Here is a 72,089-nt window from a genome sequence, read left to right on the forward strand (position 1 = left end):
CCCTGATGCGCAATCAATTACTCTCAAGACAAAGTGATTCATAACTGAAGGCTTTAATCTGCTAGAACTCTTCCCCAGCAGCTTCGATACAGAAAGTGAAGGCTGCTGGGACGGCATTGGTTCTTATACTCCGCCTCTCAGGGCGGAGCTACGTACATCAGCCAATGTAGACTCCTGGGTCTAACCAATGGTCATCCACCTCACAGGTACTGCAATACCTGGTATTACCACATTCACCACCTGTTAAAAAAGAGCCCGGCGGGGTGATGGCCAGCGTTAATAGTCGCCTTTCGCATGGTATGATCAGGTATGGAGGTACCGTGATGTCGAGGGTATTAGCAAAGTGTTCATAGTGGAGCAATCAGTCGATCGGGTGGCCTAGTCGTCCTTCTGGAGCGTCTGGGCTTCGGCTGTGATTCTGATGGGGGTCCCGGCGGTTGCGACTCCGGGAGCGTGATGTCGTCCTCCCAGGCAGCTTCGTCACCCGTAGGCGGCGCTGTTGGGGCAAAAGGTGGACGGGGGGGGGAAAGCGCCTGTAGGGGGCGTCGGTGTGTGTTCGGGCCTAGGCAGGGGCGGCGGGAGTACTGACCCTCCAGTTCGGTGCTGTGGGGAGGGTGAGGTGGGGGCAATGGTTCGGGTGGGCGTGGGGCTCCGGCGGGCGCCAGGTCCCAAAGGGAGACCGTGTTTTGGCGGCCGTCAGGGAACACTACGTAGGCGTACTGGGGGTTGGCGTGCAGCAGGTGGACCCTTTCGACCAACGGGTCCGACTTGTGCGCCCTCACATGTTTCCGAAGCAGGGTGGGTCCGGGTGTCGCTAGCCAGGTTGGGAGCGAGGTCCCGGAGGAGGACTTCCAGGGGAAAACAAGGAGACATTCATGAGGTGTCTGATTTGTGGTTGTACAGAGCAGCGACCAGATGGAGTGGAGGGCCACCGGGAGGACTTCCTGCCAGCGGGAGATTGGGAGATTCTTGGACCGTAGGGCCAACAGGACGGTCTTCCAGACCGTTCCGTTCTCCCGCTCTACCTGCCCGTTTCCCCGGGGGTTGTAACTTGTCGTCCTGCTTGAGGCGATGCCCTTGCTGAGCAGGAATTGACGCAGTTCGTCACTCATAAAGGAGGACCCTCTATTACTGTGAATGTATGCGGGGAAACCGAACAGTGTAAAGATCCCCTGGAGGGCCTTGATGACGGTGGTTGCGGTCATGTCTGGGCAGGGGATGGCGAATGGGAACCGGGAGTACTTGTCAATCACGTTAAGGAAGTACGTGTTGCGGTCGGTGGAGGGGAGGGGGCCTTTGAAATCCAGGCTGAGGCGTTCAAAGGGACGGGAAGCCTTTATCAGATGCGCCCTCTCTGGCCAGTAGAAGTGCGGTTTGCACTCCGCGCAGATTTGGCAGTCCCTGGTGACGGTCCTGGCCTTCTCGATGGAGTAGGGCAGGTTGCGGGTCTTGATAAAATGAAAGAAACTAGTGATCCCCCGGGTGGCAGAGGTCCTCGTGGAGGGATCGGAGGCGGTCCACTTGTGCGGTGGCACAAGTGCCGCGGGACAGGGCATCAGGAGGCTCGTTTAGCTTCCTCGGACGGTAGAAGATCTTGTAATTGTAGGTGGAGAATTCTATCCTCCACCGAAAGATCTTGTCGTTCTTAATCTTGCCCCGCTGCGCATTATCGAACATGAAGGCAACCGACCGTTGGTCCGTGAGGAGAGTGAATCTCCTGCCGGCCAGGTAATGCCTCCAGTGTTGCACAGCTTCTACTATGGCCTGGGCCTCCTTTTCGACCGAGGAGTGGCGAACTTCAGAAGCATGGAGGGTACGGGAGAAGAAAGCCATGGGCCTGCCCGTTTGGTTGAGGGTGGCCACCAGAGCGACGTCGGACGCATCGCTCTCGACCTGGAAGGGGAGGGACCCGTCGATGGCGCGCATCGTGGCTTTTGCAATGTCTGCTTTGATGCGGCTGAAGGCCTGGCGGGCCTCTTTTGACACAGGGAAGGTCGTGGACTGGATCAGGGGTCGGGCTTTGTCTGCAGTGAGGGAGGGGGAACTCCATGAGGGGCCGCATGCGCTCAGGGTCGGGGCCTATGACTCCACTTCACACGACGTAGCCTAGAATGGCCAGACGGTCGGTGCTGAACACGCATTTATCCTTATTGTATGTCAGGTTAAGGATATTCGCGGTCTGGAGAAATTTTCGGAGGTTGGTTTAGTGGTCCTGCTGGTCATGGCTGCAGATGGTGACATTATCAAGATACGGGAATGTTGCGCGTAAGCCGTACCGGTCAACCATTCGGTCTATCTCTCGTTGGAAGACCGAGACCCCGTTCGTGACACCGAAGGGAACCCTTAAAACGTGATAGAGCCGCCCATCTGCTTCGAAGGCAGTGTACTGGCGGTCACCATTACGGGGGGGGTAGCTGGTGGTAGGCAGACTTGAGATCCACCGTGGAGAAAACCTTGTATTGCGCAATCCTGTTCACCAGGTCGGCTATACGGGGGAAGAGGGTACGCATCCAGCTGTGTAAACCTGTTGATGGTCTGGCTGTAGTCAATGACCATCCTCTGTTTCTCCCCGGTCTTTACCACCACTACTTGAGCTCTCCAGGGACTGTTGCTCACTTCGATGACCCCTTCCCTCAGCAGCCTTTGGACCTCCGACCTGATAAAGGTCCGGTCCTGGGCACTGTATCGTCTGCTCCTGGTGGCGACGGGTTTGCAATCCGGGGTGAGGTTCGCAAACAGGGAAGGCGGGTCGACCTTAAGGGTTGCGAGGCTGCAGACAGTAAGGGGGGGGGCGTATAGGGACATCGAAGTTAAAAGTCAGGCTTTGTAAATGGCACTGGAAATCTAGCCCGAGGAGGGTGGCTGCGCAGAGGTGCGGCAGGACGTACAGGCGGAAATTGTTGAATTGCCTGACTTGGACAGTGAGGTTCGCTAGGCAGAACCCCTTTATCTCCACCGAGTGTGACCCGGAAGCCAGGGAGATCCTTTGATTTACGGGTGGGTGACAAGAGAACAGCGCCTTACCGTGTCAGGGTGAACAAAGCTTTCTGTGCTCCCAGAGTCAATCAAGCACGACATGTCATGGCCGTTGATGGAGATCGTCGTTGTAGCTGTTGCAAGCGTCCGGGGCCGACTCTGGTCCAGAGTCACCGAGGCCAGCTGCAGTAATTGAGAGTTCTGGTCGGGCAGCATGTAGTCGGCTGTGCTGGGGGCCTGGGCCCCATCCAAGATGGCGTCACCCATGGGTCGCACATGGTGTCCTGGGATGAAGAAGATGGCGGCGGCGAGGGACAAAGTGGCGGCGCCCACCCGTCCAGCGTGGTGTCCGGGGGGCAAGATGGCAGCACCCGCGGGTCGCACGTGGCCTTAGGATAGGGGGGTGTCGATGAGCGCTGGGTGGTCGGGGCCTGAAAGGGGGGTTGCCGATAGTCGCTGGAGACCGCGGCCACGGCGCGGGCCTGGCAGACCCCCACATAGTGGCCCTTCTTGCCGCACCCTTTGCAGGTGGTGGTGCGGGCCGGGCAGCGCGGGCGGGGATGATTCGCCTGCCCGCAGAAGAAATAGCGGTGTCCGGCGGCGTTAGCGGGCCGTCTCGCCGCACAGGCTTGCCGGGTCAGGGGAATGGTCTGAGGGGCTGCCGATACGGGGTGCCACGCAGCCCAGGGGCTGCCGTGCGATAGGGTTCAAAGGACAGCGCGTTTTTATAGGCAATGTCCATGGACCCCGCCAGGGCCCGTGCCTCCATAAGTCCCAGAGTGTCCATTTCTAGGAGCCTTCGGCGGATATCGGGGGAGGTCATACCTGCCACGAAAGCATTCCTGATCAAAAGTTCCGTGTGCTCGCTCCCCGAAACTGGCGGGCAGCCACAGTTTCGGTCCAGCACCAGCAGCGCCCGGTAGAAGTCTTCCGACGTTTCCTCGGGGCTTTGCCTCCTAGTCGCCAGCAGGTGACGAACGTAGACCTGGTTCACAGGGCGGATATAATGTTCCTCTAGCAGCTCGATCGCGGCAGCATAATTCTCCGCCTCCTCGATAAGAGGGTAGATCCCCGCGAGCGTAGGAGATGCATCTTTTGTCCTTCCGTGGGGGTGTCGGCGGTCGTGTCGAGGTAGCCCTTAAAGCATCCAATGTTTGAAAATAGCAGCAGAGTTGTCCGTGTGGGAGCTGAGCTGAAGGCACTCCGGTTTGATATGGGGAGCCATCCTTCCAACTGAAGTTGTAGCAGATTAAATTGATGCGCAATCAATTACTCTCAAGACAAAGTGATTCATAACTGAAGGCTTTAATCTGCTGGAACTCTACCCCAGCAGCTTCGATACAGAAAGTGAAGGCTGCTGGAACGGCATTGGTTCTTATACTCCGCCTCTCAGGGCGGAGCTACGTACACCAGTCAATGGTAGACTCCTGGGTCTAACCAATGGTCACCTACCTCTCAGGTACCGCAATACCTGGTATTACCACACTCCCAAAACAAGGTTTTGCCTGGAGCAAAAACAGAAAATGCTGGACAATCGCAGCAGGTCCATTTTGCCTATAGATTGCTGTTTAAACCCTAGGTGATTGCTGCACTAAACAAGAAAAACATTTCCCAAAAGAAAGATACAGGTCATACATGGTAATTATTGCTGGATTTGGCTCATATTGTTAAAATCTATGGGATTTTATGAAGGAAATACATAAATAAACACATAGAATTTGTGCATATTTAAGATATTTAATTTCAGATTTGAGAAAGGCGACAATGTGCATATGTAGCCATTTTTATCCAGCAGCCTTAAAACATATACACAGGCAGCACCAGCTGACAACTTGAGTTAAACAGGCGGTGCCTGTGCCACGCACAAAGTAAAGCCAGGACCTTTCAAGTCCTCTTCAGGAAGATAAGAAAAAGCTTGATTTTTTTTCCAAAGGAACTTTCAGCTTTAATGATGGTATTGTCTCTCCTTATCTTTTCAGGAGACATTCTGAGAACTTATCTCAACAAATCAGAAAAACAGACTTTAAACAATCTATTCCTCCATTAAAAGTTTAAGAAAGTAGGTACAATTGGAGGTAAGCAGGGAAGATATTGGACTTCCGGTGCGACATGTCGAAGGTCGCACGTAAGGTAGCTCTGGCTAGAGTCTTTAGTTATTGGTTCTTTTCACCCGGTTCCCGGCGGGGTAATTGGTGGACACGCGTCCCATTTGAGAGGATGTCAAAAGGCGCAAAGAAGAATATTGGGAAGAAAGGTGTGAGCAGTAGCCCTTCTGAGGAATTGAGCAAGGTGCGGAGTCCTACATCAAAGAATTGGTCACTGTTAGTTGTTCGGGGGATGGGGGGGGGGGTCTTTCCTCTGGGGGTCATGCCACACAGATGGGGGGGATGGGTTTGAGGGTTTTAAAAATTTGTTTTATTGTCTTATTGTGGTTTTTTTATGTTTAAAATTTGTGAGACAGCAGGATGCCGCAGTGGTTAGCCCTGCTGCCTTACGCGCCAAGATCCCAGGTTCTATCCTGGCCCCGGGTCACTGTCTGTGTGAAGTTTGTACATTCGCCCTGTGTCTGCGTGGGTCTCACCACCACAACCCAAAGATGCGCTGGGTAGATGGATTGGTCATGCTAAATTGCCCCTTAATTTGAAATGTTTTTTAAAATATATATTATTTGAAAAGTGTGATAAAACAGGAAAGATATTCAGGACATATTTAAGAACATGAGACCATGTACAAGGTTCACAGTGTGGATAATAAAACCATTTTAACAATTAAATCATAGAGAATAATAAGGACACATCTAAGAGGAGGAATTAATCAAAGAGGCAACAGGCATTGCAGCTAAATAATTATGTATTATGATTTAGAAGGGTATAACTATTCCAGTTTCCTTTCAGGCAATCAGGAATATTGCAGAAGGGTACTGAGAGCAACCCCTCAATGTTTCTCCATTTGTTGATGGGATATCGTAAAGAGGCAGCTTTTTTTATCCAACTGTCCAGTTACTAATTCATTCGGGATTCAAATAAAACATTATTTTGTATACTGGTGAAAAGTCTTGAATTGATAGTCGTGGCATTGTATTTTTAAAATTATATTGGATTCTGTATTGGAACTAAGGCTATGTGTTTTATCTTTTACCGTAATTAACATTCTGAATTCTGCCTCAGTATACCCAAACAGGCGCCGGAGTGTGGCGGGGAGAACAAGGCATCCATGGCTGATGAGGGATGTCAAGGACAGCATAAAAGCTAAAGTATAAGCATACAAAGTGGCGAGAATTAAAGGGAAGCTAGAGGATTGGGAAGCCTTTAAAAGCGAGCCGAGGACAACTAAAAAAGCAATGAGCGGGTAGAAGATGAAGTATGAATGCAAGCTAGCTAGTAATATAAAGGAAGATAGGAAGAGTTTTTTCTTAGACTTCAGATCTACCGTAGAGAACACACGGTAGTGCGCGATCTGATTTACCATGTCTGCAATCCGGGGAAGGGGGTACGCATCGAGTTGCGTGAAGCGGTTAATGGTCTGGCTGTAATCAACCACCATCCGGAACTTTTCCCCGGTCTTGACGACCACCACCTGAGCTCTCCAGGGGCTATTGCTGGTTTCTATAACACCTTCCCGCAAGAGACCATGGACCTCGGACCTAATGAACGTCCTGTCCTGCATACTATATCGCCTGCTTCTGGTGGCTATTGGCTTACAATCGGCGGTGAGGTTCGCAAAGAGGGGGTGAGGCTCGATTTTTAGGGTCACGAGGCTGCATGTGGTGAGCGCGAGCAGGGGCCCCCCAAATTTAACAGTTAGGCTCCTGAGGTTGCACTGAAAATCGAGTCCTAAGAGGAGAGCAGCGCAGAGGTCTGGGAGCACATATAGTTTAAAATTAGTGTACTCAGCGCCCTGGATCGCTAGGATTGCAGTAGTGCACCGTTGGATTTGCACAGAGTGCGACCCAGAGGCGAGGGAGATAGTTTGTCGCGCCGGGAATATTGGGAGCGAACGTCTTACCATGTCCAGGTGAATGAACCTCTCCGTGCTCCCGGAGTCGAAAAGGCAAGGTGTCTCGTACCTGTTTACCTGGACGGCCATCATGGAGCTCCGGAGGTGTTTCGGTCGCGACTGGTCCAGGGTGACCGCACTGAGCTGGGGGTAGCCAGCGGCGTGATCGGAGGTGCTGGGGCTGCCCCGCGATGGCTGCTGTCCATGTCGTTCGTACATTTCGGATGGTGTAGCAGATGGCAGCCAAGATGGCGGCCCTCTTTGGTCAAGCGTGGTGGATGGTGAGGACGATGGCGTCCAAGACGGCGGCCCCCATGGATCGCACGTGGCCGGCCTCGTGGGGGAGGATGGCCAAGATGGCGGCCCCAATGAGTTGCACGCGTTGTGTGGAGGCGGAGGTGGCAGACACGCTGCCACTTTGCGGGGTCTGTGGGCCTGTGGGTCTGTGGATCTGGTCTGTGAGTTCGAGTTTTTAGACCTGGCCAGGCAGACCTTGGCGAAGTGTCCTTTTCACCCACAGTTACTACAGTTCGCATTGCGGGCCGGGCAGTGCTGTCGGGGGTGTTGGGACTGGCCGCAAAAATAGCAGGGCAGCCCCCCATGATGGGCGGGCGGCCACACGGCACAAGCCTGGGGTAGTCTCTGGTCGGGGGCCCATGAGGGGGTCGCGTGGTCGGCGGGGAACGCAGTAAGGCTCTGAAACACGACCTCCAGAGAGGTAGCTAGTGTTACCGTGTCCTCCAGGTCCTGGGCCCCTTTTTTGAGCAGGTGCTGTCTTACGTAGTTCGATCGGACCCCCGCCACGTAAATGTCTCGGATAGCGAGCTCCATGTATGAGGGGTCGTAACGGCCTGGTAGTTACAGTTGCGCGCGAGGGCTTTGAGGTTGCATAGGTAGTCATCTAGCGACTCCCCGGGGCGCTGGCGGCGCGTGGTGAAGATGTGCCGCGCGTAGGCCTCGTTCACGGGCCGTACATATATGCGTTCGAGTAGTGCGCGGGCCTCTGTATAGGACGCGGCGCCGTCGAGCTGGACAGAAATACGGTGGCTCACCCGTGCGTGGAGAAGACTCAGTTTCTGTTCGTCCGTGGCGTTTGGCATAGACGACGCGGCGAGAAAGGCCTTGAAGCATCGAAGCCAGTGCAAAATAATTTCTCTCGCCTCCGCGGCCTGTGGATCGCGTTCCAGTCTATCAGGTTTGAGGGCTGATTCCATAGTGGTATTTTAAGCTGATTAAATTGATGCGGCCACCAATTCACTGAGAGACACGTTGAGAAGTAAACCGTGGTTTTAATCAGCTTACAACTGAGCCTGCCTGTGACCGGTACAACAATGAATGCGGCCCCGCAGGTCAACTGCCTTTATACTTCCTGTAAGGGGTGGAGCCATGGGCGAGCCTGTACATGCCCCGACATATCCCCCTGTGGGTGAAGCCGTACAATGGCCCATAGGTGGAGGCCACAGGATTAAACACATAACGTCACACGATACAGCAGTAACATGATATCACAGTGCACTGGTGAATTAACAGTAGTTCCATTCACCACAGCAGGTCCTACCATACATCACCTAATACAGGTGCAACAGTGGTTTACCACAGTTTGTTATTGTATTCTTGTTTATTGTTTTTGTGCTGAGTGGCTGGGTGCTCACCAGTTCCAGCCCCTCCTGCTTCTGTGCACTAGGTGTTCAAGGATGCTCCCGGTGTTGGGGAAGGGTGTTCTCTCTCTATCCTCACCCGTGGTCCGTCTGTCTTTTTCCTGTGCACTGTGCATTGTATAAGGGCAGCACGGTAGCGTAGTGAATAGAACTGTGGCTTCACAGCGCCAGGGTCCCAGGTTCGATTCCCAGCTGGGTCACTGTCTGTGTGAAGTCTGCACGTTCTCCCTGTGTGTGTGTGGGTTTCCTCCGGGTGCTTCGGTTTCCTCCCCAGTCCAAAGATGTGCAGGTTAGGTGGATTGGCCATGATAAATTGCCCTGAGTGTCCAAAAGGGCTAGGAGGGATTATTGGGTTAAGGGGATAGGGTGGAAGTGAGGGCTTAAGTGGGTCGGTGCAGACTCGATGGGCCGCATGGCCTCCTTCTGCACTGTATGTTCTATATTCTATGTGTTGCTTGTGGTCGCCTTTTCACTGATGTGGGGCTGTTGCTGGACCTGGGGGGGGGGGGGGGGGGGGGGGGGGGGGGGGGGGGGGGGGTAAAGAGAGTAGGGGGAGCTTGAGTGCTGGTGGCTTTGTCTTCTTGATTGTTTGTTGGGTTTTGTTTTTTGGCTTTTTTGTGGTTACCTCGTATTTTGTTGTGATTTCTTGTGCAATGGAGCTGTTTTTTGGGTTGATCTGTGTCCCATCTTGGGAGGGATGGGGTGTTCTCTCTCTTCTGCCGTGCCCTGCATCGGCACGCCCGGTTACCAAAATTGCTTCACCGCTCCAGAGATCCAGGTTCGATTCCCCGCTTGGTCACTGTCTGTGAGGAGTCTGCAGGTTCTCCCCGTGTCTGCGTGGGTTTCCTCCGGGTGCTCCGGTTTCCTCACGGTCCAAATACGTTGGGGCTGGTTTAGCACAGGGCTAAATCGCCGGCTTTGAAAGCAGGCCAGCAGCACGGTTCAATTCTCGTACCAGCCTCCCTGACAGGCGTCGGTGTAGAAGTAACTTTAGTTGGTGGATTAGTTGCCTTAATACCCTGTATTCCTTCTTAACTGGCTGCTTGACTATATTTCATGGCAATAGGCACCTGGCAAAGCAAGATGGATATATTAGCTTTATTTCGGTCAAGAAGTTCTGCATGTAATAGGCAGAAGGTCAGACTATGTAAACAAGTGCACAGCTGCACATTTTGCTGAGAGTAGACAATTATTATTGTTCTTAGGCTGGGAATTCAAGACCTGTTGTTTAACTCTGCTCGCTTTTCTGTGTCTGGGCTTATCAAAGGAATGCCTTGTTTTTTCTAAATATTGCTTATTAAACCATAAAAAGTACTGCTATACTCTTTTTAAAAAATATATATTTATTAAAGTTTTTTAACAAAACAAAACAATTTTTTCCCCTTACAAACAATAAACCCCCGCCCCCCCCCGTAACAAAATAACACAAAATCGCCCTGAGCAAGATATATACATGGTAAGATTATATATTTACATAGCTTTATACACTGGCTCTCGCCCATTCATGCCAGTTTCCCCCACCCTCCATGTTATCCCCCGCTCATCCGTCCCCTCAAGCAATCTCTCGTTCCCCCCTCCCCTCCACCCCCCCTGCCCCCCCAGGGTTGTTGCTGCTGACCGACCTTCCTCTAACGCTCCGCGAGGTAGTCTAGGAACGGTTGCCACCGCCTGTAGAACCCCTGCGCAGACCCATTTAAGGCAAACTTAATCCTCTCCAACTTTATGAACCCAGCCATGTCGTTTATCCAGGCCTCCACGCTAGGGGGCTTCGCCTCCTTCCACATTAGCAAGATCCTTCGCCGGGTTACCAGGAACGCAAAGGCCAGAATGCCGGCCTCTTTCGCCTCCTGCACTCCCGGCTCGTCCACTACTCCAAATATTGCTAGCCCCCAGCTTGGCTTGATCCGGACTTTCACCACCTGAGATATTGCTCCCGCCACTCCTCTCCAGAACCCCTCCAGTGCCGGACATGTCCAGAACATGTGGACATGGTTCGCCGGGCTCCCTGAACATCTTCCGCATCTGTCCTCAACCCCAAAGAACCTACTCAACCTCGCCCCCGTCAGGTGCGCTCTGTGAACCACCTTAAATTGTATCAGGCTGAGCCTGGCACATGAGGTGGAGGAGGAATTAACCCTACCCAGGGTGTCAGCCCACAAACCTTCCTCGATCTCCTCCCCCAGCTCCTCCTCCCATTTACCCTTCAACTCTTCTGCTAGCGCTTTCCCCTCTTCTTTCATCTCTTGGTGTATTGCCGAAACCTTGTCCTCCCCGACCCATACACCCGAGATCACCCTGTCTTGAATTTCCTGTGTCGGGAGCAGCGGGAATTCCCTGATCTGTCGCCTCACAAAAGCCCTCACCTGCATATATCTGAATGCATTTTCCGGGGGTAACTCAAACTTCTCCTCCAGTGCCCCTAGGCTCGCAAATGTCCCGTCGATGAACAGGTCCCCCATTCTTCTAATCCCCGCCCGGTGCCAGCCCAGTCCATCTTCCCCGGGACAAACCGTTGGTTACCCCTGATCGGGGACCACACCGAGGCTCCCACTGCACCCCTATGCCGTCTCCACTGGCCCCAGATCCTTAACATTGCCGCCACCACCGGGCTCGTGGTGTACTTTGATGGCGAGAGCGGCAGCGGTGCCATCACCAGCGCCCCCAAGCTCGTTCCTTTGCAGGACGCCATCTCCATCCTCTTCCATGCCGCCCCCTCTCCCTCCATAACCCACTTACGGATCATCGCCACATTTTCTGCCCAGTACTAGCTCCCTAGGTTTGGCAGCGCCAACCCTCCTCGGTCCCTACTGCGTTCCAGGAACCCTCTCCTTACCCTCGGGGTTTTGTTCGCCCACACAAACCCCATAATACTCCTACCTACTCTCTTGAAAAAGCCCTTGGTGATCACGATGGGGAGGCACTGGAACACAAACAAAAACCTCGGAAGCGCCACCATTTTTACCGACTGCACTCTACCCGCCAACGAGAGCGGCAACATGTCCCATCTTTTGAAGTCCACCTCCATTTGGTCCACCAACCTCGTCAGATTCAGTTTGTGTAGGGCCCCCTAGCTCCTGGCTATCTGGATCCCTAGATACCAAAAACTCCCCTCCGCCCTCCTCAGCGGTAGGTCCCCTATCCCCCTTTCTTGGTCCCCTGCCTGTAGTACAAAAAGCTCGCTCTTCCCTACATTGAGCTTATAGCCCGAGAACTCCCCAAACTCCCTCAAAGTCTGCATGACCTCCACCATCCCCTCCATTGGGTCAGCCACATACAGCAGCAGGTCGTCTGCGTATAGCGACACCCGATGCTCTTCTCCCCCGCGGACCACCCCCCTCCATTTATTAGACTCCCTCAGTGATATGGCCAAGGGTTCGATCGCCAATGCAAACAACAGGGGGGACAAAGGGCACCCCTGCCTCGTTCCTCGGTACAGCCGAAAGTACTCCGACCTCCGCCGGTTCGTCACCACACTTGCCACCGGGGCGCTGTAAAGGAGCTTAACCCAGCTAATAAACCCTCCCCCGAACCCAAACCTACTCAACACCTCCCAGAGGTACTCCCACTCTACTCGGTCAAAGGTCTTTTCCGCGTCCATGGCTGCCACTATCTCCGCCTCTCCCTCCTCCGATGGCATCATTATCACGTTTAAGAGCCGCCGTACATTCGTATTTAATTGCCTGCCCTTTACAAATCCCGTCTGGTCCTCATGTATCACCCCCGGGACACAGTCCTCAATCATCGTGGCCAGCACTTTTGCCAATAGCTTAGCGTCCACATTAAGGAGCGAAGTCGGCCTGTACGATCCACATTGCAGTGGGTCCTTGTCTCGCTTCAGAATGTACTGCTATACTCTTGTAAGGTGGGGACAATTAGCAGGACGGTCGTCACTCTAACTCCCTCCATGAACTTCGTGTTATAATAAAAGACCTTTGCGAAACCTCGAAGTTTTGGCTAGTTTTTTCCACAACAGTCGGCATGTGGCGACTGGGGGCTTTTCACAGTAACTTCATTTAAAGCCTACTTTTGACAATACCCGATTTTCATTTCATTTCATTTTTTCCAGTGGTCTGTGCTGCTCGTTTGGGCACCTTTCCATTGATATGGGGCTGCTGTTGGGGGGCGGGGGGCGGCTTGAAAGCTGATGGTTTTGTTTGCTTGTTGGTTGATTGGTTTCTGTCTTCGGTGTATTGTGGATGTTTTTAGTATATTGCTGATTGTTTTGTGTTCGGCTGTGTTCTTTTGTATTACAGAGTTGTTCATAAACTCAAAATATCTATGACACAAATGCTGGTTAATTCCTGTTCCAATCAGGACAAGGGAACAATCATCTCCAGCTGGATGAACCTCAGGCATGTCACATGCAGGTTGTGTTTCTCTGAGCTCCTGCTCTTTCTGGCTGTAGCCCTGTTTCCAGACCTGGGGTGGGATGCTCCGCCGCGCCACATTTCTGCCTCAACCATGCCGGTGGGATGCTCTGTTGAGCCGGCCGGTCAATGGGGTTTCCCAGGTGCCGGCAAAACGGAGCATTCCGTCGGCGGAGAATCCCGCCCCTGGTGTTTTATTTTGGATGCTGGCTGCCTTTTTTGAACTTTGAAGCCTGGACTGAGGAAAAGGAGGACAATGGTGCTACTGGTTGGATGGAGGGGAAGAGGAGCCTGCTGCTGCAAGTTGTTAGCAGGGGGAAGAGAGGAGAAAACCTGCCTGCCTGTAGCTGCCGTGCTGGGACTGTATATCTGCTAATGTCTGCCTTTCTGCTTATCGGCTTGGAGTGAAGCAAGGGGTGGATTTTGGTTGGCCTGCTGCCAGGCTGAAGGTGGGAGAGAAAGAACTCGCTCTTGCAATCTTTTGGGAGGGCTGTTCTCTCCCGTAGTGCCCCGCTGTGATGAATGGTTACTATACCCTTAACACCATGTAGGTGATGCCCCTTTAAGACCAGGTTTTGGAACCCTGGGGGACTCTGCCTCCGGCTCCGCCCACCAGGGAGCCGTATATAAGGTAACGCCTTGTAGGCGGCACTCAGTAAGCACACGTCTCTGTAGCTGGCTAGTTCTCTGCTTATTAAAGCTTTCATTTACCATTCCACACTCTCGTGTCGTTATTGAGGGTACTACACCTGCACTGGTGGGTCCCTTTTCTGCTGGTCTCTGCTGGTCATTTGGGTGCCTTTTCACTGATGTGGAACTACCATTGGGGCTGTGAGGAGGAGGGATGGAGGGGGATCCATGGCTGACTTTAAAGCTGGTGGTTTTGGTGTCTTGTTGATTCATTGGTTTTTGGTTTGGGTGTATTGTGGATGTTTTTAGTGCATTGTTTTGTATTCAGCTGTGTTCTTTTGAATTGTGGAGTAGTTAATTTTAAGTATCTATAACAATCTATTTCCTCACATTTGACCAAATTGCAAAATAAAACGGGTAAGAACTGGTATTAGATAGTTCCCTTCTGGGATCTCGAATACCCTCACATTTAATTTCTGCAGGATTCTGAACACTACTGACATCGATCTCATTATATTCTTCGATCTTTCTTACTCATACCTCTATAAACTCTGTATATTGGCAACATTATTTTTAATTTTACAATATTGATTAAGCTGGTTACCATTGATGCATTCCCTGTTATTGTTGTGTTCAGTCTAGATTTCTCCTCTTTAAACTCGGAGGAGCAAATATCTGGTCCTCAACAAGGACATCCACAAGCTTGAAAAAGAAAATCTCCGTCATGAATGAAATGAAATTCACTTATTGTCACAAGTAGGCTTCAAACGAAGTTACTGTGAAAAGCCCCTAGTCGCCACATTCCGGTGCCTGTTCGGGGAGGCTGTTACGGGAATTGAACCGTGCTGCTGGCCTGCCTTGGTCTGCTTTCAAAGCCAGCGATTTAGCCCTGTGCTAAACAGCCCCAATGTAATGTCATTGCATCCCATACTCTTACTTGTCTGTATAAAATATATGAAGCATCTTTACTGCCTAATGTTAGGAGATATATAATCAAAAAAGAATGAGAGACTATAAACCTCTCCTTATCAGCATAACATACATCAAAATAGTTTTTTTGCTATTCATTTAAGGGATGTGGATTAGGCAGCATTGTCCACCCTTAATTGCAGCGACAGAGAAGTAGTAAATTATAGAATTTTTCATAGAATTTACAGTGCAGAAGGAGGCCATTCGGCCCATCGAGTCTGCACTGGCTCTTGGAAAGAGCACCTTACCCAAGGTCAACACCTCCACCCTATCCACATAACCGAGTAACCCCACCCAACACTAAGGGCACTTTTGGTCACTAAGGGCAATTTATCATTGCCAATCCACATAACCTGCGCATCTTTGGACTGTGGGAGGAAACCGGAGCACCCGGAGGAAACCCACGCACACACGGGGAGGATGTGCAGACTCCGCACAGACAGTGACCCAAGCCGGAATCGAACCTGGGACCCTGGAGCTGTGAAGCAATTGTGCTATCCACAATGCTACCGTGCTGCCCTTTTGGAACTAGTGGGAAGAAACCGGAGCACCCGGAGGAAACCCACACAGACACGGGGAGAGATGTGCAAGACTCCACACACTAAGTGCCCCAAGCCGAGAATCGAACCTGGGACCCTGATGCTGTGAAGCAACAGTGCTAACCACTCTGTAGGAATGGTGATTTCCAGGTTTGGGTGGTTTGGAAGGGTACTTTCAGGTGGTGGGTGTTCCCATGTATCCGCTGCCCTTGGCCTTCTCTCGATCAGTGTTTTTCAAACTTTTTTTACAGGGACCCATTTTTACCAATTGGCCAACCTTCGCAACCCACACCGGCCAACCTTCGCAACCCACCATTTTCTCTTACCTTCTTTGCTGCTGACAAAATGGAGGAATTGCAATCGCGCCAAAAGCACATGGCGACATTCGGGGGCCGTGACCTGCTCTCTGCCTCCCTCAGGCAGGAAGAATACAGAGAATTTTGTTTTTAATCTTCTGCGTCTCCGATTGCGCAAATGCGCGCTGTTCAGCCGCAGCAGCCGTCTTTTATATTCAATTTCTATTTCTAGTTTGTAAATTGTAACAATGTTGTTGCACGGCACGTTTAATCAGAGAAATCAAAGCCCATGTCATCTTCAGACTCTTCAGATTCTTCCTGTTTCTTCTCTTCCTTTTTTCTCTTCGATGTGGAGATGCCGGCGTTGGACTGGGGTCACTTTTTTCTCTTCAGCAGCATCAGGGGCATTGGTGGAAACTCCAGCACCAATGTTGCAGATCAGACTATTGACGTCAATATTAGCCAATGCCAGGCAAACAGACTAGGCCAGAAAGGCTGAATGGTCACACCAGCTCATTTAATCAGGGCATTGAGTTTGTCTTCGGTGACAGTGGCCTTGTCATCATGCAGAATGAGTGCACTGTAGATACAGGCGAGTTCCCAGGTGGAGGCCATGGCGCTGGATCTCTGCAGGTGGGTTTGATGGTGTTAGTCACGGGGGCGGGGGGACGGGACTCGTCCTTAGCTTCGTTCAGAAGAACCGAGCACTTCCGCACTGGGCACAGCTGGATTTTAACTATGCCGGCTGCGAGCTGCCTTTTTACCATATAAAAATAATGCGGCCGCACTGTGCATGTGTGCCCGCTCACCATGTGTAAATCTCTGCGCATGCACACCGATGAGCGGGCACGCACACGCAGTACGGCCACATATTTTTTAGATGGTGAAAAGGCGGTCCCAGCCGGCATTGTTAATAGCCGGCTGTTGCGCATGAATTTACGCAATCGGGAGCGCCGGGATGGACGGACTGCTCTAGATGATAGTGGTGGTGGGTTCGGAAGGTGCTGCCTCAGGAGCCTCGGTGATTCCTGCAGTGCATCTTGTAGATGGTACACCCTGCTGCTGCCACCGTGCGTCGGTGGTGGTGTAAAAGCAAAAGAGCAGAAGTTGGGCTGTCAAAATGTGCAGCCTTCTCCTTTAACGAGGTTTTGCCTGGAAATTGTCCATTCAGAGACTGAGCTGTGACAAGCAGGGGGCTGGCTGTGCGCATGCTCTTTCTGGCTCGTTGACGGAAACTTTTGAAGGAGGTGGGAGTCGGGAGGGAGCAGCAGTGAAATTTCCTGGACTGGACGTCGGAGCATATTTCCCTGCGAGAGACCGGACGACGAAGCAGTTTGTTGTTCTTATACCGAGAATTTTAATGTGTGAAAGTTTTGCGAGCTCAGGAAGGCAGCCTGGTTTAAATAGCTGTTGACGGTGACTCATGTCCACTGTTTCTCTCTGTCCGGGCTGTTGTCCAGTCACGCCGGATCGATCATGTGAGTTGTTTCAATGCAGTGACATCCGTTTTTACTGAATTCCTTTGTATTCGGTTGGGATTAGGCAGCTCGGTGGGTTAATCACTGGCGAAACTTTTGTGTTGTGACATGCTAGGTTCTTGGTGTTTGGGAAGGCTTTTTATTATTAAGCGAAAAGTAACGACCCAAGAGTGCGTTCAAAGGGTGGGGTTTAGCGATCTTTTACTATTAAAGTGAAGTTTGAGTCGTGTCTAAACAGAATGTGTGTTATTCTATTTAGGGTGTACTGTAAGGTTATTACGGTGTAGTGTTTGATATAAAATAGCACAGAGAGAGCTGATATCCAACCTTATGTTCCGGCGACATGAGCAATGAGTGTTGGAAAGGCATTTTACCACGTAAATTGGAGGCTAATAACTGATGCAATCATTTCACTCCTCCCTATCTCTCAGTTCACCGTGCATGCAGTCAGTGCTTTGGAACAGTTTATTTTGCTTCATTAAAGGCAGAATGCAAATTGTTTTTCTGTTGAATTTCGCTGGGACTTATTAGGCCGGCATTGTGTCTGCAACTAGACGTTTGCCGAAAGTCACGTACATGCCTCTGTCACCAGGCATCATTGGAGTCTACTCCAATGATCCTAAACTTTCAATTCACACGCAAGTCTGCTGTATATATCCTCACCACCTTTGCCTGTGTACTGTCTGAACTACATTGGCTTTCACTCCCCTAACATCTCCCAATTCCTATCCTGTTCAAATTCCTTCATGGTCTAACCGTGCCTTATCCCCCTAGCCTCCGAGAATTGCCGGTTCCTCCAGCTCTGGCCTCATGGCACCATTAATGACTGTACTCCAGCTGCCTCGGCCCTAAACTTCCGAATAATAATCTTTATTAGTGTCACAAGTATTTTTGGCAATTCAGTGTGGCAAATCCACCTACCCTTTGTGTTGTGGGGATGAGACTCATGGGGAGAAAAATGTGGAGTCTGCACAGACAGCGACCCAAGGCAGCAATCGAACCCGGGTCCCTGGCACTGTGAAGCAACAGTGCTAGCTACCGTGCTGCCCATTTAACCCCACATTAATCCCCTTTACCTCACTCTCCTTTTATGACCCTCCTTCAAGCTTGGTTGAAGAGTTGGGACTTTAGTTTTTCCTTCTGGTACCTTCCTCTTTTGGCTCAACGTGAATATTTGTCTGATTTCTGTCTCTTGTGAAGTGCTTTCAGGTGTTTCTCTGCGTTAAAACCAAATTGTTAAGTGGGACTGCTGGTGTTTTTTTTAAAAGGCATTGATACCAGTGGTTTACCAGAGATTCATTGTCGCCTCTTCTTCAGTCAGACTCCCTGATTATTAAGCTGGAGCAGTTGAGCATATCATCAATTTGGAACCACATATGTTTCCAAAATATGAAATCTCTTTACAGCAGCATATGATAAAACAACTTGAGCATGTAAAAACATTGACTGTGGACACAGAACATGTGCGTGTTTAAACTTTTTAGATTTTGAAATAACGGTAAATCAGAGTACAGTAGTCTTATGATTCGGGTTCCTTCTGTCTGTGTGGATCCGTTATTAATTGGTCAATTTTGGTAATTTTTTTAATGAACTATTAAGTATGGCATTTTAACTTTGTTCCAAAGATTAGTTTCAGGGTAGAATATCCCCCAATCTGGTTTATAGGGCAGCACGGTAGCATTGTGGATAGCACAATTGCTTCACAGCTCCAGGGTCCCAGGTTCGATTCCGGCTTGGGTCACTGTCTGTGCGGAGTCTGCACATCCTCCCCGTGTGTGCGTGGGTTTCCTCCCACAGTCCAAAGATGTGCAGGTTAGGTGGATTGGCCATGATAAATTGCCCTTTAGTGTCCTAAATTGCCCTTCGTGTTGGGTGGGGTTCCTGGGTTGTGGGGATAGGGTGGAGGTGTTGACCTTGGGTAGAGTGCTCTTTCTAAGAGCCGGTGCAGACTCGATGGGCCGAATGGCCTCCTTCTGCACTGTAAATTCTATGATAATTCTATGATAATTATCAATGCACTTTCACTCAACTTGGGAAGTTTCATTTCATTTTCATTTTTTCATTTCATTTTGATTATCATCATATTTCTTTTTGCAAGTTGTCAAAACTGGGAACTATCTGCTGTTTTACCCATTGGTAAAGACTAAAGTGCCGTCTTTACCAGTTATTTAGTTTTAGCCTCTTCCTTCAGAGGAATTGGGATGCTGGTGACTGACACGTTTCGGCTATGTCTATGAGGATTCTATGTGCAAATGGTCCATTATTTGTTTCGGGGTAATTGGGTGCTGCAGAAAGTACTACCATTTCATGTTTTTGAACTGGTTTCAAATCCATCACAAACATGGGTATAAAGGGTCTTGCCCAATCCCAAGTGGAATCTGGGTTCACAGTAAAAAACTGATCTTATACAGTTGGCTCTATTCAATTTATTTGATTGCTAGGGCTGGTCAGATAAGCAGCACTAGTGTTTTCCACTCCTTTTTATGTGCTTATAATTATTTAACTTCAATAAAGAAGTAAGGGAGTACTGTTTCTGAGGTCTTTTGAAAGAGATGTTAAAAAAACAACTTGCAAAAAAAGTCCCATGGCACACCTGAAGATGCGCGGGGAACTTTCCTGGTAGTGATCGAACCAACATTTTCCCACAAAGATTTTTTTTTAAATGTTAATTATCTCATTTATTGTTTGTGACCTTGATGTAGATCTTGCTATGTACAAATTAGCTCTGATTTGCCTAGTGATTACACTTTAAGAAATTCCTTATTCGTAATATGTTTTGCGATTTCTTGACGACATAATAAGACGGGTATGTTTAGAACCAATTTTCATACCAGATTTTGGGTTGTCTGATCCTAACACTCGGTTCCCGCGTAGGCCGGTATCTTATTTCCAACTGCCGTCTTCCAAAACATTTGGGGCCAAAAAGTGACAATTTCGGCCCTTCCCTTCCCTTCTGTCCCGAATGGTCCACAGACATTTTTGATTTCTTCAAATTTAGGGCATCTAGAAAGCCATGTCCACATGTGGATGCTCTGCACTATCACCTCATTAAGGTGATAAACATGTGATGGTAATTGCACTAGTTTTAAAAATGTGCAAATTTAATGATTGATATTGATGTATTTAATAAGGTGTCACCGAGGAAGTCTTTCTTAAGTTGCTCAAACACCCTAATACAGAATATTTTAACTTTGTGCTTGAAGTTTTGCCTTCATGACAACCCTGTGCATGCATGGGAAATCCCAGGTTTTTCGGGAATTGGAGATGCCAATCACTGAGCTGAAGGCGAGGTTCTTTGCACCTGCACAAAAGGGAAAGCGCAAAAACTCTGGGAGAAACAAGAGAGATGAGGAGAGATTTTTTTTTTAAAAACAGGAGAGAACATTGGGAGAAGGAAAGAAAAACTAAGTTCCCCACAAGGGAAGAAGACAAAAAACAATCAAGTTAAGAAAAGCAAAACCGGCTCCAATGACCAAAATTGCTACAAGCAGCAGACCTCGTGAGCTGGGCTCAGGAGAGAAGCTCCGAAGATCTGAGAAGGCAGTTGAAGGTTGGTAACTCTGTGCTACATGACATTGGGGCAAGGATACACCTTTTGGAAGAGCGAATTTCTGCTTCGCATGGCCAAAGAGCAAAAATTGTGCTTGTAAGTGATGCTTGAGGGCATTTATTGTGTGGTGTGCTTGACCACAGTTTGCCATTGATAAAGTTTTGAAGAGAAGTGAAGAATCCCACTCTGATTCCGATGTGGCTGAAAGAATGGAACCGTGGAAGAAAAATAATAAGAGGTTCATACACTGAAGTACAGTGACTGTAACTTGACCTTTGGATTTTCATGGACTCGTTGCCTCTTGCTCGATCCCAGAAAGCCTAATTTTCAGAAAATGTAATTTGAAATGCCATTTCAATACGTAACACTTTGTTCTCCAGCAAGGATTTACAGTACTAAGTGCTTGAGAGATCAAAATGTAAAGCGCAATTAATATATGGTGAGTGTGTGTGTGTGGGTTTCAGAATGCGTTACCTGGTAGCTGAGCTCATAACAAGATCGAGGAAACCGAACACCATTGCTGAAACCCCGTATTGTGAGAGTAATGTTGGGAGCTGATGCTGCCAAAGAAATTGACAGTGTTCCTCTTTCTGACAATACATTACAATCAAATGGCATACTAATGAAATGTCAGTTGATATTGAACAGAAATTAGACACAAGTGGAAAATCTGCCCTGCAGATATTCGTGAACACTGCCAGCTCTTAGCCAATGTCAGGTATATTGATGGGGACTATCAAAGAGAATTTCTTCTTTGCAAAGAATTGCACGTTCATATGACCGGAAGAAATTTCTCATGTCACAACTGCATATCTCGAAGGAAGCGATCTTAACTGGACCAAGTGCAATAGCATCTGCACTGTTGGAGCAGCTTGCATGTTGGGAAAAGTCAAAGGATTCATGAGTAAAGTGAAAGAACAGAATCCTGATATCCAGGTCGGCCACAATATCCTGCACCGTGAAGCCCTTGTCGCTATAACTGCAGTGTTAGATCAAACAGTGAAAATCATGAATTAATGTGTTGTCACATCCTTTGAAATTAAGCTTGTTTACTATTCTATGTGAAGAGATGGGAGCCATGTACCAGTGTTTACTCATGCACACACAAGTGTGATGGCTGAATCGGGGACAGGTCCTCTCTGTCATGTTTTATGAGTTCCATAACGCACTGAAAGAGTTTTCGGCTCTGCGTGAATTGCCACACAAAGATTTAACATGTGATGATTCCTGGTCTGCTAAGCTTGCATATTTACCAGATATATTCAGTCATCTGAATGTTGAAATGTAGGGGAAAAACAAGAACATTCTGATGGCTGCCGATAAACTCCCAAGGTTTTGGACCAAAATTTGGTTCTTTGGCAGGAAGCAATGGCCAGTGGGTCAATTGAAATGTTCAAGCTGGCATCAGCAAATCCCACTGACATAACTCTACCTCATCTTCACACATCTTAAAACGCTATGCAAGGGAAGTTTGAAGGTATGGAAGGCTTTGAATTGGTACATAGTCCATTTAGTTCACTTTCTCTTGATCGTCAAATAAACTGTCATTAAAAGAACAAGAAGGAATTGCAGAGCTCAGAATGGAGTTTGCACTGTTATGTCTGAACACATTTAAATATCCCAAAGCTTCTCGGTGTGTTAGTGAGTGCATGTATGGGTGAGTATGTAGGTGTGTAAGGGGCTGGAACAATAATCTAATTCTGATTGTACAAAAGTAGTACCCTTAGCATTTCCCACAACTTATCTGTGTAAGTTGGCATTCTCAACATTGGCTTATGGAAAAAAAACTGAAAGGAGGGAGCACCTGTCAGTGGAGCAGGAATTGAGTTGCCCTGTCATCAGTTCTTCCCCAGATCAAGAAACTGCTCACTGAGGCAGGCCCATGTGTCATATTAACATTATCAGTAAGATGCTGCTCACAGTATTGCCTTCATTTACGAATTTTCATATTGAAAAATGCAGACCTCAAAAAACTGAAAACAATTAATATCTTTAATGGGAAACACTTTTAAATTGCGTACGTTTTCAATAAAAATATTTATTGTATTTGACATAAAGCTGATAAGGCTTTAATTGTAAACCTCTTTAAACTAATGAAACTTGCATTTAAATGGTGGCTGGACATGTTTTTAGGAGGTTTTAAAGAGAGCTTTTTTTAGAGAGACGTTAAGAAGAAAATAGGAGGTGTGCCTCAAATTCCTCATGGTTATGAAGGTGTGCCATGACGTAAAAAACATGCTTATGAAGGTGTGCCATGACATAAAGGTTCGGAACCAGTGCTCTAACCCATTAATGTATCCTATTCTTTTCACCCTCCTGTTTATGTCTCTGATTGTCACCTCAGATTTACCTCAATTACTCACCCTTCTCCCCTCCCCAACCTTCACCCATACACTCGCTCACCAAACAGAAGCTTTGGAACATTTAAATTCTTACTGATCAGAACACAGCAGCTAGTGCTGTGGCTTATGTGCAGATTCTCTTCTTTGCTCCTCCAACTGGGGAAATTATGCAAAATTTGGGCCATTCACACTCTAAATGCAGGAGTGTTTTTCTTACTGATGACTGGTGGACTAATACTAAATTACTCCGTACATGACTGCAGTGTGACAGTGAATGCGGCAGGCCGCGATATATGCTCACATGAAAAGTAGTTCCTAGTTCTTTATGAACAATATAACATCTGGGGAGTCTTTTTGTTTGAAGTCCCTTAATTCTATAAAAGACAAATAATAAAACTTGCTTGCAAAGTAATGCGGCTTTCTATGTACAAGGGACCTTAAAAACAAACCCCTCAGCCAACTTCCTGGTTGTTTTGAAATCACAAACCTATGACTTTTAAGTGGGATTTTTTTTCTGTTGAATCTCACTGAAGAATTATAATGAGAATTGGGCCTGAATCAAGGATTTCCATGCATAATGAAAAATCAGACCTTCTACAATCTCAAACCGATGCCTGTAGATTCTATATCACTTGATGGGATGGGAGCGTAATCTGAGCAGAAAGAACTCCACCTAGGCTTTCACTCTGCTTATGTAAATTGGGGCATGTATTATGTTAGCATTAAGTAAATTAATCAAATAGCAGTTTTATATTTTACTTAATATTTAGAAATTCCTGTGAATTGTTTATAGCATTTGTTCTGTCTAATAGTAATAGGAAGTGGCCTGTTTGGAGATTGTATACCCCTTTGGGTACTCGTAATTCAATTCACCCAATTGTTATTTTTTAATGCGTACTTTAGAAATAATAGACTGGGACAACACCAAACTTTGCCTTCTCTCTTTTGTGGGTCATTTGCATATATTTTACTATATAATGATTCCTGGGCGTAGGCCTACCTAATACTGTTAAATATCTTTTTCCTATGTCCCATGAAATAGCTTGGACTCATTCAACCCATTGCTCTCTGATCAATACAGTTTTTGTTGTTTCTCCAATTTGAATTTACTCTCTTCAACACTTCCAAAAGGGCTTATTTTGATGAAGTGTGATATTAAATTATTCCTTAATTGCGAGCAACCAGCTGTATATTTCTAGTTTTTGTTTCACATGTACAAATTTTTTTTAATTTCCCTTTCGTCCACTTTAGGGCTCCGATTACCCTCCAATTGATTGGATAAATGGAGGATGGATGTCAGAACAAAGGTGGAATTTGAAGGTCTGCAATTTATGCAGTAAACTTTGAACTACGAAATGATTGAGTTCTCAAACGCAAAGATTTTACTGGAGACACTGCTGTTAAAAATGCATTCATTTGCACTAAAATTGGGTCGGTAGACCCAATTGCGGGTAGAATTGACCCAGGATTCATACATGCAAACTAATCAAATGCACAGTGTATTAAGTAAAAGTATCGAATGATACGCATGCTACAGGCTGTGGTGGAATTTTAGATACTCAGGAGACATTTATTATGGATTTGGTGTATCCTGATGTGATCTATTGGAATGACCCCTGGCAGGTGACCAGGAAATTTATGATGGTTTCACTTCAGCCCGATGTTTCTTTTGTAACCATATATCAGTCTGAAAAATTCTGGTGTTCTTCTGTTCTGCATTGATATAGCCTAAAGTGGAGATTAGTTATATCACAACAGGAAGTTTGAGTTCTTGTGCAATGCTCAACATTCCTGAATATCTAAAATGCCACCACAGCCTGGAGCACTCGTGACATTTAATACCTTACACTTTTAAACGTGCATTTGATTAGTTTGCATGTAAGATTCCTGGGCGTAAGCCTACCAACCCCAATTTTAGTGTAAATGAATGCATTTTTAACAGCAGTGTCTCCAGTAAAAACTTTTGAGTTTCAGAACTCAATCACTTCATAGTTCAAAGTTTATTACATAAGTTGCCGGCCTTCAAACTCCACTTTTGGTCTGACATCCACTTGTTATGTTCTTTTCCAATCCTCCTATTATCCAATCAATTTGAGGGTAATCTGAGCCCGAAAGTGGACGAGAGGAAAATGTAAAAAATTGTACTCTTGGAAACAAAAACTGGAACTATACAGCAGGTCTCTCGATATTAAGGAAGAATTTGGTATCATATTTCATTAAAATAATGGAAGTGTTGAAGAGAGCAAATTCAAATTGGAGAAACAACAAAAACTGTATTGATCGGAAGATAATGGGTTGAATGAGTTTAAGCTGTTTTAGGGGACGTAGGAAAAAGATAATGAACAACATGTGCAAATATATTGTATAGTAAAATGTATGCAAATAGCCCACAAAAGAGAGAAGGCAAAGATTGGTGTTTGAAGAGCCTTTTGTCCCCTTACTGAATTAAATGCTGGTATTGAAGTGCGACTTGTTAAGAAGTAGCTCGTTTCGGATGTCCAGCAATGTACACAATTATAATCCCAATGAAAATAGAACAGACTGATTTAATTAAAGTAGGTAGGATGAGTAATTAATAGTTTGAAACTTTGACCCCACCCATTCGCCATTGAAAATGTGTGAAATGAAAATACCGGAAGGAGTCAACCCTGGGTTGACCTGAAATCAACTCAATTTTTCTCATGTGCACTCTTATCTCTTTCTCTAGCTTGCTTGCTCGCTCTGAGAACATAGACCTGGCTCAAAGAAGGGCAGGAATCAAAGTTAAATATTCTTGGATAAAATGTGTTCAGGAAAGATTGGGAGGGGAGGCAATATTGATGGTGAAAGAGGATGTCCCAGAGGAGTCAACAACATCTATTTGGCTAGAGCTAAGGAACAGAAAAGGTGTAACACATGTTTGGTGTAGCCTATAGGGAACTAAATTCTGAGAAGGATGTCGGACAAATTTGCAAGGAGATTTTTAGAGAGTTGCAAAAAATATAGAGTAATTATAACGGGAGACTACTTATCTGAATAGAGACGGGGATAATAGTAGTGCAAAGAGCAACAGTGGCTCACGTGTTCAGGGAGATTTTCCACAGTCGAAAGTTTTCAATGGGAAAGGAGGCACTGCCAGACTAGGTTCTTGGGAATGAGGAAGGTCAAGTGGATCAACTGTCAGTCGAAGAACATTTAGAGGACAGTGATCAGTATATCATAACGATTTGGCTGACTGTGGAAAAGGACAATGAACAATCCTGAGTAACAATAATTAACTGTGGGAAGCCATCTTCGATGGGGTAAGAACAGATTTGAGTCAAATATTGGCAGGAAAAATGGTCGCTGAACAGTGGGCTACCTTCAGAGAAGAGAGTAAATTTGGGCACAGTGGAGGCATATTCCTCGAAAGTGGAAAGGTAGGACAAACAAATCCAGCGCTCTTTGGATGACAAGAGTTAGAAATTAAGTTAAAGAAGAAAAAGTACACTCCTGACGGTTGTCAGGAAAATAATACAATTGAAAACCAAGCTGAATGTAGAATATTCAGCGGGAAGGTGAAAAAGCAATAGAGAAGCAAAAAGGGAGCATGAAAGGAGACGAGTAGCCAACTTAACAGGTGACCCTGACCTATGCAAGAAATCTAGGTACAACCTCCGCAAAGCCATCGCTGTAAGAGAAAGTACCTGACAAAGTTAGAGTCCCTGACTAACGACACAAACTCTCGTTGGTTTTGGCAAGCCTTAAACAATATAACAGGCTACAAAGCAAAGCCGAGTAGACTGTCTGGCAACAAGAGCACCACTCCACAATGAACTCGATGCATTCTTCTGTGCTCATTTTGAGCAGGAAGTCAACAAAGCGATGTCACCTGACCCAATGGCCTCCGACACACCCATTTCTTTTTTTTTAATGTATTTTATTACAAACATGTATCAAAACAGGTTAAAACAAATAAACATCCCGGGAAGCATACTTGCCAGCAATTAACTGTACAGTCTGTACAGATTTTTTTCCCCTCCCCAAGACACACCCATTTCTACCGTCACAGTCTCAGAAGTTCGATCAGCCTTCTCGAAAGTGAACCCATGGAAAACAACAGATCCTGACGGAATCCCTATCGTGCACTCTGATCCTGCGTGGACCAACTGGCAGGTGTGTTCGCTGACATCTTTAACCTCTCCCTACTCCGTTCCGAGGTTTCCACAACTTCAAGAAGACCACCATCATACCGGTGCCAAAGAAGAACCAGGCAACGTGCCTCAATGACTACCGTCTGGTGGCCTTGACATTTATCAAAAGAAGTGCTTCGAGAGGTTAGTCATTGGGCACATTAACTCCAACCTTGCAGATTTCCTTGATCCAGTGCAGTTTGCATACCACCACAACAGGTGCTATCTCCCTGGCCCTACACTCATCCTTGGAGCATCTCGACAACAAGGACACCTACATCAGACTCCTGTTCATTGACTATGGCTCCACCTTCAACACCTTAATGCCAGCCAAGCTCCTATCCAAAGTCTAAAGCCTAGGACTCGGCTCCTCCCTCTGCAACTGGATCCTCGACTTCCTGACCCACAGACAACAATCAATAAGGATGAACAATGATACTTCCTCCACAATAGTCCTCAATACCAGAACCCTGCAAGGTTGCATACTTAGCCCCCTACTATATTCCCTATAGACCCACATGACTGTGTGGCAAAATTTGGCTCCAACTCCACCTACAAGTTTGCTGATGACACTGGTATAGTGGGTCGGATCTCAACCAACGACGAGTCAAGAGTACAGGAGGGAGATACAACAATCTCTCACTCAATGTCAACAAAACTAAGGAGCCGCTCATCGACTTCAGGAAGTAAAGTGTCGAACACACTCCTGTCTATATCAATGGTGCTGAGGCGGAGGTGGTTGACGGCTTCAAATTCCTAGGTGTAAACATCACCAACAATCTGTCCAGGTCGACACTACGACCAATAAAGCACAACAGCACCTATGCTTCCTCAGGAAATTAAGGAAATTTGGCATGGTCACATTGACTCTTCCCAATTTCTATAGATGTGCAATAGAAAGCATCCTATCTGGCTGCATCACAGCTTGATAAGGCAACTGCTCGGCCGAAGACCGTAAGAAACTACAGAGAGTTGTGAACACAGCCCAGTCCATCAGATGAACCCGCCTCCATTGACTCTGTATACCCTTCCCGCTGCCTTGGGAAAGAGCGCAGCATAATCCAAGACCCCTTCCACCAGCCTAACGTCTCTTCCAATCTCTTCCTTCGAGCAGAAAGGTTTGAGAACACACACCAATAGATTCAAAAACAGCTTCTTCTCCACTGTTACCAGAGAATGACTCTCTTCGGGTTTGAACTGATCTTGTGGACTGAACTGATGTTTCTACACACCTGTACAGTTGTAGCACTATATACATATACTTCACCCGCTGTCCATGTTTGTATTTTCATTACGTATCCTCATGTATTTATCATGTGTTCTATGTTTTCATGTTTGGAGCGATTTGCCTGGACTGTACGCGGAACAATACTTTTCATTGTGCCTCGGTATGCGTGACAATAAATCTTTAAAAAGAAAAGGAAACCCAAAGTTTTCTATAGGCATATAAATCATAAAAGGGTGGTAAAAGGAGGAGTAGGGCCAATTGTCAACCAAAAGGGGGATTTATTCATGGAGGCAGAGGATATTGGGGTGGCACTGTGGTTAACACTGTTGCTTCACAGCACCAAGGTCCCGGGTTTGATTCCCAGCTTGGGTCACTGTCCGCGGAGTCTGCACGTTCTCCCAGTGTCTGTGTGGGTTTTCTCCGGGTGCTCCGGTTCCCTCCCACAAGTCCCCAAAGACGTGCTATTAGGTGAGTTGGACATCCTGAATTCTCCCTCTGTGTACCTGAACAGGTGCCGTAATGTGGCGACTAGGGGATTTTCACAGTACTTCATTGCAGTGTAATGTAAGCCTACTTGTGACAATGAAGATTATTATTATTAATAAATTATATACTTTGCATCTGTCTTTACCATGGAAGAAGATACCAGGCCATGGTAAAAGAGGAGATCATTCAAGCACCAGGTGGGCTTAAATCTGATGAAAAGAGATTGGACAAGCTATCTTTACTTAAATTAAATTAATTTGGACATTCTGAGTTCTCCCTCAGTGTACCCGAACAGGCGCCGGAGTGTGGCTGAGGGGATTTTCACAGTAACTTCATTGCAATGTTAATGTAAGCCTACTTGTGACAATAATAAAGATTATTATTATTACTTCTAAAGGCACCAGGATTAGATGAGATGCATCCAAGAATACTGAAGGAAGCAAGAGTCAAAATTGTGGGGACTCAAACCATAATTTTTCAGTCTGTGATTGCAGCTCCTTTTGATTAGACAGAATGAAAATTATTATTTGTATTTAAAAACGTAATGATTCACCTTGGCGCTTTATCTAGTTTCAGGAGGTTACGGAAATGCCCCTGTTTTCCAAAGGTTATTGTCTCTGACCAGAATTCATGACATTTTTCCCGCAAAAGACGAGTGCGTTTCCTCAACAGCACAATGAACAATACCCCAGGAGGTTTTCTAAATATCGAACTTGATGGGGTTGGATATTTATCATCTATCTAGTCCGAGATACTGGTCCACGGCTTTTACACCCAGTATAGAGATCTGTTGGCAAGGAATTAACTTGAAGCATGGGGACATAAGAACTAGGAGCAGGAGTAGGCCACCTGGCCCCTCAAGCCTGCTCCGCCATTCAATGAGATCATGGCTGATCTTTTGTGGACTCAGCTCCACTTTTCGGCCCAAACACCATAACCCTTAATCCCCTTATTCTTCAAAAAACTATCTATCTTTATCTTAAAAACATTTAATGAAGGAGCCTCTGCTGCTTCACTGGGCAAGGAATTCCATAGATTCACAACCCTTTGGGTGAAGAAGTTCCTCCTAAACTCAGTCCTAAATCTACTTCCCCTTATTTTGAGGCTATGCCCCCTAGTTCTGCTTTCACCCGCCAGTGGAAACAACCTGCCCGCATCTATCCTATCTATTCCCTTCATAATCTTATATGTTTCTATAAGATCCCCCCCTCATCCTTCTAAATTCCAACGAGTACAGGGACCTTATACTAGGGGCCCTGGAAAGTGCCTGCATTACTTTAACCCATTTGTGAATCATGCTGGTCAAAAAAAATAGTAGCAGCCTTAAATTTACACAGGAACCGAGTCCTTGCCAGCATATGTGATCAACAGTAATTTCCGTTCAACATTTGATAAGAATTGCAATAATAAACAGTTTTTTCAAATGTGCTCACATCATCAAAAAGCCAAATTTGAGCAGTCGTATGTTTTGGCATGCCAGTAACCTAAACATGAAATTTGTAACACGATTTAAATTGATTTGTAGTTTTGAGTACGTGTGGATTTGGTGACTGGATGTAAATAAATCAAATCAAATGCTCTAGAAATATTGAAAATTGTTAATGGAGAAACCAAAGCTTTAAAATTTGGACTAATGTCTTATTTATTTTTGGTATGGAATAGCACAATAGGTTGGTAAATTCATAAAGTAACTAAAATAATGATGTTTTTAGTACATTTACAAGCCATTTTCCTTTTTTATAGTGTTCCTGACACAAGGTGAAGCCAGCTCTGTTCTGAGAAGAGTTCGAAGAAGAAATACCCTCTTGGAAGAACTACGACGCGATAACCTAGAACGTGAATGCCGAGAGGAAGTGTGTACTTATGAAGAAGCTAGAGAAGTTTTTGAAAATGATGAAAGGACTGTAAGTTGAAATGTAACAGACTGCTGGGTGACAGATGAGCTGATACACTACCCTTCACATCTGGCTTTGAAAGTAGCCCTTGTTGACAGCAGATGATGCTGATTTTCAGCTGCAATGTCTTATGTGTAGGTCTAAAGGCCAGGATTCTCTATGATTCATCATGGGAATAAATGGCAATATGAGGGAGAACAATATACATGGGAATTATGATCTGGAATCCAGTGCCTGAAAAGGTGGTGGAAGTAGATCCAAAAATATCTTTCAAAGGGGGTTTGGATAAAATTTGCAGGGCTAAAGGGAAAGAGCAGAGGAGTGGAGAGGGGCGATGTGCAGCATGTAGTGCTGAATGGCCTCCTGTGTTGTATGGTTCTTCAATCTGGTGCTTCAGAGCCAGAATGATGAATGGATGATATGGGGAGAGCGAAATAGATGGTAATGCGTTTAAGGATTTTAAAGGAAATTTACAACAGTCACAGTATTCTACTTTGATTTGAAAATCTGGACTGCGTGAGAGGAGTTATTAACATCTGTAGCAACAGTCTGGTTCAGTACTTTAAAATTGGGAAGTATGCTGTGGCAGTTTTGGGGATTTTTGTAATGCTGGTACTGGAATAATCTTTTTTAAATTCCAACAGCCAGCTTCGATATCCCTTCATTTACTGAAGATTGAATTTAAATGTTTATTTCTGGGTTAAAAGTACTGTAGACTTGTGCTTTAAATGCTAATTGTCATCCTGCATTCATCATCAAACTGCTGTGTTAAACTTTATTGGCAAGGTTATATATGCATAATACAAGTTGGATTTTGTTTTCGATTGTTGCCCGTGCAACGCCCATTATGTTTTTAAAAACCTAATATTTTGCCAGTAGGCAAATTCTTTGTTCACTAGAATAAAATTGCTAGTTTGGCAGTGAGCAGGTCAAATTACTACTTGGGGAGAGTGTAGATTTGTAAATGATATCTCACGGTTGCGAAGTTAATCAGTACATTTAGATCAACGTTTCCCCCTCCCCCGGCGCATGGAAACAAGGAGAGGCATAGTGTACGACAATATAAGAAAGTTGCTGAGCTCCAACCTTCAGACAGGGCTTTTGTTTTGACAAGGAGAGATTAGTGTCACCATAGAAATTTCTCAAGTAGCATGTGAATCTGGAATGACACAAATTTGCCTTGGACAGAAAGACCAACATGCATGGGAATCTGGGGAAGCAGGATCATGCAGTACATTCTGGAAATTATGGTGAAGAAAGGGGCTGACAAAGGAGGTAGTGATTAGATTCTAGTATGCAGAGGTGGAAAGTGCAGGGTGAACAGTTGAGTGACCGCAAGAAATTACTGGCATTCGGTTTTCGTTACTGCACAGCTTTTCTTGTCAATTGACCTGCCTGATATGCATGGGAACTTTGGCATGTTTAGAGAATCTCCAAACCAAACTACTGAGCAGTTATTCAAGTAGTTCCTGCATGCCTCCTGTGAAGAGACACATCACATCTTGGAGTCTGTGCTGGAGTTCTCTGGGCTTTTCCAGAGTTAAGCTTTGGAGATCTTCACCCTAGCATGCACAAAGGAAGGGTTTGAGCTTAAATCATTTAAATTCCCTGGTTTTCAGCACTAAGCACGTGCAAATATTGTGTGCTGGTTTGCAGGATTATCTTTGAAGCACAGATGGTGATAACTTGACCGTCATACTTGTGACCTTTTGAAATTTTTCTTTTCAAAATGTTCCTTATTTTGATTCCATTACTATTTATGGCAGGGAATATATTCCATATACTAATGATCTATCATGTTAGAAATTCTTAATTCTCGTGTCCATTCTTTTGATGATTCACTTTATGCTCGTTGGTTTTTCCTTATTCACCTTATCAAACACTTCATAATATTTCTCAGCATCATCAAACTTTTCCTTTCATTTCTGATCTAGTGAAAAAATAAGCTCCCGTTTCCCAAGTCATTTTTGCAGTTAAATAAGAAAGATCATAAAGAGAATCTCGGAAAACCCTTTGCTGATTGTCGAGAGTGCTCTGGTGTACTGTGGAGCTGCCTAGATGGAATATTAATTACGGACGCTGGGAAGTTAGAGGAATGAATTACGGATGCTGGGAAGTTAGAGGAATAGATGCTACCAAGAGGTATCTCCTGATTTAATGTGGTCATGAGGCTTTTTCAACACTAGGTCCTGGGCACCATATTCCTGCTGCTAACCTCTGCTACTTTTAGCCACAGCCTCCACTACTTCCCATCCACAGGAAAAGAGAGCTTCCCGGGACAACCTTATTTTCTTATTTCATTTCCCTTCCGTAACCTCTAAAACAAGCTTTCCTGCAGCTGTTCTCAACTTTGCCGGGGTTCTTTCTAAATAAAGAGCCTTCATTGACACAGAGTAGGTCATCATTGCACCTGTGCATTCGGATGGGTCAGGAAACCTGGAAGCAGAACGTGACCACTGTGCCTGAGTTTCAGTTACAAATTGGTTGGTTTCCCACCCTGCTATCAGCCTTGCTGATGTATATTGGGATCTATTTAGTTGTAGTTCTATCCAAAAGGCACAGCACCCGTCCACAGGATGCCATCAGGTGTGTCTTGGATGGAGGAGGGGTCAGGCCTCCTAACCAGAAAAATAGCTCAAGCTGGCCAATGGCTCTTAAAGCTGACTGATGTTTGTTTGTTTATTTGTTTATTTATATATGTGGCCATCCTTCAATGAGGCACCTGGTATGTTTTACAGTTTTAAGACGCATTATCTCCACCATTCCTTTGTTTCTAGTCCAGGGAATAAAATATACATTAAATAAAACTGTGAAGGGGAAAGGCAAATGTTCAAGACATGCATTAGTTCTGCATTCCTAATTGGTCTTGAGCAGTTTTCCTTCTCCATATGGTGACATATGGTGAAAGGTAATCTCTGTTTTCCTCTTCTTCAAAACTCACTTCAGATATCAAACCCCAGTTTGAATAACTGAATCCAATGCCTTACAACCCAGATAATTCATACTGAAATAACAACAGATAATGGTAGAAATACTCAGAAGGTCTGTCAGCATCTGTGAAGAAAAGTACTGAGTTAATGAGCAGAATTTTCTGATTTTGTATGCAAAGTGACACAGCATGTGCGAGTGCTGGCTCCCAGGACAGCCATGTTTTTAGGCACTCGGTGCAAAAAAAAAGTTCAGGGGTGGGTCCCATGACAACGCTGACAGGGTTGCTCTCATTGAGCCCATCCCACCAACAATAGGTTTTGAAAAGAACAAAAAGGCACCCCAATTTTAGCAAAAATGAAAACATCAACAGATCCCCCCCCCCTGGGCAGTGCCAGAGTTCTGCCCGGGCATAACTATCTTTGCCCCCACCCCACCTGGGAGCTGTTCACCTGTGCATCTGTCATGATTCATGTCGTTGTGTGGGGAGGGACAGCTATCAGCCCTAAAAGCCCGATGATATTTAAATCCATGCAAATGAGAATCCTAATCTTCAAAATCAGATGCCCATTATATCATTGGGCAGGTGGATGCCCATTATATCATTGGGCAGGTGGATGCCCATTATATCATTGGGCAGGTGGCTCCTTTCTCCTTGGTTCAAGCTGACACTGTATCTCTTATTTTATCTTTTCCACAATTTCGCACCTGCCAGCCAACTCCAGTCCTATGCTAGTGAAAGGACTAAGGGGGAAGTGCCTGGTCCATAATGAGCCATTAATTATCTTCCCAAGACAGTTAACTGAGAGAAATGGCGATGCTTTTTATGATTGCAAGCATATTTTATTTTTTGGTAACTTGCCACAGACTGGTTCCCTCGCCAAGAATTACAGGCTGGATAAAGCTGTCCCTGCAATAGGGTTTGTTCTGCCCATTTAAAAAAATAAAAAAAATATGGATTCAATTTTTATTTTGCTGACTTACCAAAAAAAATCAGTAATTTATTATTATTTTTCCATTAATGTTGTACAGCATGGAAAATGTAATGTTTTTTGGCCATTTCGTGTCTCCATTCACTCACTCCAGTGCTTTAACATGAATGTTAACCAAAACTGCATCAAACTGCTGCCCACAGTAATGCTGCAAGCTAAAATTCCCTGGTGTATCTTTTAAAAGCCGGATGTTTTGACTCTGGGTTGGAAATACAAGTATTTACTATTGACTATTTATGTTTTATTTGTCGATGATCAGAAATAAGATCATTCAAGTTTTGAAATCTAAACCGAACAACCCGATGATTATATAATGTTTCAATTAAGCCTTACCAGTGATCATGTAATTCTCATCAATGGAGTTGTTTCCCGTGTATTCCCTGGATGACTACCTAATTTATTTGATTTCTGTGTATATAAAAACAAATGGTTCTCATGAGGAGTAAGAACTTGGCAAGGGTTTTCAGGCTATCCGTTGTTCTTTTTCTCCTTTTGCCCTCCTCCCTTTCCCGGGAGAAAAATTTACACCATTATTGTTTATTTTCCAGTTATTCAGAAATTTCTCACAGTCTTTCAAGAGGAACAAAGTCCTTGTATTGACGTAGTTGCATTCTACCATTTGCAGCTAAAAATTCACTTCTATTGAGCAACAACACAATATTGGAACCAATCATTCTCTATAATTTGTTGATGTCAGTGTCTTTCTTCATCCCAGTCATAGAAAATACTTCCTTTTTTTCTGTTCTTGTAGATTTTTCAACATGTGTCGCCTGTTCCAAACTCTGCTCAAGGGCTCAGTGCAGGGGCTATTGGGAAAAAAGAAAATGTGGTTCTACGTTTTTGTCGGAAATACAGGAAATTCTTGTTGTTTAATTGCATTCCTTTTTTTTAACGAAAGGAGTTCCTGCAACTTATTCTAAATTCGAATCACTTTACCTTCTTCAGAGACTCAACCTCCAAACAACTGGCATCTGATTAAAATAAACTTTACTCAAGTTACATTTTTACTAATGTCTTTAGATTTACACAATGCGGGCAGGAAGATTATTTTGAGTTGAGCAATTTTGAAAATGTGTGATGCAGTTTAATTTTTTTTTATTTTCAGAATGAATTCTGGACAAACTACATAAAAGGACAAAATGAGAATCAAGAAAATAGCTCTGGTGTCAATATGGAATCTGTTTATCTTGTTGCACCTCTAATAGCAGGACTTCTTATGATTGTTATTATACTCTTTGTTATCTGGAGGTGCCAGGTGAGAAAGGCAAATCACAGGCAGAATGCTTATGCCCAGTCACGGCAGCAGGCAAATCAGCCTGCCAGAAATGTATCAGTGGTTGTGTTCGGTTGCAACGAGCACCCTGTCAGTCCATTTGATAGGTTGCATACACAGCAACCAGAGGCTATGACTGCTCATATTTCAAATGGAAATGGGCTCCCTGTAGGAACATCTGTACACAATACAGATCTACCTCCAACCTATGATGAGGCTATGAGGCAGGTCAGTGATACAAGAATTGATAATGGCACACACACTGAGGATCCTCCAATCTATGAAGAAATTGTGACCCCCACAAATGCAGCTAACAATGCCACTGAGGTTGCCAGGAATGTTAGACGAACAGAAGTTTAAGAAGAAATTACATATTATCCATAATTACATGTCACTTTCATAATAGTACAAGTAGCCAGCTTTTCTTTTGTGATGTTTAATGCAGTTTTTACAGTTGTGTTTCATTATCTGGTATGAAACAGATAGGAAAAGTGCAATTTGATAAGTTGAGGGAAAAGGCCAGAAGAAAGGAATTTAGAATTTGTATCTTTGTTGGCAGGAAATGAGGATAACATTAAATAATCTGCACTCGTGTACACATTGGGCAGTTACTTCCGAGCTTCCCAGTGTCAGATTGATTTTTTTTTGGGGGGTGGGGGGGTACTCCAAAATTGCCATTCGGAGCTTTACAGATAAGCATTTGCACGATACTTGTTCAGAAGTACAAATTTCCTCTGGGCTACTCTGTGAAACATCAGAAAATGTGATTTTAAATTGCAAACTTTGGAAGGTTCTGCCGGTGTTACATGAGCAGTTACTCAGATAAAGTTAGAAGAATTAAAACGTCTTTTAGCTTCAGGGTAGCTGTTGGAAAGACTCAGCCCGACCCTGATTCTTCTCTCCTCGAGGTCTGATGTCTAAATCCCCAGCACACCCTTGAACCCCACCCCTCCCCAAATCCTATCCACTTACCTTGAGCATTTGCCTTTGTCCTGGCGTATCAGTTCTATTGGGACCTTAAACAAAATGGGGCATGGCCTCCTTCAGTTCTCCTCTCCTGCACTGGGCCTCAGAGACTGTTGTACTGCCTGGATCTCACCCAGTGTGAGTCGAAGGTCAGGCGAGGAAGACACAAGGATTTTGGCATGGGTAAGTGGGTATATTGGATTGGTTCTGGTTGATATAAGCGCCAGGTCAGAAAATTGAGGGTTTTTTTTAAATTTAAAGAACAATACAGCACAATAACAGGCCCTTTTGCCCTCCAAGCTTGTACTGGTCATGATACCACCCTTGGCCAAAACACTCAGCATTTCCTAGTGCTGTATCCCCCAATCCCCATCCTATCCATGTGTTTGACGAGACGCCTTTTGAAAGCCGTTAATGTATCTGCTTCCACAACCTCCGCTGGTAGCATGTTCCAGGCACTCGCCACCCTCTGTGTAAAAAAACAAACAAACCTGCCTCGCACATCTCCTCTAAACATTGCCCCACGGACCTTAAACCTATGCCCCCTGGTGACTGGCCCCTCCACCCTGGGAAAGAGTGCCTGCTGACCCATTCTATCCATGCCCCTCATAATCTTGTAGACTTCTATCAGGTCACCCCATAACCTCCGTCGTTCTAATGAAAACAGTCTGAGTCTATTCAGCCTCTCTGCATAACTAACACCCTCCAGACCAAGCAACGTCCTGATAAACATCATCTGTACCCTCTCCAAAGCCTCCGTTTCCTTCTGGCAGAGTGGCAACCAGAATTGTGCTCACTATTCCAAGTGTGGCCTTGCCAAGGTTCTATACAACTGTAGCATGACTTACCAGTTTTTAGACTCGATGCCCCACCCAATGAAGGCAAGCATTCCGTCTGCTTTCTTGACTACATTGTCCACTTGTGTTGCCACTTTCAAAGATCTGTGGACTTGCACGTCCAGATCTCTCTAACTTTCTATATTCCTAAGAGTTTTGCCAGTTACTGTATATTTCCCCTCTGTTAGACATACCAAAATGCATTACCTCACATTCATCTGGATTAAACTCCGTTTTCAATTTCTCTGCCCAAATCTCCAACCTATCTAAGTCCTGCTGTATCGAATCCTCAACGATCTGCCATTCCACCAACCTTGGGTGTCATCCGCGAACTTACTAATCAGACCAGCTACATTTTCCTCCAAATCGTTTGTATACTACAAACAACAGAGGCCTCAGCACAGTTCCCTGTGAAACACCACTAGTCACAACCTTCCATTCAGAAAAACACCCTTCTACTGCTGCTCTTTGCCTTCTGTGACCGAGCCAGTTCTGTATCCAATTTGACATCTCACCTCTGATCCGTGTGACTTCACCTTTTGTACCAGTCTGCCATGAAGCACATTGTCAAAGGCTTTACTGAAGTCCACGTAAACAACATCCACCGCCCTCCCCATATCAATCATCTTTGTCATCTCCTCAAAAAACTCGATCAAGTTAGTGAGGCACGACCTCCCCTTCACAAAACCATGCTGTCTATCGTATTAAGTCCTACAACTTGAGAGAAAAAATGATTTTAATAACTCTGGTTGACGTATCATTTTTCTTTTCTTTGCAAACACCTTTTGTACTGAAAAGGTGGAATTGAACCTTTGTTATTCTGTTTCTACTTTATTCATCAGTCATCAGAGCTAGAAATCAACTGGAAAAGCTGCCAAAAAAGGAAATAGGATTTTTTTCAGTTTTGCGAATTTTTAGACAATGGCTTGGCTCTGAACCGTCTGATTAGTAATGGCCGATAAAGATAAAATGTGGTCCCCATTGCTACTGTATTTCAGAGTAAATATTAGGATTTGGGTTATTCATGAGAAGCCCCCCCCCGGCCCTGAAGAAAGTTATATATCCCAAACCAGACCTTCAGCTAGCTGTGGGTGGGGGGGCAGGGGACGGGTCAAGTTTTAAGGAATTATTTACCAATTGAAATGTGTACTGCATTCAACAGGAAACTTTTATATAAGCAAATAACGGCTCGGCTGAACAGTTTTTCTATTTTCTGCTCTACGTTTTTCCTGCTGGCTTTTATAATTTTTTTTCTCCTTTATTCAGTAATGAATATGCAGTACTGTACAGTTTCTTACACAAGCTGTACCCCCCCCCCCCCCCCCCCCCCCCACCTCTCCCTCCATGGATATGGTAATTCGCAAACATTGTTAAATACGGATCTGTATTAAAAAAATCTTAAGTTCTGTTGATTGCTTTGTAAACACCACAATGAATAGTGAAAAATGGGGGCCACCTTGTTCGTGTTCTGTTTCCCTTTCCAATACATACAAAATGATTTGCGTGTAGAAAATACAGATGGGACGAGAGGAATCTGTTTTTTCATTGAAGTCCTGACAAGATAATTAGAAACATAATATTGAATTGCCTGTATCAAAATCCCAGGCCTACCCAAAATGCATGCTAATTTTAGTTCCTATTTGCAAAACATGGTGTGTATTGATTGCATAATACCATTATTGCCATATTAACGTTTGGTGCAAGAGAACAATATGTTTGATTTTTTTTTTTTCCCCCCACACATACAAACTTCATTGCCTGTATCAAAGTCCCAGGCCTACCCAAAATGCATGCTAATTTTAATTCCTATTTGCAAAACATGGTGTGTATTGATTGCATAATACCATTATTGTCATATTAACGTTTGGTGCAAGAGAACAGTGTGTTTGATTTTTTTTTTTCCCCACACATACAAACTTCAGGAAACTAAGTGTGGGAGTGAATTTAAATATCTCATGCATATTAAACTGTTTAGTTATGTTGTGTATATTAAAGTGAAAATGTTCATGAATAGTGGATGGTGTCTGGAGTACAGTAATACACAACAAAAAGTGCCAGTAGAGTTGAATGTCTCAGGAAACAGCAATTGAAACTGCACATGGATGTGAAGCAATAAAAATTTCCTTCCATATTTGTATGAAATTAAACCCTGCATGTAATTTAAGTCTCCTCACAAATTAGAACATTTGGTAGCACAAGAAACTCGGATACTATTATGTATTGCGGTCTAGCTTCAAATGGAGTAAAAAAAATAACTATTCCAGCCGGGAGACTTACACTGCTGTTGCAGTGTTTTTTTAAAATCATCTGTGCCATAGATGAAAAATGGGAACAATGTCGGACAATTATTATTATCTTCCTTCACTGGAAAATAGCTTTAATCTTCCTTTGATTATATTGTATTACTACATAACCTAGAAAAACTGTTGATTAGCTTTAGATGCCATACCCAAAAAGATGACCATTGTATGTTACTTTTTTAAACAATGAAAAGTTGAAATACCAATTAATCACAATTTAACTGATCTCTTCCTGGAGATGGGTGAGGATGAAAGCATGGGTGCCAATATACTATTAATGCAATATTAACTGAACATTGCCATTGCAATAATTTCCTCCACATGCCTCAAAATATCCATATTATGGAAATATGTATTGCAGACAATAGAATTACCACTATCTATAGCCTGGCTTATTTTATAAATGTTGAAATTCTGGGATGAATGACACTGACTATTCAATAATGTATCTACGCATTGCTATGTTTCTGTATTTGAGTTCTGACTTAATTTTAATATGCACAAAACCAAACAGCCTCGTGTTTAAATTTATCAAGCTAAGGAATCAGAGGCACTTTTCTATTGTTAATTTTTTCATTGTAAAGTGAATTTGAGAAAAAACAGGTTATACTTTTTAAATATGGCTATTTTCTAAACCATGGACATTTTTGTGATATGTTAATGCACTAATTTACAATAAAGCTTTGTAATGCATGAAGAAAGCACTGAATCAAGTATCTGTCATAATTTTATAGTATAGGACTATTTCTGTAACTTTTAGAAGAAAGAATCAAGTAGAAAAGACTTTCTATTTTATTATAAAATGTGAAAATAAAATTATTTTCCAAATTGTTTCAGATGGTGTTTTATTGTGTTATGCTATGCTATGTGGTATTTATGCTAGTGGCTACTTTGGGGAATGAAACAAAATATTTATTTTTTGAATAAAACAAATGTATCACTTTTGTGCTCGCAGAAGAGCTTAAATGTTTGATTTTATTATTCCTAGCACTTCGAGGAAACATTGTCCATAAGTGTTCTATAATTCAGTCTAGATAATCAATTATTTAAAATGCAAATGAACATACCCACTGCTTTTATGCTTGACGAATACAGTTGAATAAATTATCCCTCCTGCCAACCTTTCCTTTTCCACCTCTCAAACACATAAAGAAGACTGACCATTTGTTATTTCTATGCTTGTGGCTACATGCTATTTAGATTATAAGTAGCACTTCTCCATTCTTAATACCAATTTTTATTTCTCAGCAAGAACCTGGAAATGGAGCAAGTGTTCTCATTTTCTATATATTTGTGGCTCTGCTGTTAGTCTCCATTTAGGAACGATCTTGTGTGATATTTCAGATGTAAGACACTTGATTTTGCTTAGAGTAATTACACTCACAACTTGCAATCTCAAACATATTGGGTTGTAAAAAAAAAATCCTGCAACAGTGCTTTTCTTTCAGTGCGGTACTTGGGATTTTTATGCAGTAGAATCTACTGAAAAATCTACACAGTTGGCAAGGAGCAAAGCAGAAGGCCCCAATCGTTTCAGGAAAAATTGTCATGTTAGTTGAACTACTCCAAAACGCAGCACCTCTTAATGTTGTGAACAATAGCTTGTTTTCAAGCAGGTTTGAAGTGGATCCTTTTCAGAAGAGTGCCCCTATTATTAGACCAGTTTATTTTTAATGTTGCTTCTTTAGGCTATTGATAGGTTTACCAAATATTGTGTACAAGTGCAATGGACTGAATGATATGGAAGGTGGCCATTCTATGATTCTGATAAACTAGGCCTTTGGCATATGCTCTAAAACATTTAGTGCATGTGAATAGGTTTGTATGCTTGCGTGCAATCTGTAAGAGCTGTCCAAATGCAACAGGTGTTTTATACAGAATTATAATTATGTAAGTGCAATGGAAAATACGGTATCATTGTGGATAGCACAATTACTTCACAGCTCCAGGATCCCAGGTTCGATTCCCGGCTTGGGTCACTGTCTGTGTGGAGTCTGCACATCCTCCCTGTGTGTGCGTGAGTTTCCTCCGGGTGCTCCGGTTTCTTCCCACAGTCCAAAGATGTGCAGGTTAGGTGGATTGCCCTTGGTGTCCAAAATTGCCCTTCGTGTTGGGTGGGGTTATGGGAATAGGTTGGAGGTTTGGACCTTGGGTAGGGTGCTCTTTCCAAGAGCTGGTGCAGACTCGATGTGCCGAATGGCCTCCTGCACTGTAAATTCTATGAAAACGAAGCGAGCTTTTCCCTAATGGCTTGGAAAAAAACAAACCGTAAGTAACTGAAAACTACATACAAGTGAGTCCCATGTCTGTTTTCTATCACCGAGATGGCTCGGTAGCACCACTACTATATTAGCTGCCAATTCCTGAAGGACGTATCTGCCTGACTGGGTCTGTGACAGGGAAAATTCTACTGTCCCTCACCAATCTACCTTTAGCAGATGTATCGGTATATGACTGTGTTGGTGAGAGTAACCTCCATATTGTCCTAGTGGAGAGAATTCCTCCTTCACCTTGAAGATACTGTCTATATTGTGTTGTATGGTACTACCACCATCCTAAATGGACTAGATCCAGAACAGCTAGCAGCTTGAAACTGGACATATGAGGCACTGTGGGCCATCTGCAGCAGCAGAATTGCATTTAACCATGATCTGTATTCCCTGGCCTACCATATCCATCACCACCATTATCATCAAGCCAGGGTATTAATCCTGGTCAAATGAGGGAGTACAGGAAAGCATACCAGGAGCACAATTAAAAGTGATGTGCCAACCTGGTGTAGATGTAACACAAAACTACATAAATGCTGAACAATGGAAGCAGCATGTGTTAGAGCAGGCTTGACCAAAGTACAGCCCGCAGACTGGATACGGCCCTGAAGTGCCGATATGCAGCCTTCCAGTGCTAGTTTCCAAGATGTCAGTCAAACAGCTAAGTTGCAAAGGAAGATTGCTCAAGAGGAAGCTCCTCCAATCACAGGCTGGTTCTCCCCTGTGTTTATTGCTGATGGGATCAAACTGGGCCTATCAATAGTAAATGTTGGAGAAATAATCTGTGATTGGAGGAGAGTGAACAAGAGCGGCAAGAATTCTAGCCTGAGGAAACCGTTTTCCAATGAGCGGGCTGGTAACGTGGCAGTGAACAGCCCAGTGTGCAGGGGCCAGGGAAAATTGTGCCAAGAGTGCAGGACCGTGAAGGGCCGGGGGGGGGGGGGGGGGGGGGGGAGAGAGTGTTCTGAGCAGCAGGGCTAGGGTAAAGATGTGTTGGGGAGTGGGATGAATGGTCGGCCAGAAAATAGGGAAAATTTAGAAATCACTTGAGAAAACTAGCACGATATATGAAAAAAGATAGTAAAAGCTTCTGCAAGTATATAAAAAAGGAAAAGAATAGTTAAAGTGACATTGGCCCCTTGGGGACTTAAAAATGGGAAAGGATGAAATGGCAGAGGCTGTGACCAATTTATTGTTCAAACTATTGTTACGATCTGTTATTTAAGGATGACATCCGGGCAACAGTAAGGGATGACATCGTTGCTATGGACGATAAGGTTGAATCCATTTGGGTGGAAATCAGGAATAGTAACGCGAAAAAGTCACTGATAGGAGTAGTCTATAGGCTACCAAATAGTAGCATTATGGTGGGGCAGGCAATAAACAAAGAAATACGTGGATGAGCAGAGAGATCTCGGTGCCCATGTACATAGATCCCTGAAAGTTGCCACCCAGGGTGAGAGGGTTGTTAAGAAGGCATACGGTGAACACAGAACAAGAACAAAGAAATATACAGCACAGGAACAGGCCCTTCGGCCCTCCAAGCCCGTGCCGACCATGCTGCCCGAATAAACGACAATCTTCTACACTTCCTGGGTCCATATCCCTTGATTCCCATCCTATTCATGTATTTGTCAAGATGCCCCTTAAATGTTACTATCGTCCCTACTTCCACCACCTCTGGTAGCGAGTTCCAGGCACCCACTACCCTCTGTGTAAAAAGCTTGCCTCGTACATCTACTCTAAACCTTGCCCCTCTAACTTTAAACCTATGCCCCCTAGTAATTGACCCCTCTACCCTGGGGAAAAGCCTCTGACTATCCACTCTGTGTATGCCCCTCATAATTTTGTAGACCTCTATCAGGTCGCCCCTCAAACTCCGTTGTTCCAGTGAGAACAAACCGAGTTTATTCAACCGCTCCTCATAGCTAATGCCCTCCATACCAGGCAACATCCTGGTAAATCTCTTCTGCACCCTCTCTAAAGCCTCCACATCCTTCTGGTAGTGTGGCAACCAGAATTGAACACTATACTCCAAGTGTGGCCTAACTAAGGTTCTATACAGCTGCAACATGACTTGCCAATTCTTATACTCAATGCCCCGGCCAATGAAGGCAAGCATGCCGTATGCCTTCTTCACTAACTTCTCCACCTGTGTTGCCCCTTTCAGTCACCTGTGGACCTGTACACCTAGATCTCTCTGACTTTCAATACTCTTGAGGGTTCTACCATTCACTGTATATTCCCTACCTGCATTAGACCTTCCAAAATGCATTACCTCACATTTGTCCAGATTAAACTCCATCTGCCATCTCTCCGCCCAAGTCTCCAAACAATCTAAATCCTGCTGTATCCTCTGACAGTCCTCATCGCTATCCGCAATTCCACTAACCTTTCTGTCGTCTGCAAACTTACTAATCAGACCAGTTACATTTTCCTCCAAATCATTTATATATACTACAAACAGCAAAGGTCCCAGCACTGATCCCTGCGGAACACCACTGGTCACAGCCCTCCAATTAGAAAAGCATCCTTCCATTGCTACTCTCTGCCTTCTATGACCTAGCCAGTTCTGTATCCACCTTGCCAGCTCACCCCTGATCCCGTGTGACTTCATCTTTTGTACTAGTCTACCATGAGGGACCTTGTCAAAGGCCTTACTGAAGTCCATATAGACAACATCCACTGCCCTACCTGCATCAATCATCTTTGTGACCTCCTCGAAAAACTCTATCAAGTTAGTGAGACACGACCTCCCCTTCACAAAACCATGCTGCCTCTCACTAATGCGTCCATTTGACTTCCGGGTGCGGCGATGACCAGCTGAGTCGCACGTTTCGGCAGCTCCCGGTGAAACGGACTTTTGGGCTCTTGATAGGAGCCCCAACGGCAATTTTGACAGCTAAAAACACTGTGCGGTAAACCAGAAGGGAATCCCCCCTGGATACGGATGGAAAAAGGAGGAGAAAGTGGCCGGATTGCAGTGGATCCTTTAGAACAGCGGCAAGGAAGGCAAGCAAAAACCAAGATGGCGTCGGAAGGTGGCAGTTTAACATGGGGCCCTGAACAACAAGAGTTCTTGAAATGCTGTGTGGAAGAGCTCAAAAAGGAAATTAAGAAAGAGCTGTTGGCCCCGATACGACAGGCGATCGAAGGGCTAAAGGAGGAACAAAAGACCCAGGAGCGGGAGCTTCGGGTCGTGAAGGCAAAGGCAGCTGAGAATGAGAACGACATACAGGGCCTGGTGGTGAAGACGGAGATGCATGAGGCACATCAGAAACGATGCGTGGAAAGGTTGGAGGCACTGGAGAACAACGCAAGGAGGAACAACCTGAGGATTCTTGGTCTTCCTGAAGGTGCGGAGGGAGCGGACGTCGGGGCATATGTGAGCACGATGCTGCACTCGTTAATGGGAGCGGAGGCCCCGGCGAGTCCGTTGGAGGTGGAAGGAGCATACCGAGTGATGGCGCGAGGACCGAGAGCAGGAGAAATTCCCAGAGCCATAGTGGTGAGATTCCTCCGTTTTAAGGATAAAGAAATGGTCCTTAGATGGGCAAAGAAAACTCGGAGCAGCAAATGGGAGAACGCGGTGATCCGCGTTTATCAAGACTGGAGTGCGGAGGTGGCGAGAAGGAGGGCGAGCTTTAATCGGGCCAAGGCGGTGCTTCATAAAAAGAAGATAACATTTGGAATGCTGCAACCGGCAAGACTGTGGGTCACATATAGAGGGAGGCACAACTACTTTGAGACGGCGGATGAAGCGTGGACTTTTATTGTGGAAGAAAAACTGGAATGAGCGGGTTATTAAAAAGAACGTTTGAACAAAGTGGTGGGGCGAATGTGGGGGGCGAAGAGGGGGGTTTAAAAGAGGAGTTTTATGTACTAATCCTGCGATGTGGTAACTTTTTTCTCTTCCACAGGTGGTGATGGGGGGAGGAGGGGAGGTGGAGGAGATGGGGCGTTGGCCATTGGGGGCGGGGCCAAGGGAGAAGCGCGGGCTTGGTTCCCGCGCTATGATAATCATGGCGGGAATAGAGAAGCAGGAAGGAGGGGGCGTCGCACGGTGCAAGCCGAGGTCACGGGGGGAAGCCGAGGTCGGCCAGAGTTTGCTGACTTCTGGGAGCAACATGGGGGGAGTAATTACGCTAGCGGGGGATCTAGCGGGGTGGGTGGGAGGGGGGAATTACTGGGTTGCTGCTGCTGGGGAGAGGGGGGAGCTGGTATGGGAGGGGATGGGCGGGGGGCACCGCCTGGGGGAGATACAGCTGCGTGGGAACCGGGTGAGGAGCTGGAAAAAGGGGATGGCTAATCGACAAGGGGGGGGGTAGGAAGCCCCCCAACCCGGCAAATCACGTGGAACGTGAGAGGGCTGAACTGGCCGATAAAGAGGGCACGGGTACTCGCACACCTTAAGAAACTTAAGGCAGATGTGGTTATATTACAGGAAACGCACCTGAAACTGATAGACCAGGTTAGGCTACGCAAAGGATGGGTGGGGCAGGTGTTCCATTCGGGGCTAGATGCGAAAAACAGGGGGGTGGCTATATTAGTGGGGAAGCGGGTAATGTTCAAGGCAAAGACTATAGTGGCGGATAACGGGGGCAGATACGTGATGGTGAGTGGCAAACTACAGGGGGAGACGGTGGTTTTGGTAAACGTATATGCCCCGAACTGGGATGATGCCAATTTTATGAGGCGGATGCTAGGACGCATTCCGGACCTAGAGATGGGAAAGCTGATAATGGGGGGAGATTTTAATACGGTGTTGGAACCAGGGCTGGATAGGTCGAAGTCCAGGACTGGAAGGAGGCCGGCAGCAGCCAAGGTACTTAAAGATTTTATGGAGCAGATGGGAGGTGTAGACCCGTGGAGATTTAGCAGACCTAGGAGTAAGGAGTTCTCGTTTTTCTCCTATGTCCATAAAGTCTACTCGCGAATAGACTTTTTTGTGCTGGGAAGGGCGTTGATCCCGAAGGTGAGGGGAACGGAGTATACGGCTATAGCCATTTCGGATCACGCTCCACACTGGGTGGACTTGGAGATAGGGGAGGAAACAGGAGGGCGCCCACCCTGGAGAATGGACATGGGACTAATGGCAGATGAGGGGGTGTGTCTAAGGGTGAGGGGGTGCATTGAAAAGTACTTGGAACTCAATGATAATGGGGAGGTCCAGGTGGGAGTGGTCTGGGAGGCGCTGAAGGCGGTGGTTAGAGGGGAGCTGATATCAATAAGGGCACATAAAGGGAAGCAGGAGAGTAAGGAACGGGAGCGGTTGCTGCAAGAACTTTTGAGGGTGGACAGACAATATGCGGAAGCACCGGAGGAGGGACTGTACAGGGAAAGGCAAAGGCTACATGTAGAATTTGACTTGCTGACTACGGGCATGGCAGAGGCACAATGGAGGAAGGCACAGGGTGTACAGTATGAATATGGGGAGAAGGCGAGCAGGTTGCTGGCACACCAATTGAGGAAAAGGGGAGCAGCGAGGGAAATAGGGGGAGCGAGGGATGAGGAAGGAGAGATGGAGCGGGGAGCGGAGAGAGTGAATGGAGTGTTCAAGACATTTTATAAAAAATTATATGAAGCTCAACCCCCGGATGGGAGGGAGAGAATGATGGGCTTTTTGGATCGGCTAGAATTTCCCAAGGTGGAAGAGCAGGAAAGGGTGGGACTGGGAGCACAGATCGAGGTCGAAGAAGTGGTGAAAGGAGTTAGGAGCATGCAGGCGGGAAAGGCCCCGGGACCGGATGGATTCCCAGTCGAATTCTATAGAAAATATGTGGACTTGCTCGCCCCGGTATTGACGAGGACCTTTAATGAGGCAAAGGAAAGGGGATAACTGCCCCCGACTATGTCTGAAGCAACGATATCGCTTCTCTCAAAGAAGGAAAAGGACCCGCTACAATGCGGGTCCTATAGACCTATTTCCCTCCTAAATGTAGATGCCAAGATCCTGGCCAAGGTAATGGCAATGAGAATAGAGGAATGTGCCCGGGGGTGGTCCACGAGGACCAAACTGGGTTTGTGAAGGGGAGACAGCTGAACACGAATATACGGAGGCTGTTAGGGGTAATGATGATGCCCCCACCAGAGGGGGAAACGGAGATAGTAGTGGCGATGGATGCCGAGAAAGCATTTGATAGAGTGGAGTGGGATTATTTGTGGGAGGTGTTGAGGAGATTTGGTTTTGGAGAGGGGTATGTTAGATGGGTGCAGCTGTTGTATAGGGCCCCGATGGCGAGCGTGGTCACGAATGGACGGGGATCTGCATATTTTCGGCTCCATAGAGGGACAAGGCAGGGATGCCCTCTGTCCCCATTATTGTTTGCACTGGCGATTGAGCCCCTGGCGATAGCGTTGAGGGGTTCCAAGAAGTGGAGGGGAGTACTTAGAGGAGGAGAAGAACGCCGGGTATCTTTGTATGCGGGCGATTTGCTACTATACGTGGCAGACCCGGCGGAGGGGATGCCAGAAATAATGCGGATACTTGGGGAGTTTGAGGATTTTTCAGGGTATAAATTGAACATGGGGAAAAGTGAGTTGTTTGTGGTGCATCCAGGGGAGCAGAGTAGAGAAATAGAGGACCTACCGTTGAGGAAGGTAACAAGGGACTTTCGTTACCTGGGGATCCAGATAGCCAAGAATTGGGGCACATTGCATAGGTTAAATTTAACGCGGTTGGTGGAACAAATGGAGGAGGATTTCAAGAGATGGGATATGGTATCCCTGTCACTGGCAGGGAGGGTGCAGGCGGTTAAGATGGTGGTCCTCCCGAGATTCCTCTTTGTGTTTCAGTGCCTCCCGGTGGTGCTCACGAAGGCTTTTTTTAAAAGGATTGAAAAGAGCATCATGGGTTTTGTGTGGGCCGGGAAGACCCCGAGAGTGAGGAAGGGATTCTTACAGCGTAGCAGGGATAGGGGGGGGCTGGCACTACCGAGCCTAAGTGAGTATTATTGGGCCGCTAATATTTCAATGGTGAGTAAGTGGATGGGAGAGGAGGAGGGATCGGCGTGAAAGAGATTAGAGAGGGCGTCCTGTAGGGGGACTAGCCTACAGGCTATGGTGACAGCCCCATTGCCGTTCTCACCGAGGAACTACACCACAAGCCCGGTGGTGGTGGCTACACTGAAGATTTGGGGACAGTGGAGACGGCATAGGGGAAAGACTGGAGCCTTGGGGGGGTCCCCGATAAGAAACAACCATAGGTTTGCCCCGGGGGGAATGGATGGGGGATATGGAATGTGGCAAAGAGCAGGAATAACGCAACTGAAAGATCTGTTTGTGGATGGGAAGTTCGCGAGTCTGGGAGCGCTGACCGAGAAATATGGGTTGCCCCAATGGAATGCATTCAGGTATATGCAACTGAGGGCTTTTGCGAGGCAACAGGTGAGGGAATTCCCGCAGCTCCCGACACAAGAGGTGCAGGACAGAGTGATCTCAAAGACATGGGTGGGGGATGGTAAGGTGTCAGATATATATAGGGAAATGAGGGACGAAGGGGAGACTATGGTAGATGAACTAAAAGGGAAATGGGAAGAAGAGCTGGGGGAGGAGATCGAGGAGGGGCTGTGGGCAGATGCCCTAAGCAGGGTAAACTCGTCGTCCTCGTGTGCCAGGCTAAGCCTGATTCAGTTTAAGGTATTACACAGGGCGCATATGACTGGAGCACGGCTCAGTAAATTTTTTGGGGTGGAGGATAGGTGTGCGAGGTGCTCGAGAAGCCCAGCGAATCATACCCATATGTTTTGGTCATGCCCGGCACTACAGGGGTTTTGGATGGGGGTGACAAAGGTGCTTTCAAAAGTAGTGGGGGTCCGGGTCGAACCAAGCTGGGGGTTGGCTATATTTGGGGTTGCACAAGAGCCAGGAGTGCAGGAGGCGAGAGAGGCCGATGTTTTGGCCTTTGCGTCCCTAGTAGCCCGGCGCAGGATATTGCTAATGTGGAAAGAAGCCAAGCCCCCGGGGGTGGAGACCTGGATAAATGACATGGCAGGGTTTATAAAGCTAGAGCGGATTAAGTTCGTTCTAAGGGGGTCGGCTCAAGGGTTCACCAGGCGGTGGCAACCGTTCGTCGAATACCTCGCAGAAAGATCGATGGAATGGAATAAAGAAGGCAGCAGCAGCAGCCCAGGATCGGGGGGGGGAGGGGGAGGAGGAACCAGAAGGACTCTCAGGGTTGTTAATATATACGGTATAATATGTATAGGTCGTTGCTACAGATAATTATATATTGGACTGTTAAATTATATTTTTGGAGAGTGTTACTTGTGATAAGGCAGTTGCCAATTAGGGTTAGTTTTCATTTTTGTTATTTATTATTTATTCATTTTCTGTTTATAAAATAGGTCATTGTTATTTGTGTTGTTATAATATTGTGTAAAGGATGCACAATGTACTGTGTTGGTTGACCAAAAATTTTCAATAAAATATATATTTTTTAAAACTAATGCGTCCATTTGCTTCCAAATGGGAGTCGATCATGTCTCGAAGAATTCTCGCCAGTAATTTCCCTACGACTGAAGTAAGGCTCACCGGCCTGTAGTTCCCTGGATTATCCTTGCTACCCTTCTTAAACAGAGGAACAACATTGGCTATTCTCCAGTCCTCCGGGACATCACCTGAAGACAGTGAGGATCCAAAGATTTCTGTCAAGGCCTCAGCAATTTCCTCTCCAGCCTCCTTCAGTATTCTGGGGTAGATCCCATCAGGCCCTGGGGACTTATCTACCTTAATATTTTTTAAGACACCCAACACCTCGTCTTTTTGGATCTCAATGTGACCCAGGCTATCTACACACCCTTCTCCAGACTCAACATCTACCAATTCCTTCTCTTTGGTGAAAACTGATGCAAAGTATTCATTTAGTACCTCGCCCATTTCCTCTGGCTCTCCACATAGATTCCCTTGCCTATCCTTCAGTGGGCCAACCCTTTCCCTGGCTTCCCTCTTGCTTTTTATGTACGTGTAAAAAGCCTTGGGATTTTCCTTAACCCTATTTGCCAATGACTTTTCATGACCCCTTCTAGCCCTCCTGACTCCTTGCTTAAGTTCCTTCCTACTTTCCTTATATTCCACACAGGCTTTGTCTGTTCCCAGCCTTTTCGCCCTGACAAATGCCTCCTTTTTCTTTTTAACGAGGCCTACAATATCTCTTGTTATCCAAGGTTCCCGAAAATTGCTGTATGTTAGCTATTATTGGAAGAGGGATTGAGTTTCGGAGCCATGAGGTCATGTTGCAGCTGTACAAAACTCTGGTGCAGCCGCATTTGGAGTATTGCGTGCAATTCTGGTGGCCGCATTATAGGAAGGATGTGGAATCATTGGAAAGTGTGCAGAGGAGATTTACCAGAATGTTGCCTGGTATGGAGGGAAGATCTTATGAGGAAAGGCTGAGGGACTTGAGGCTGTTTTCGTTGGAGAGAAGAAGGTTAAGAGGTGACTTAATTGAGGCATACAAGATGATCAGATGGATAGAGTGGACAGTGAGAGCCTTTTTCCTCAGATGGTGATGTCTAGCACGAGGGGACATAGCTTTAAATTGAGGGAAGATAGATATAGGACAGATGTCAGAGGTAGGTTCTTTACTCAGAGAGTAGTAAGGGCGTGGAATGCCCTGCCTGCAACAGCAGTGGACTTGCCAACACTAAGGGCATTCAAATGGTCATTGGATCGACATATGGACGATAAGGGAATAGTGTAGATGGGCTTTAGTGGTTTCACAGGTCGGCGCAACATCAAGCGCCGAAGGGCCTGTACTGCGCTGTAATGTTCTATGTTCTATAACTGATGCATGTAGAAATGGTACAGCAGTTATCATGGAGGATTTTAATCTACATGTCGATTGGTTTAACCAGATCGGTCAAGGCAGCCTTGAGGAGGAGTTTGTAGAATGTATCCGCGATAGTTTCCTAGAACAGTATGTAATGGAAACTACGAGGGAACAAACGGTCCTAGATCTGGTCCTGTGTAATGAGACAGGATTGATTAATGATCGCATAGTTAGGGATCCTCTCGGAAGGAGCGATCACAATATAGTGGAATTTAAAATACAGATGGAGGGTGAGAAGGTAAAATCAAACACGAGTGTTTTGTGCTTAAACAAAGGAGATTACAATGGGATGAGAGAAGAACTAGCTAAGGTAGACTGGGAGCGAAGATTTTATGGTGAAACAGTTGAGGAACAGTGGAGAACCTTCCAAGTGATTTTTCACAGTGCTCAGCAAAGGTTTATACCAACAAAAAGGAAGGACGGTAGAAAGAGGGAAAATCAACAGTGGATATCTCAGGAAATAAGGGAGAGTATCAAATTGAAGGAAAAAGCATACAGAGTGGCAAAGATTAGTGGGAGACTAGAGGACTGGGAAATCTTTAGGGGGCAACAGAAAGCTACTAAGAAAGCTATAAAGAAGAATAAGATAGATTGTGAGAGTAAACCTGCTCAGAATATAAAAACAGATAGTAAAAGTTTCTACAAATATATAAAACAAAAAAGAGTGGCTAAGGTAAATATTGGTCCTTTAGAGGATGAGAAGGGAGATTTAATAATGGGAGATGAGGAAATGGCTGAGGAACAACAGGTTTTTTGGGTCGGTCTTCACAGTGGAAGACACAAATAACATGCCAGTGACTGATAGAAATGAGGCTATGACAGGTGAGGACCTTGAGAGGATTGTTATCACCAAGGAGGTAGCTAATGGGGCTAAAGGTAGACAAGTCTCCTGCCCTGATGGAATGCATCCCAGAGTGCTAAAAGAGATGGCTAGGGAATTTGCAAATGCATTAGTGATAATTTACCAAGATTCACTAGACTTTGGGGTGATCCCGTCGGATTGGAAATTAGCAAACGTGACACCACTGTTTAAAAAAGGAGGTAGGCAGAAAGCGGGTAATTATAGGCCAGTGAGCTTAACTTTGGTAGTCGGGAAGATGCTGGAATCTATCATCAAGGAAGAAATAGAGAGGCATCTGGATGGAAATTGTCCCATTGGGCAGACGCAGCATGGGTTCATAAAGGGCAGGTCATGCCTATCTAATTTAGTGGACTTTTTTGAGGACTTACCAGTGCGGTAGATAACGGGGAGCCAATGGATGTGGTATATCTGAATTTCCAGAAAGCCTTTGACAAGGTGCCACACAAAAGGTTGCTGCATGAGATAAAGATGCATGCCATTAAGGGTAAAGTAGTAGTATGGATAGAGGATTGGTTAATTTATAGAAAGCAAAGAGTGGGGATTAATGGGTGTTTCTCTGGTTGGCAATCAGTAGCTAGTGGTGTCCCTCAGGGATCAGTGTTGGGCCCACAATTGTTCACAATTTACATAGATGATTTGGAGTTGGGGCCTCCCCAAGGGCAATGTGTCCAAGTTTGCAGATGACGCTAAGATGAGTGGTAAAGCAAAAAGTGCAGAGGATACTGGAAGTCTGCAGAGGGATTTGGATTGGTTAAGTGAATGGGCTAGGGTCTGGCAGATGGAATACAATGTTGACAAATGTGAGGTTATCCATTTTGGTAGGAATAACAGCAAAAGGGATTATTATTTAAATGATAAAATATTAAAACATGTTGCTGTGCAGAGAGACCTGGGTGTGCTAGTGCATGAGTCGCAAAAAGTTGGTTTACAGGTGCAACAGGTGATTAAGAAGGCAAATGGAATTTTGTCCTTCATTGCTAGAGGATTGGAGTTTAAGACTAGGGAGGTTACGCTGCAATTGTATAAGGTGTTAGTGAGGCCACACCTGGGGTATTGTGTTCAGTTTTGGTCTCCTTACCTGAGAAAGGACGTACTGGCGCTGGAGGGTGTGCAGAGCGGATTCGCTAGGTTAATCCCAGAGCTGAAGTGGTTGGATTACAAGGAGAGGTTGAGTAGAATGGGACTGTAACTCGTTGGAATTTGAAGGATGAGGGGGTATCTTATAGAAACATATAAAATTATGAAGGGAATAGATAGGATAGATACGGGCACGTTGTTTCTACTGGCGGGTGAAAGCAGAAGTAGGGGGCATAGCCTCAAAATAAGGGGAAGTAGATTTAGGACTGAGTTTTGGAGGAACGTCTTCACCCAAAGGGTTGTGAATCTATGGACTTCCTTGCCCAGTGAAGCAGTTGAGGCTCCTTCATTAAATGTTTTTAAGATGAAGATAGATAGTTTTTTGAAGAATAAAGGGATTAAGGGTTATGGTGTTCGGGGTGGAAAGTGGGGCTGAGTCCACAAAAGATCAGCCATGATCTCATTGAATGACGGAGCAGGCTCGAGGGGCCAGATGGCCTACTCCTGCTCCTAGTTCTTATGTTCTTATGATCCCTGTTGATAGTATTAATGAAATGAATGAATGAAAATGAAAAAATGAAAATCGCTTATTGTCACGAGTAGGCTTCAATGAAGTTACTGTGAAAAGCCCCTAGTCGCCACATTCCGGCGCCTGCTCAGGGAGGCTGGCACGGGAATCGAACCGTGCTGCTGGCCTGCCTTGGTCTGCTTTAAAAGCCAGTGATTTAGCCCAGTGTGCTAAACCAGCCCCTACTGGAGCAGGAGTAGGCCATCTGGCCCCTCGAGCCTGCTCCGTCATTCAATGAGATCATGGTTGATCTTTTGTGGACTCCGCTCCACTTTCTACCCCGAACACCATTACTGAACAAGTCTCATTCCAGTGGGCAATGGGTCTGGGAAACTTTTATTTTCTTTTAAAAACATGATGGGCAGTTACTGAACACAGTCATCTGGTGATGAACATGTAACAAAAGCATAAAACATTTATTAAACTAGAAAATAATAACTATACCACACTACTCCTTCCCCACTCTACCTTTACAGATATATACAAGATGAGAATAATGCAAGTTACATAATCAACTGGTACTCTACTATATGCAGTCCTTGTAAACCAATGAGACAACTATGGTCAGACACTCCACAACTTGAAACCAAGTGGCAGATACCACCCAATACAACTACAGATTTCTCATTTATTCCCCTTGACAACTGACACACCATGAGCCAGCTGGTCTCACTGGAACTTTGTCTTTCACCATCGGATTTCTGATCTCCACTCTTGAACATGCCTTGCAATCATTTGCCAAATAACGCTTTCTTCCAGATGCCTTCATCAAGGATCCACCTCCAGAGTTTCCACCTCTCATTCTGGTGTTCCTCTGCCCTGGAGTGCCACCTTCATTTGAGCTTCACCTTCCATGCAATCTCCAGGATACCCAGAACATCACTGCTTCACAGGCATCACCAATATTTGTCACGGTTTGAATCTGTGGCTTCTTGCAAGCCCAAATTATTCCAGGTTTGCATCTTGCAACCACGTTTTGAATTTGGTGTCTCTGTTCTTCACTGAACAAGATCTGACCCAGATTCCTGTTCTTGTTCATGGATTTAAGTATCTTCCTTTAGGCTCTGTTTCCTGCAGTTCTCTTTCTCAATAGACTGCTGACAACTTGGTATCTCCCTTGAGATCCAGAACTCACTCAACATTCACTGTTACTTTAACTTTAGAGCAACTCTTCTAACATACTTGACATATTTTCTTTAGACTTAGACTGCTTCCTGCACCTTGGAGCATAATCACCAACTGAACTTCAAACTGCTTTCTGGTCCCTTGAAGCTTATCTGTTACGAGGCAACGGTGCTTTTTAAAAAAATATAACCTTTAAAGTGTTTGCTCTAATTCCCCTTCAAGACTTGAAAAATCTAATCTCCGATCACACTCCACAAATGTGGAGGGCAGGCTGGGCCCAGTGCCCCCCATGGAGCCTGGACGTGGCGATCCTCACCGACAAGGCGTTTTGTGAATGGATATCACAAGCCATCAGTGGGTATGTAACCTGCAACCAGAATGGGGAGGTCTCACTCTCCACATTCTGGGAGGCACTGAAGTGGGAACATTCTTGCTTTCAGGGCGCTCAAAGATAGGAACGAGGGGGCAGCTAGGCAACAGTTGATTGACTTCATACTGGAGGTGGATCGGCGGTACTCCACGGCCCTGACTGTGGAACTATTGGCGGAGAGGAAAAAAGCTACAAATGGACTTCGACCTGATCGCAACTGGGAAAACAGTGCACCAGCTCCGCCAGACATGGGGGACCTTCTATGAACATGGAGACAAGGCCAGTCGTTTGCTGGTTCACAAGCTGAGAAAGCAGGCAGCCACGAGGGAAAGAGCTCAGGTGAAGAATAGGGATGACAAACTAGTTGTGGCGCCAGATGAGATTAACGAGACCATAAGACCATAAGACATAGTGTACGGGCCGGAGAGTGGAGCTGAGTCCACAAAGATCAGCCATGATCTCATTAAATGGCGGAGCAGGCTCGAGGGGCCAGATGGCCTACTCCTGTTCCTAATTCTTATGTTCTTATAGGAGCGGAAGTAAGGCCATTCAGCCCATCGAGTCCACTCCACATTCAATCATGGCTGATTTCAACTCCATTTACCCGCTCTCTCTCCATAGCCCTTAAATCCTCGAGAAATCAAGAATTTATCAACTTCTGTCTTAAAGACACTTAACGTCCCGGCCTCCACCGCCCTCTGTGGCAATGAATTCCACAGACCCACCACTCTCTGGCTGAAGAAATTTCTCCTCATCTCTGTTCTAAAGTGACTCCCTTTTATTCTAGTCCTAGTCTCCCCTGCTAATGGAAACAACTTCCCTACATCCACCCTATCTAAGCCATTCAGTATCTTGTAAGTTTCTATTAGATCTCCCCTCAACCTCCTAAACTCCAATGAATATGATCCCAGGATCCTCAGACGTTCATCGTATGTTAGGCCTACCATTCCTGCGATCATCCGTGTGAATCTCCGCTGGACCCGCTCCAGTGCCAGTATGTCCTTCCTGAGGTGTGGGGCCCAGAATTGCTCACAGTATTCTAAATGGGGCCTAACTAATGCTTTATAAAGCTTCAGAACTACATCCCTGCTTTTATATTCCAAGCCTCTTGAGATAAATGACAACATTGCATTTGCTTTCTTAATTACGGACTCAACCTGCAAGTTTACCTTTAGAGAATCCTGGACTAGGACTCCCAAGTCCCTTTGCACTTCAGCATTATGAATTTTGTCACCGTTTAGAAAATAGTCCATGCCTCTATTCTTTTTTGCAAAGTGCAAGACCTCGCACTTGCCCACGTTGAATTTCATCAGCCATTTCTTGGACCACTCTCCTAAACTGTCTAAATCTTTCTGCAGCCTCCCCACCTCCTCCATACTACCTGCCCCTCCACCTATCTTTGTATCATCGGCATACTTAGCCAGAATGCCCCAGTCCCGTCATTTAGATCGTTAATATATAAAGAGAACAGCTGTGGCCCCAACACTGAACCCTGCGGGACACCACACGTCACCGGTTGCCATTCCGAAAAAGAACCTTTTATCCCAACTCTCTGCCTTCTGCCTGACAGCCAATCGTCAATCCATGTTAGTACCTTGCCTCGAATACCATGGGCCCTTATTTTACTCAGCAGTCTCCCGCGAGGCACCTTATCAAAGGCCTTTTGGAAGTCAAGATAGATAACATCCATTGGCTCTCCTTGGTCTATCCTTTGCTTTTTAAAAAATAAATTTAGAGTACCCAATTCATTTTATCCAATTTAGCTTGGCCAATCCACCTAGCCTGCACATCTTTGGGTTGTGGGGGTGAAACCCATGCAAACACGGGGAGAATGTGCAAACTCCACATGGACAGTGACCCAGAGCCGGGATCAAACCTGAGACCTCGGCGCTGTGAGGCAGCAGTGCTAACCACTTGCCACCATGCTGCCCTCAATGAGAACTTTACGACCTTCTACCGAGAGCTGTACACTTCCGAGGGCTCGTAGATGAAGCAGTTCCTCAACAGAGAGCACGTTCTGGTCGTGGGGGAGGACAGGAGACAGAACCTTGAAGCTTCATTAGAACTGAGGGAAGTCATGGAGAGCAGGCGGGGAAGGCACCGGGGGCAGACGGATTCCCGGATACGATTCCGGCTTCGGTCACTGTCTGTGCGGCATCTGCACATCCTCCCTGTGTGTGCGTGGGTTTCCTCTGGCTGCTCCGGTTTCCTTCCACAGTCCAAAGATGTGCGGGTTAGGTGGATTGGCTATGCTAAATTTCCCTTTGTGTCCAAAACTTTTAATTGGGGTTACTGGGTTAATGGGGTGAAGGACGCATGTGCTTGAGTGGGGTTCTCTTTCCAAAGGCCAGTGCAGACCCGATGGGCTGAATGGCCTCCTTCTGCATTGTAAATTCTATCATAGATTATCATCATAGATTATCATAGAATTTACAGTGCAGAAGGAGGCCAATCGGCCCATCGAGTCTGCACTGGCTCTTGGAAAGAGCAACCTATCCAAGGTCAACACCTCCACCCTATCCCCATAACCCAATAACCCCACCCAACACTAAGGGCAATTTTGGACACGAAGAGCAATTTATCATGGCCAATCCACCTAACCTGCACATCTTTGGACTGTGGGAGGAAACCGGAGCACCCGGAGGAAACCCACGCACACACAGGGAGGATGTGCAGACACCGCACAGACAGTGACCGAAGCCGGAATCGTACCTGGGACCCTGGAGCTGTGAAGCAATTGTGCTAACCACAATGCTACCGTGCTGCCCTACCTATGATTCTACCTATCTATGATTCTACCTCTTAGATGTAATGGAACGGTTTGAGTATGGGCCGAGGTTCACCACATGGGTGAAATTACCGTACAGTGCTCCCATTGTGAGCATGCGGAAAACTATCAGATCTACATACTTCTGGCTACACAGAAGCACGAGGCAGGGATGCCCTTTATCCCCGCTACTGTTTGCCCTGGCAATTGAGCAATCGCTCTGAGAACAGCGAAAGGGTGGAGAGGCATTCAAAGCGGAGCACAGAGCACAGAGTCTCACTTTATGCAGATGACTGCTCCTGTATGTCTCAAACCTTCTGGCCAGCCCCCCCCCCCCCCCCCCCCCCTACCCTGCCTGGTGCGAATCAGAGCCGGGGAAACTGCCGTTCAAACTGGCCTAGATTAAATTCCAATACTTGTGGTTCCAAATAACCCACGACTGGACTCAAGTCCACATATGGATCCTGACAAGTCTGGTGGAGAAGATAAAAATGGCCCCACAGATATAGGACTCACTCCCACTCTTCCTGGCGAGGAGAGTGCAGATGATCAAGATGAACGTGCTGCCCAGGTTCCTTTTTCTGTTCAGATCCCTCCTGATTTTCATCCCCAAGGCCTTCTTCACCACAGCCGATAAACAAGGGTGTCAAGGGACATGGGGGTGGAGTACGGGTGGTGGGTGACAGGCTGGAAAGTGGATGTAGGCGACAATCAGATCACCCATATTCTTATTGAATGGTGGAGTAGGCGTGAGAAGCCTAATGACCTACTCCCTCTTCTTCTATTTCTTATGTTCCTACATTCCGTACAGCTACAACACGAGCATCTACCCGACAATGTGAGAAATTGCCCAGATATGTATATATATATATTTTTTTCCCTTTAAATCTTTTTGGGAATTCAGATCAGAGGGGATGGAGGCTAGGCCAGTTGCATGCTCTTCCTGTAGGATGTGGGTGGTGAGGGATACCACCGGTGTCCCCACTGACTACACCTGCGGAAAGTGCACCCAACTCCAGCTCCTCAGAGACCGCGTTAGGGAAATCAAAGAAAAAATCTTTTAAAGCCGTAAAACAACCTTCTTTCACCTGGAATGACAGCACAATGCCTCAAATTGAACCAGGAAATGAAATTAGCATCAACAAGCCAACACTAACTCAGTTAAAACAGACCAGACTCCAGATGGGGAGCAACCAAACGCCGACTCTGATTCACGTAAGCCGGACTTTACTCCAGACAGGGAGTGCCGCAACCTCAGTGATGGCACGCTCAGGGAGACAGCAGATGCCACAATGACAGGAGATGGATCACTTAACAATTACACTGGGTCAGTAATAACAAGCAGCGGCTACAGTCCAAGAGGAATACACCAATATTCACCACAGCTATATCCACACATTTTTTCCACACCAGCAGTGCAGCCAATGACAGCTCATGCTGGATAAACCCAGTATTCAGGCATGCAGCAGCCAGCAGTCTATGCAGCATATTCTCAAACAGGCCAGCACTACAGATTGCCCACTAATGGAATCAAGACCGAAGGAGGACTACCGCAAGCGCAATCTGCACTACAGACTGGATGCCTTAGTTACAGCCCAGGATCTGCTGCACCCAGTCTGGCCAGACGGCATATTTGTTGCTGATTTTCTCCTTGGTTCAATTGCTCTGTTTTATTACCTTTGCTCTCGAGTCGCCAGGTATCTTTATTATACCGCCACGAGGTTCAAGTCCGAGTATTGATCAATAACCCAATACACCGATTAGTAAGATTTAAATCAAAGCATTTATTATACACAGTAATCACCAATACCAGTAATCGCTACTCATGCACGAATTCTATGTCTAAGCTACTTCTACAACTAACAGGCCTATACTTAACTTCGGACTGGCCCACCAGGTCAGGGGAACAAATGGCCTTTCGTTCGGGTTCTGAGTCTGCAGGATTCGAAGTTGGTACGGATTGGTAGCTAGGAGCGCCTATCTCGTAGCGAGCGTTGAATTAAGACTTACGGGCTTCGGTGATCACTGGAGTCACTGCACCGGTCACGGTCAATGTTGGTTCGTGTTGCTGGGTGACCCGGGCAGGACGCAGAGGTGAAGAAGAGAAGAGTGCGATTTGAACTTGGGGCTCAATTCTTATAGTCCTCAGGGGCTTCCCGCCTTTCGGGGTGGACCCTGTACTTGGTCGCAAGTGATTGGACTTTGTCCCAATCGCTTGGTTCGATTTTCTCCAATACTGGAGCGGTTCCCTGATCGATGGGCGGTCTTGAGGTGCTCGGTCACCTCCTTTGTGTTGGCTCCTGCTGGCGCCGAGGAGTCTGGCTTTGCTTTGTGTGTCAAAAAATGTTACCTATTGTTCCCGGGGATTGCTCATCAGTATGCAGATGGCTGCTACTTTGTTATGCTGATGGCCGCTGGTATCGATGTTGTCTGGTTTTTGCAGAGGTAAATACACAGCAAACCTGCAGCCGCTGGTTTCTGTCTTGTTGGCTGACTTTCCCATCAGCCTAATTCGCCATTTTAAATCGGGAGTTAGCCAATTTAGGTGGCTACATACCCTCCTTGTGATCCGAACGCGAAGCGTGAAGGATCACATAACTATGTTGCTTTCCATTCCCTGACCTGGGGGCACTTCTTTCATGGCCTCTATACCGACCATAACTATGCAAAAAATTTTAACTGACAATTCTAAGGGGCGCTATGTCAAACAGGGACATGCATTACAAAACAAAAAAAATGGGAACCTCTAACTATTGTTCTTTTAGAAGATTGTAGTTTAGTCGGGCAGTATGGTCGGCTTGGAGGGCCGAAGGGCCTGTTCCTGTGCTGTACATTTCTTTGTTCTTTGTTCTTTATTCTTAATATACTACACTCACTTAAACATTTCATCATTCTAACTTCCTCAACCATACAAACAAAATCATAGCAGTTTATACACATTTTTCCTGGCTTGGCAGTCAAGCTCAGGATCGTACAATTGCTCATGAACATTTCTTTACATTTCTTTATTTACAATAAAACCGCAAGTGAATGCTCTTTATTATAGATCGCGGGGGTCGGGGGTCTGGTCGTATCCGAAAATAGGGGATCTGATCCTATACACCGGGGTTCGAGCGCGGTAGGCTCTCCTTCTCCATTTCCTTAGACGCATAGTCTGCACGATGCAGCAGAGTATCGCCAATACCAGTAAGGATTCTATTACATATGACAGAGAGTACCAGGTTATAAACCTGGCATACCAAGATGGTGTGGTGTCGCTGGTGACTGGGCTCTGAATACTGTGGGGAAGTGAAACATTAACGGCTGGGGGGCTTGAAGTCATGGGGTTCGCGTTCACTCACAACCAAATGTCCATTATTATGATGATGACCCATGTGAAGAAAGTCCTCATGGCTCTTCTCTTTTCTTTTCTTCTCTTCTCCGGTCATGGAGCTTCTGGAGTTCTGTGGAAACAAGCATAGTGTCTGTAACTATCTTTGTTTAACATCTCGTACGATAGTCTGTCTGTCCTTTAGTGCCAATTACTCCCTTTATAATTGGTCACTATGTGTGACTCCCTCATTTTTTTTTCAAAAACCGAATTTTAGGACAAGACACACTTCCAAATAATGAACCAGTGCGAGCCGTCTCGCAGACTGCGCAATTTACCATCCAAATGTTTCAGGATGTAAATAGCATGTGGTTGGCAACCTAAGGGTTACCTGAACCAAAACAAAACTTTTTGAACTAAAAGTTCCAAAATGAGGTGAGTATGGGCCGCGATGGGTAAGAGTGGGATGGAGTCCCCGGGTAGGACGGCTACCAATACCGTGTCTCTCCTACCCGAGCGTAGTTGACCAGAGGGGGGGTCCCAGGCAGGGCGGGTCCCAAGCCGTTTCTCCACTGCCTGAGCAACCGACAAGAACGGGCAAGAAATGTAGTCATCGTGGTGGGGCTGCCGTAGTGGTTCTTTCCTTGAACCAGAAGAGCAGTTATGAACGGGGGTCTGGGTTTCCGTCGACAGATGAGTGCCACTGAACTGGCGTCTGGGACCTTAACAAGTCTCTGCAGACAAGCTATTTCCGCTGAACTAGTGTCTGGCAATAGTGAGTCTCTGTGGGCAAGTCCTCAGAGGTTTCGGCCGAAAAGGCGTGGGGCCTTGAAAAAAAAGTTCCTGTCTGACATACAACATTTAACAAAACACTACAAACAACATAAAACATTCTGCAGGTTCCATCAGAAAGGACACCACTTCTCCCAAGCGGTTCCTTTTAAAACATCATCTTTACACCTCAGTTCTCGGTTGCGAACAGGGTCGCAAAGGAGTTCTCGGTTTGGGAGTCAGACCCAAGGTCATCATCTTCTCCTGGGTGCCAAACTCTTGAATGTATCAGGGCTGAAAGGGCTGCATGGTGTGAGGTGGGGTCGCTCTTGTCGTTGCGGATGAGTCGGAACGAGTTATCTCGGTGCCAATAGTTGGTGTCCAGTTGTGTGGAGACAGAATCGAGGTCGTCAGTGTAGCTCGGTGATCGGTGGTGGGGTTTGTTTAGGAAAGTGATCATGAAGGGATCACTTGGATCGTAGTCGGAATCGCTGGGTGTGGGTCCTGTTGCACGGGGATAGTAGGGAGGCGTGCTGTGGCTATCGTCCGAGTCACAGTCGCTGTCTCTGCTGCTGCAGTCGGTGGGCGTTCCGGGGCGGAGTGTATATTTCGGGGGTGGAGTTGAGGTCGAGTCCATGGCTGGGCTGGACGTGTTGGGGGATGGTAGGATTACGTTGGCTGTGGGCGGGGCGGGGCGTGGTGTGCTGCGTCGAGCATGACGTGGTGTGAGTGGTTGGACTGTGTTCCATATGCCTTCAGCTGTTTGATATGGAACCACGCAGTCTTACTTTATTTTTTTCTGGAAGGGCTTACTTTGTCCGCAATGGAGTACGAACCCGAGTATTTTGGTGACAGGAATGTGCTGGGGTTATATACGGAGAGCATGACTTGCTGTCCTATACTGTACTCAGTCGCATGCACTGTCTTGTCGAAACAAGCCTTGCTCTGTTTCTTCCTTGTGCCCAATTTTACTGCGGCTGCTAGCTGAGCCGTTTTAACATTTTCAACTAATTTCCCTACTGCTTTCTCGTGTGTGAGGGCCATCACCTCGGGGCTGGTCAAGTCTAAACCTAACAAAAATTCTGTGCCTTTCATGGGGTGTTCTGTTCAGGAACCACATAAAGGGTGTCTTTTAACACTACACCGTCATGTGTGGTCAGTGCATTTTTGAACCTCTCATAGGGAGTTGGATATTTTCCTTTTACAATCTCCCTGAGATTGCTGTCCTGCTTCTGGGCCTCCACTAGATCCTCGATCTTTGTCTGTGAGACCTGAACTGCACTCACTGGTGCGCCTTTGGGAGGTGTCCAAAAATATCCATGCCTGGAACGTGCCTTAGCCAGTGCGTCGGCTTCACATTTCCAGGGGGGGAGGAACGATGGTGACTACGAACCTTGACTATCCCAAAAGTCCTGTTCTGTGCTCTCTCTAAAATGTGACGGGGCAATGGGGCTGAGGGGAGGGGTTTTCCTTCTGCGGAAACAAATCCTCTTGCTTTCCACAGGGGCAGAAATTCCGTGAGGCTGTTGCAGACATAGAGGCTATCCGAGTATATGTCTGCTGGGATGGGGAAGGAATCTGGGTGTTCCACTATATATGCGATGACCGCGAGCTCTGCTGCCTGCGCGCCTAAGTGGCCTGGAAGTTTTATTGATATTTCCTCGAGGGCGTGTCCCTGCGCGTCCTCGACATAGATACCGCAACCTGTTATGCGCTTCCCATCCAAGACTGTGGACGATCCATCCACATAGATCTTTATGGGCTCACACGTGTCTGTGTGCTGGGGGCTCTGGGTTGAGCTACCTATCTTTCTGGGGGGTGTCTTAGCAATAAAGGGGCCTGTGTCGTGGTGTGGAGAGATAATTTCACATTCATGGGGGGTTCCGGGGTACTGTAAGTTGTCGGCTAAATACATGTGCGTCTTTGTCCGTTTAACAGTGATGTCCCGTCCCTGCAAGAGAAGGGTCCATCTTGCTGCTCTAATTTGGCTTACTGTACCGTCCTTGAGTCGTCCGTCCAGTAAATGTTGGGTGGGGGTGTGTTCGGTGAGAATTGTGATGGGGTTCAGTCCGGTAATATATGAAAAATACTGGACTGCCCAAAATACTGCGAGCAGGTGCCTCTCACAGGCTGAAAATCCATGCTCCACAGCATCTACAATTCTGGAGACGTAAGCTACGGGCATTAACTGGTCGCGTTCCTGGAGGAAGACGGCTGAAAGGGTGCGGTCTGTGGTCGCTACCTCTATGGCATAAGGGGAAAGCGGGTCTGGAACTTGTAGTGCGGGGGCTGCAATGAGTGCCTGTTTTAAAGAGTCCACAGCATCCGTATGCTGCGGAAGCCATTCCCAGGGGGCTCCTTTCTTTAAGAGGTCTGAGAGGGGTGCTGCCTTGCTGGTGAAACCGTCAATGTGGTTTCGGCAGTAGCCAACCAGTCGTAAAAATGACCGGAGAGCTGAAACGTTCTGGGGAAGGGTCAATTTAGCAATCGAGTCAATCCATTTATGCTCAATCTCGCGTTTACCGTGTGTGATAATTGTTCCCAAATATATCACCTTATCTTCCAAAATCTGGGCCTTTTTGGGGTTGACTTTACAACCAATTGAGTGTAAGAGTTCCAGGAGTTCGGACAGAAGCTCAATGTGCTCTTCCTTGGTGTCTGGCTGCAGTAGTAGGTCATCTACGTACTGAACCAGATATTCGGGGCGAGAGAATTTGGCTAAACCATTTGCCAGCTGTCGGTGGAAAATGGAGGGGGAGTTGTGGAAGCCTTGTGGCAGGCATGTCCACCTGTACTGCTGATTTTTAAAGGTGAAGGCAAATTTGTACTGGCACGCCTTTGCCAATGGAATGGACCAGAATCCATTACTGCTGTCCAAAACCGTAAAGAATCGGGAATTGAGTCCCTGCTTGAGCATGGTCTGGGGGCTGCTGCGGGGGTGATTTTGTTGAGTTCCCGGTAATCGATGGTCAGTCGCCATGATCCATCCGGCTTTCTCACTGGCCAAATCAGGGCATTATTAGTGGAGGCTACTGATCTCAGTACGCCCTGCTCTAATAAGCTTTCTATTACCTTGGAGATTTCTCCCTCTGCCTCTTGGGGAAATCCATACTGTTTTTGGAGTCTAGGGTCAGGTCCTGTTATTTGTACGGAGCCAGTCATCTGTCCACAGTCGTGCTTGTGGGTCGCGAATGCTGCCCTGTTCTTTTGCAGAACTGCCCTAACCTGCTTGTCCGTACTAAGCGTGGTCAGGTTGAACCAAAATTCGCCTACTGAGCTAATTTTGTTCGCGTATTCTCCTATGTTGAGCGTTGCGGGGGCTCTTGCGGATTTTGCCATCCTCCAGACACATTAGTTGACTGGATCAAATGAAAGATTGTGGGAATTCATGAAATCGATTCCCAGAATGTGTTCTTCTGTGTGGGGCAGGTCAACTAAAACTACGGGGTGCTTGGTGGTGATGGTACCGATTTGAATTGGTACAAGGGCTCTGATGTGTCCCTGCTGTGAGTGGCCTGTAAAGCCGCTGAGGGTGATAGCTACTGTAGTGGGCCACGTGTCCTTTTGGAACATGGTGGAGGAATTTATTGTGGTGCGGGACCCTCCTGTCTCCCAGGAAAATTTGATGGGCTGTCCCCGAATTTTCGCTGCAACTACCGGTCGTCCGGATCTATCCCAAAGGGTGTCGCAGACCCAACTGGGGGAGCCCATACACCGTCAGTCCGTTCCGGTCAAGTCCGTCTGATCTGAATGGGCGCTAACGCTATGAATGGGCTCTGTCTTTTTCTTACTCAGAGTGCCCGTCTGCTGGGCTCTCTGTGGCTTTTTAGGGGCATTGCACTCTCTTGCGAAGTGTCCCAACTGTCCACAGTTGTAACACTCCTGTGACTCGGGTGGGGGGCTGTTCTTTCCTTCATTTACCCATGCGGGGTTCTGGTGTGTGGTAACGGCCTGTATATCTGCGGCGGCCTGCTTTTCCTCGGGATTCTTGACTGCGGGTTTGCTTTGTATAGATTGCTCCCAAGCGCGGGACAATCTTTTCACTACCCACTTCTCGTTATGGGCCTCTTCTGAGGGATCATAACTCGTGCAAGCTTTCTGTCCTGTTTCTGTGGCATGGGAGATAAGGGTGCGGGTCCATTTGGCCATGTTGGCTGGGGACAAATGGGCGCGGTCTAAGTCTCCAAAGACTGCTGCAAAGTGGATCCACAGGCGTCCAGCAAACGCTGTGGGGTGCTAGGCTTTCTTTTGCCTGCATTTGTTGAGGCCATCTGCGGGGTCACCCTGGTTATACCCGATCGCATCCAGGATCGCGGATTGCATTTCTGCAAGGGTGCCTCCTCCTACATTCTGTGGGTCGGGAAGGGCTGCTGCTACTGAAGGATCTAAACGTAAAACTGTGAGCTTTACATGCTCTCGCTCATCCAGGCTGTACATGGTCACCTGATGCTTGACTGTGGCAAAGAAATGGTGGGGGTCTGAGGTGGGAGGAATGGTGTGATCTTATCGCACGCGTCCCGTAATTGGGTCACTGTTAAGGGGGTGGAGTATAGAAATTCCGCATCGTCTGAAGTGGCTGTGCGGTGGCCGGTGACTGGGTTCATTGGAGCCTGAACTATCTGCTCTGTGGGGGGTTGGGCCGCTTTCCTCTTTTGTGGCTTTCCCTGCGCACATGTTCCCTGAACATATTTCTGCGCTGTTTCATTCAATTCTTCCCAATCAGGGCTGGCTTCCTGATCTAATTTCGCTCCAAAGGTTTCCTGGAAGCCTTTCTGAACGGAAAGCAGCGATTGCAGCTCTGCAATCTGCTTCCGGCACTTTGCGTGGTCTAACGTGCTTTGTCTTTGCTCCGTGGTGGCAGCATGGAGTGCTCTTAATGCTGCCTTTAGGTCACTACACTGTCTCTGTAATGCTTCTACCTGCTTTTCTGTTTCTTCACGTACCAGGACTGCACGTTGCGTGTCCTGCTAGGCCTTTTCATATTGAGACTGGAAGCTGCTTAAGTGCGCCAGACAAGACTGGTGTGCCCTTTTGGCACGCTCCACCTCTCCATCTTTTGCTGCCAACTTCCCTCTCAATTCCAAATTCTCCTTTTCTACCTCGCTTACATGGACCTTACTCATTCGATGTATGCCCTCAACTTCTTTCCGGAGCGTCCTAACGACTTCCTCTGTGCCTCGCAATTGTGCCAAGCAGGACACGATTGCCATCGGCTTGCGAGCTTTCCCTAAGCTCTTTTTGTGGATCTCACTCAGGTTCTCCCACCAAGTATGCCCTATACTCCCGGGGCCTGATTCCTCGATATCACAGAATTCATTCCAAAGGGGCCATCCTTTCCCTTTGAGATATTTCCTGATCTCTTCCTCCCAAATGGGACATTGTCCCACTCTACTGCTGCTGGTCGCTGCAACCGCAAATTCCTCTGGATTCATGAGGCGTTGCATTGCCTGCATTGCCATCTTTCCTATCCGAATGCTGCTCTTCAAATTTGGGACAGGGGTATTAATCCGAATGCTGCTCTTCAAATTTGGGACAGGAGTATTAAGGCGGTGCTGTAAATACGGATACGGCTTTCGCTACTTTCCGATATACAAACCTCCGACAGTTTTGTCGCAACAAAAAATCTATCAGTTTTACCTTATCGCCCTGTTAGTTACGCATGCATACACACACTTCCGAATTATGAGTATTGATCAGAACTGCTTGAACGCTTGTGGTTTTCTGTTCCCAATTGGATCTCTAATTCAAATTCTGGGTTCTCCCGGAGTGGTTTTCCACTTCTAGATCGGGTCCCGTCAGGATGTCGCCAAATAATGTTGCTGATTTTCTCCTTGGTTCAATTGCTCTGTTTTATTACCTTTGCTCTCGAGTCGCCAGGTATCTTTATCTTACCGCCACGAGGTTCAAGTCCGAGTAATGATCAATAACCCAATACACCGATTAGTAAGATTTAAATCAAAGTACATTTATTATACACAGTAATCGCTACTCATGCACAAATTCTACGTCTAAGCTACTTCTACACCTAACAGGCCTATACTTAACTTGGGACTGGCCCACCAGGTCAGGGGAACAAATGGCCTTTCGTTCGGGTTCTGAGCCTGTGGGATTCGAAGTTGGTACAGATTGGTAGGTAGGAGCGCCTATCTCGTAGCGAGCGTTGAATTAAGACTTACGGGCTTCGGTGATCACTGGAGTCACTGCACCAGTCACGGTCAATGTTGGTTCGTGTTGCTGGGTGACCCGGGCAGGACGCAGAGGTGAAGACGAGAAGAGAGCGATTTGAATTTGGGGCTCAATTCTTATAGTCCCCAGGGGCTTCCCGCCTTTCGGGGCGGACCCTGTACTTGGTCGCAAGTGATTGGACTTTGTCCCAATCGCTTGGTTCGATTTTCTCCAATACTGGAGCGGTTCCCTGATCGATGGGCGGTCTTGAGGTGCTCGTTCATCTCCTTTGTGTTGGCTCCTGCTGGCGCCGAGGAGTCTGGCTTTGCTTTGTGTGTCAAAAAATGTTACTTATTGTTCCCGGGGATTGCTCATCAGTATGCAGATGGCTTCTACTTTGTTATGCTGATGGCCGCTGGTATCGATGTTGTCTGGTTTTTGCGGAGGTAAATACACAGCAAACCTGCAGCCGCTGGTTTCTGTCTTGTTGGCAGACTTTCCCATCAGCCTTTGCCGTTCACCATTTTAAATCGGAAGTTAGCCAATTTAGGTGGCTACATATTCCTATCAGATGCAAGGTTCTAGTTTCACACCATCACCAGGTATTTATGCAAGCAGCAATTATGTTTCCAATTCGACAAGCTTCAACGGTTCTCAGCAGGATCACACTTCCTGCACAGCACGTGGCCAGAACCAGTATGTACAGTCTTATCCAACTTCAACATATGGCACATTCATGACCTCAAATGATACTGTTGATGGTACCTCTTCAACGTCAACACCTTATCAGCTCCAAGATGCCATCCGACAGCACCATCACAAACATCGAAGGGAAAAGGGACTCCAAATCAGACAGCGAAGTGATTTGACCACTTCTTGGTTCCTGTGGCACAGGGACGTTGATGGCGTTCATAACCAAGAGAGACATTTGACCATGATGATTGATGGTTTTTGGACTCACACGAATGATTTGGACTTATTGTTTAATCACTGTTCCAACAATCTGCTGGCGAGTGCCCCAGCAGCCCATAATTCACCCATACCCACCATCACAGCTTTCGAAGTCAGATTGGCCTTCCTGAAAGTGAACCCTCGGAAGGCGACGGGCCCAGACGGGATCCCTGGTCGTGCACTCAGAGCCTGCGCGGACCAGCTGGCAGAGGTATTCACGGACATCTTTAACCTGTCCCTACTCCACTCCGAGGTCCCCACCTGCTTCAAGACGACCACCATCATACCGGTACCAAAGAAGAACCAGGCAACGTGCCTCAATGACTCACGACCAGCGGTCCTGACTTCAGTCGTAATGAAGTGCTTCGAGAGGTTGATCATGAAGCGCATCACCTCCATACTCCCAGAACGCCTTGATAGAACATAGAACATAGAACAATACAGCGCAGTACAGGCCCTTCGGCCCACGATGTTGCACCGAAACAAAAGCCATCTAACCTACACTATACCATTATCATCCAAAATGCAATTCGCATACCGCTGCAACCGGTCCACATCAGACACCATTTCCCTGGCCCTACACTCATCCCTAGAGCATCTCGATAACAAGGACTCCTACATTAGACTCCTATTTATTGACTACAGCTCCGCCTTCAACACCATAATCCCAGCCAAGCTCATATCAAAGCTCCAAAACCTAGGACTTGGCTCCCCACTCTGCAACTGGATCCTCGATTTTCTGACCAACAGACCACAATCAGTAAGAATGAACAACAACACCTCCTCCACAATAGTCCTCAACACCGGCGCCCCGCAAGGCTGCATACTTAGCCCCCTACTCTACTCCCTGTACACACACGACTGCGTGGCAAAACTTGGTTCCAACTCCATCTACAAGTTTGCTGACGATACGACCATAGTGGGCTGGATCGCGAATAACGATGAGTCCGAATACAGGAGGGAGATAGAGAACCTAGTGGAGTGGTGTAGCGACAACAATCTCTCCCTCAATGCTAGCAAAACTAAAGAGCTGGTAATTGACTTCAGGAAGCAAAGTACTGTACACACCCTTGTCAGCATCAACGGGGCCGAGGTGGAGATGGTTAGCAGTTTCAAATTCCTAGGGATGCACATCTCCAAAAATCTGTCCTGGTCCACCCACGTCGACGCTACCACCAAGAAAGCACAACAGCGCCTATACTTCCTCAGGAAACTAAGGAAATTCGGCATGTCCACATTGACTCTTACCAACTTTTACAGATGCACCATAGAAAGCATCCTATCAGGCTGCATCACAGCCTGGTCTGGCAACTGCTCGGCCCAGGACTGCAAGAAACTTCAGAGAGTCGTGAACACTGCCCAGTCCATCACACAAACCTGCCTCCCATCCATTGACTCCATCTACACCTCCCGCTGCCTGGGGAAAGCGGGCAGTATAATCAAAGATCCCTCCCACCTGGCTTACTCACTCTTCCAACTTCTTCCATCGGGCAGGAGATACAGAAGTCTGAGAACACGCACGAACAGACTGAAAAACAGCTTCTTCCCCACTGCCACCAGACTCCTAAATGACTGATTTCATTAACACTACACCCTGTATGCTTCATCCGATGCCAGTGCTTATGTAGTTACATTGTATATGTTGTGTTGCCCTATTATGTATTTTCTTTTATTCCCTTTTCTTCTCATGTACTTAATGATCTGTTGAGCTGCTCGCAGAAAAACACTTTTCACTGTACCTCGGTACACGTGACAATAAACAAATCCAATCCAATCCAATCCATGACTTGTATATACCTTACCTTATCTACCTATTCTTTGTTCAATTTTCTCAAAGTGTACAGAAAATATGTAACATATAAAAAAGGAGGGATGTGGTGATGTGCATCAATGTAAATGCATGCAGGCTAGCTAGACACTAGAGGGAGCACCAGAAACATCACACACACACACAACCAATAGATCAGTTAGATAGGACATGACCAATGGACATTCACGATACACACAGAGATGACACCACCACAGTAGGGCATTACACCAACCCATATCTAAACGGCACCACACACATGATCTGCCTCTTTCCAGTGGAGACAGTCAGTGAGTAGAGACACAGGGTTGATTCAATATTACACCCACCACGTGGATTGCAGCAACTGGTTAGTCAGTCT

The 72,089-nt window shown here is 46.4% G+C and overlaps 1 protein-coding gene across 1 annotated transcript; it reads left to right on the forward strand.

Annotated features, from left to right (window-relative positions):
* The first annotated feature begins 16,656 nt into the window (after positions 1 to 16,656).
* On the forward strand, positions 16,657 to 40,689 carry LOC140428027 (transmembrane gamma-carboxyglutamic acid protein 1-like). The gene is made up of 3 exons (XM_072513998.1): positions 16,657 to 16,909; positions 30,410 to 30,570; positions 35,587 to 40,689. The coding sequence occupies exons 1-3, from the start codon at positions 16,855 to 16,857 to the stop codon at positions 36,112 to 36,114; spliced, it is 744 nt and encodes a 247-aa protein (XP_072370099.1). The 5' UTR covers positions 16,657 to 16,854; the 3' UTR covers positions 36,115 to 40,689.
* Positions 40,690 to 72,089: the final 31,400 nt, after the last annotated feature.

Source organism: Scyliorhinus torazame, chromosome 8 (genome assembly GCF_047496885.1).
Source record: "Scyliorhinus torazame isolate Kashiwa2021f chromosome 8, sScyTor2.1, whole genome shotgun sequence".
NCBI lineage: Eukaryota > Metazoa > Chordata > Chondrichthyes > Carcharhiniformes > Scyliorhinidae > Scyliorhinus > Scyliorhinus torazame.

Bases quoted from the DNA above. Each gene is read 5' to 3' on its own strand.
- LOC140428027 (XM_072513998.1), top strand. From the start codon at position 16,855: ATGTCCACTGTTTCTCTCTGTCCGGGCTGTTGTCCAGTCACGCCGGAT. The intron at 16,910-30,409 runs GTGAGTTGTTTC...CCTTTTTTATAG, and splicing joins AGTCACGCCGGATCGATCAT to TGTTCCTGACACAAGGTGAA. The intron at 30,571-35,586 runs GTAAGTTGAAAT...TTTTATTTTCAG, and splicing joins TTGAAAATGATGAAAGGACT to AATGAATTCTGGACAAACTA.